At 33.6% G+C, this 72089-nt stretch overlaps 1 protein-coding gene across 1 annotated transcript; it reads left to right on the top strand.

The window, feature by feature from the left end:
- The first annotated feature begins 13892 nt into the window (after positions 1-13892).
- LOC149791494 (uncharacterized) lies at positions 13893-54749 on the top strand. The gene is made up of 3 exons (XM_089969211.1): positions 13893-14533; positions 50153-50322; positions 52671-54749. Exons 1-3 carry the CDS (start codon positions 14035-14037, stop codon positions 52851-52853), a joined length of 852 nt encoding a protein of 283 aa, XP_089825337.1. The 5' UTR covers positions 13893-14034; the 3' UTR covers positions 52854-54749.
- Positions 54750-72089: the final 17340 nt, after the last annotated feature.

Here is a 72089-nt window from a genome sequence, read left to right as displayed (position 1 = left end):
CGATTTTCATCTTTTTTATTCGAGAGTATAGAGCATGAGCCTGGTTTATTTTTTCGTTGTTTCTTTTGAGTCTTTTTTGTAGTTTTCTCTTTATTTTCCTTAACTATGTGTAGTTTCTAATGGTATGCATTCATTTCCTAAAGTATTTTATTGTGGTCACACACACACACACACACAAACACACACACACACACAATGTAATTGTGTCTGGGATTTTGACAAGTTACGACAACTTACCTATAGAACTTTTCAAACAAAACGAAAGGGGAAAACGGACAAACAATAAAAATAACAACAAAAAAGCGAGAGAAACAAATATTTTTTAAAGAAACCTTGAGCAACCGCACGGCAAGAATATCCATTAAAAAGAAATAACTATTCTGCTTCACATTTCGGTTAATATGGAAGTTGTACTTTCCCTAATTGCAATAGATGTGTTCATTTCATGATAGTATTATTTTGATTTTGGCACACTATTTATCAACATTTGTTAATTATAATCACTAACCCTAAATATGGAAACAAACATATGCTTCCTTTAAGTACTACCTCAAGGTAATATTGAATATTTATAAGAATTTACTGTTAATCGACCTTATTAACTGACCCTGAGAAAAAATAATGAATGAGAATTAGATCCGACTGTATACAGTCAGTCAGTGTGAATAGTACCTACTTCTTAATTAACCTCTGGAATTCGATACGGTCGTAAACTTTGAGGATGGAACAAATTAAGACAGCATCTGTAGCAAGCATGTATGGTCCCTCAGGGGGCGCAATTACGCCCTTGGGCCCGATATCTGATGAAGGTGCGCTAGTTGCGAGCGTGTGATGGGAAGATTGATTGTTTAATTTGAGTATAATCGCCGTCGTATGTCGAGTACATCGAGAACTGATAGTGTGATAAATATATAGGCAAACCTTGATACAATAAACAGGTTTTCTCATAAATAAATAACCAGTCTGTGTCTATTATGACACTGTTATGGAGAACGATGCCCCCGTTTGATCAGTCGGCATAAGTGTGCGTTACTCATTTTGACGGATGCACGAAATGATGGATCCCATTATATTATGCACGTTTACATTTGATATAAGCCTTAACATAATACCGTAGAAAACAAGAAAATGTTATTTTAGTTTTCGCTGTACAAATGCAAACAATATATAATACAGCAAGATAATAAAAAGCTATGGAAAGATTTGCTCTCATTTTACTCATACACTGTTTGACCCTTGACCACTGATAAAGAAAACAATTTGAACCAATAACGACGACGACTATGATGACAATGACAGAAAACCACAATAACATTGAGAAAAAAAAAGTGAAGTGAATACATCTGCGTAGCAACATACCCTGCTTAACTATGACAAATATTTATTAACATGCAAAAGGAGCAAAACATTATTGGTCAAAATATGTTTATCTCTAACTAATTACCATTAGGCAATTTTATTAAATTAAAAGTCGTACGAATCCTTGATTTTCGCAGGGAGGATTCGTCTCATACGATTTCAATTATTTACAAAGTATCAGTTTGGTGATTTAGAAACTAGAGATCGATTATTTCTTCTAACAGTTAATGTGTTGATGATATTGAGTAGGTAAACAATTCGATCAGTAATCAATACATTAATTGTTCTGCATATTTTAACTAACTGGTGAAATAATGACTCAAAGCAAATGCGGTATATTGCATATTTACTTATTCATTGTGACTCAAAGCAAATGCCGTATATTGCATATTCACTTATACGTTATGACTCAAAGCAAATGCGGTATATTGCATATTTACTTATACGTTATGACTCAAAGCAAATGCGGTATATTGCATATTTACTTATACATTGTGACTCAAAGCAAATGCCGTATATTGTATATTCACTTATACATTATGACTCAAAGCAAATGCGGTATATTGCATATTTACTTATACGTTATGACGCAAAGCAAATGCGGTGTATTGCATATTTACATATCCACTTAAAAAAGATCTAACTGATATCGAAACAGTTTAGTCCTAGTCCACCCAAACCCGATTGGTTCCCGTCGGGAATCAAGAAGAGTTTTCTGTGCGAGAGGCTGGATTGCTTGACAAAGAAAGAAATGAAGACTGGCAAAATCGCAATGTAAGACCTTGCATTTAACAACAACAACAACAACAACAACAACAACAACAACAACAATAATAATAATAATAATAATAATAATAATAATAATAATAAACAACTTTCCTTAACGAGGATAACAATGTTGGTCATGACTGACCCATCTGCCATGTGGTCCTCAGCTTTTGTAATTGGCTATGTTAAAACAAAAACAAAAACAAAAAAAAAACACAAAATAAAAATACAAGACCATGCATATAAACAGGTATCGTCGGACTCTGATTCATACATATTTAACATGGATGTATATGTGTGACTATACTGAGAAACGTACACATCTGAACAATATTCCATACACAGGTACATACATTTCAGCATAAGTGATACGTATTATATATATCGAATAAGATCTGGACATATTATTTATGGATATGATGATAAAGTTTTCTATTCAGAGCATTTAATGTCATTCCAGTTGGTCAATAAAGACTTTCTTTAATGTTATATTAAAAGAAGCAAGGGAAGTTGAATTACGTATCCTCGGTGGTAAATAATATTCCATACAGTATGTGATGATACAGTAAATGAGCTTTTGTAATGATTTGTCACAGAATCTGGAGATCGTTGTTTATCTATGTATTATCACATTTGTCATCATTTTCCGCTTTTAAAATAAAGTCCCAACGGAAACTGTAATATCAGTGACCTACTTACCGTTAACAGAGGTTTTCATTTATCAGTGTGACTGTTTATTTATTTATTTATTTATTTATTTATTTATTTATTTATTTATTTATTTATTTATTTTTATTTATTTATTTATTCCTTACTCACTGATTATAATCAATATATTGATTTTCTAGATAAAGTCCCCAGTCATTGAAAAGACAATTTTTACAGTTCAAACAGGCGAAGGCCATCATTGTTGTTGTAGGGTTTAACGCCATTTTTCAGCACAATATAGGCTATACATGGCGGCCAATATAAATAGTGAAGGAAGAACCCGGGAAAACGCCGAAAAGAACAATCGACCCACGTTAAGCTACTGGCAACCTTTCTCACATACTCACATTAGCCGAATCCGAGATTCGAACCCACGCAGACAGAGGTGAGATGGCAGTGATTCGTAACGGCCAGCGCTTTAGATCATTCGACCACTCGGGGCCTCGCAAAGACAATTTTAAAAAAAAAAAATTCAAAAAGCACCTTTTTAACCTTGAAGGTTTGATCTCAGTTCTGCTTATAAAAATAACGAGCCAATGCATTTGACCAGTGAATGCCTATACAGAGGTCAGTGCATCTCCATTGTCACAGAGCCATAATATAGCTCATTCTCCCTCTTCGACCTCAGTTCCGTCTTGAAAGACATGACTGACATTACAAACAGCGAATCGCTTGAAATATGGTAAAAACATCAAGTCCTCAAGCAATCATGGCGTGGGTGAGGGTAAGTTGTTGTTTAGTTTGTAGATTTTATATTTGCCAAACTTCTACCAATATGCATTTCCTCACAGATAAATGTTACATATATGAAGGCACTATCGAGTCAATCATACATGGCACAGTGAATAATAATAATAATAATAATAATAATAATAATAATAATAATAATAATAATTAATTAATTAATTAATTAATTAATTAATTAATTAATTAATTAAAATTATCTCATAGAAAAATGACATAAAAACATGATTTCAGAAGAATCTGAATTGTATGCATATGAACAAGATTTTCTCTGCGGATAATATTTTAAGTACATACAAAGCATATAAGACTTGACACATGCACTCGAGTATAAAGTACAATCGAACTACAATCAACATAAATCCACATTTGTCATAGCATGGCTCTGTGTGGTTTGTTAGGACTAACATAACAAATAAGACAGACCCCGACCTGGCGGCACATGATGCGACAGCAAGTACGAGTATGTGTTGTTTGCAGTTGAAGCTGATATGCATCCTTATGATTTGAACTCCAGAAAGCTCGAAATTACTGAAACTTCGAATTAGCAGTATGGGCCAGCGGCGCCCCTACCCTTCGAAGTAAAGTGTATTTTATTGAAGGCAATCCTAAATGACGAAGACTAGAGTGGAAACTAATTAGAATAATGTACTAAACCCTCTTTAACACATGTATTGATTTACAGTATGATTGTGTAGTATTAACGTGATCATTAAGATTCCACAAGTCAATACTAAGGAGAGAACAAGGTAGGTGGGGAAGGGAGCAGTAGGCATTATAAATCATCAAAGTTTGAAAAAATTGATACGTCTGATATGTTAAATGGAATTTTCCAGACGAAAAGATTTCGGTTTTGAAACAAAATATACATTATTAGTTTTTCTGAGGTTTATTTTTCTGTTTATTTGACTGGACTAATATATATATATATATATATATATATATATATATATATATATATATATATATATATATATATATATATATATATATATATGCAGTTTGTTTATCTGTTTTGGTTATTTTAATAGCCCAAGAGTTTGGCAAGTCTAAAATGTATAACAAACAACAAGAAGAAAACAAAACGAAACAAGAGGGTCTTCCATGCAAGGAACAACGTCTAAAAAGATCTCATAATTTAGGAGACAATCTGCAAGGAATCGTTGTCCTCAAAGAAACATTTCTGATTCACTTTTTCTTGATATGTAGCTTCGTCCTAAATTATTTATTTAAAGCTTTCCTGGCCATTGTACATGTATTACAGGCATGGAGGAAAACATTTTCGTAAAACATTTTACTTTTTTCGTCCGTATTCTCTTGAATCACATGAAATCGTTTATGCCATTCAGAAATAAATTAAAAACAAAGGGATATAAAATATTATCTGTATTTGATATAGTAGAGGATGTCTTTGCTTCAGTTTCGTTCTCATTCTCACTGTATCTAGCTCGAGCCACTAGGATAAGATGTTCAAACATCAGCGTCTGAAAAACAGTACGACCACTACTTTCAGCATGACAGTGATATAAAGGCCATGCAAAGCTGATCACTTGTACTGGACCATTTCCAGACGGCGCTGCTGCATGTCAAAATGCATAACACGCATGTCTCCACGTGAATGAGAATGCGCAAACATGTTACACTTCCACTGCCCGTCAGCACAATTACCACCACAAATTTTGAAATATGCTGTAAAATTTTTAAGTGTAACCATCTCAATTAAGGTTGCAAGTTTACCAACATTTTTTAAATTTATGCGCGGTATACACTATCCGAAACAATGCCGTTTAATCGAAGCTATTCAAAATTCAATATTTCCCTGGAACTTGCATTTAGCTTCCGGCTGAAGGTTAGTTATATATAAATCATTAACTATGTGCATACCGTACCTTACTCAATTTACAATTGGTTTGTTTGCTGTATATATTTTGCCTCTTCGTACGGCAGGATTTAGTTATTAAGACATGTCTTTGTTGATCATATCTGACAAGTTAGGTAACTCATACACAGGATCATCTTCATTTTGTTTCGTACTGATTCATACAACTACATTATGAAAGAAATCGATTTTGCATCCGGGCGAATTGCCCGGACATGCGCATACAATGCTTTCTTAGTATATACAATGACTAAGAAACTGCCATGGCTGACAAACTTTAAGCGGTGTTTGTTTAAAAAAATTTTACTCATGAAAGGTTCTGTTAATAAATTTATCTTCTGAAAAAAAATAGTGTAGTTTTAAAAAAATATTAATTTGGGCATTGTCAGTAAATCAATCTGATACGTAAACTTTTGTATAATAAGGACTATTAATTATCTTGCACCGCAAAAATACAACCTGTTCTTGAATACTGGATAATCGCTCAAAAGTCCCCTTATTAAAACTGCAAGCAATGTATAATTGCTATATCAAAGATGATTATTCCACCAATCGAGTTTAGACAGGTATGATTTGATACATGGTCGCTTAAGTTTACTAGTCCAATACAAATGGACTACCTCATGTCATTACCTAGTGGGTTGGTGAAGTTCATATTTTCTATAGGGAATATCTAACGCGAGGTAAGGAAGATCGGAAGACACGTCCACTAATATGGATTGTTAGATATAGAACATTAGTCGCAATTTTGTTACATAAGCGCCGTGGAAAGAAGTTCCTGTTTTATTAAGAGATAATGGGTCAAAGTATTAATGTGGTGTTATTTAGCCCTGGAATAATTAGGATGAGAGAGATTTCTGTATCAATAGTATATATATATATATATATATATATATATATATATATATATATATATATATATATATATATATATATATACGGCTCTTTGGGCTTAAACTAATTGACAGAAAAGAGAGAAAACCAACAAGGTTTGAAATCTTGAACAAATAATTTATTGCATTATATTACAAAATGAAAATATAAAATTAAGTTTTTGTAATAATGATCTTAAACTATAATATGAAATCATAGGCATAACTAGCAATGTAATATGTTGTTTATGTTTTAAAAAAGGACATTAGCCAGGTAGGTACAAATGTACAAATCCCACCCTCGATTATGGAAAGAGGTAAATCACAGTAAATATTATATATGTATGTATGTATGCATGTATGTATGTATGTATGTGTGTGTGTGTGTGTGTGTGTGTGTGTGTGTGTATGCATTTTGCATTAGTTTTAGATATTGTAGGAGACAACAACCTACACTTAGGAAACTTATTTTTTTGCCTTATTGATTACTGTTAGATTATTGTGGTATACTAAAATTCTTTTTGGAAGAAAATCTTGTATTTGTTAGAATGAATTTAAAACAAACATAATTATACCTAGTTAAAGCTACGTATGTAGAGTTTTGAGGAAGAGCATATTTTCCTTTAGTTAGTGAAACCAAACCAATTGCTATTATGCGAAACTCGAAAGGAGCAGAAATTCGCTAATGTTGTGATTGCATTTTGAGAGCATACACCCTACAATAATTCTATATATCATTAGGAGAAAACATTTGAAAAATTGGAATCGTATGCAACATCTGGTATTACACTCAATAATCTTTACTTGGCTCAATGGAGAAAAAATATAGATATTGCATCTAGTTTTGAACTTTTGTATTTTGTCAACGTCTCTTGACTCTGTCCATTATATAAGCAAACAAATCTCGGAAATTGTCTCATGTGCGCGTACGCTTCGCATTCGAGATGAGATTCAAGCATTGTACATTTATCGGTAGAAGGGGACATCGAAGCTCCTTCCGGGGTAAAAGCCACCGCACATGTTTTCAAAGGAATTTGATCGGAATCAGTGTAACTTCACACCATGTGGTTGAACTAAAATAATATCAGTCCAAACGGTTGTTAAATATACACATGCATATGTGTTTAACAAATAAGAAAGATCTTTTGATCAGTTGTGTGGTATGGCAACACAGCACTATGCATACTATATTTTCAAGCCCACAGTTAAATTTGTCCAAATGTAGATCTCAATATATGTCCTGATTAATCTACATTTTGATCCATCGAACTTTTTGATTTTAGTTTTAAATTTTTGATGTTTATTTTTATGTTAAATAAAGCATCGTCATTCAAAACATTTTTTTTACACAGCGCACTGCGATTTCCGAAAAATTACACCGGTACTCAGTGAAAACCAACATTCTCTTTCAATTTATTTTGCCCATGATTCCTTGCAAATGATCCAAAAAGTAGTACCAGTGGGCGGGACAAATTTCAACTGTATCTGTTCATACAGGTGCGATATAGAGAAACTGGCATGCGCATGGCCAATCATATCGCTGAAAATCATAATGAAAGAGGTATTGATATAACGTTTGCTTCTGTACGTGGAGTTACCATCCGCTTTTTTTTTTTTTACATTTATAATCCGCTGATGAAGGTGAAGTAGCCAGAGAGAGAGAGGGAGAGAGAGAGGGAGAGATGTGCATATATGAAATACTGAACTTCAGAAATATAAGTCAGGATAAATTACGATTTGAAAAACTTTAGAGGCGGAAAATTATATTCAGTCTTCTCATTGTCTTTAATTCAAAATTGTATCTCCCATGCAAATTCTGCTGAAACGTTCCAATGCATTCCGCAGAAAATGTTTGGCTACGCATTAGATACATGCTCACAGTGTATATCAGTGTACATCTAATCTGCTATCTGCCTGTCCTGTCAGTTCCACTTTTCATCTGTTTTCCATTCAGCCATGATGCCTGCCTATCAACACAGACCTCTCAACCATTTTGATACAGGAACAGTCTCATGATTCTCAGGGACGTATAGTCTAAAATTGCATAAACATATGACAGGCAAAATGCAACATTGCCAGCAGAATTAGATCCGCCATTCTTTTTTCCACACATATCCACCGCTTCCGTTGCTAACAAAGGTGAGCGCCTCGGCTGGTAAATTTAGAGTGAAGTAAATGAAAAGATGCCCCCAAAAAAATATGTAAAGACGATTCCACGCGGTACCGTCGAAATTTTAGACGGTTAGAATGGCGTACATTGACAGTTTAACAAATATTGCGACAGAGAAGAAAATAGTTTTCGTATTTGTAATACCTCTCAGCACTGGCCTGTCAGTGTGGAATGAAAAAAGAGTCATTAGGGTTGGGTTTCGACAGAGATATATATCACTACAAAGTGGACCATGTTTATGGGAACCTTCCCTTCCGTTTTGGGAACAGGGTAATGAGAGGAACCGTAATGAGAACACAGTATCAATTTGTATGTTCTTTCTTTCTTTCTTTCTTTCTTTCTTTCTTTCTTCTATACAACTACTCCTATTACTACTGCTAGTCATACTTCTACTACTACTACTACTACTACTACTACTACTAATACTACTACTACATAAGTACTACAAAACCTTTCTTCTTCCGCTACTTCTGCCATCATCCATAATATCACCACTGGTACAACTCGTGCGGCATCGATTCTCCCTTCTCTTTACCTTTATTGTTTCAAAACTATTACCTCCAATTGATATCTTTGAACTATCTTTTGTTTTCAAAATAGAATCACAGAACGGTTCATTCAATACGTTAGTGTAAACAATGCGTGATCAGAGGGAGGATGAAAACAGTGGTATCGCACCACCATCAATTACGCCATGCATCAAGTGTTTTAACATCGCCGTCATTTCATGCCAATATCGCAATTTTCCGCGATTTCTAAGTATATTGAAAGATTCCGAAATATAGCCGACTTATAACTTTAACACAATAAATAAGGTCTGAGTAAATAATGTGTTTTCTCCCGCCATTTAATCCGAGTGTTTTCGCCTACGCTTTCACCCGAGTGTTTTTATTTGTGCACATATACTTTTGATGTCGCATGAAATATGCTTCTATAATAATGTGTCAGTATGTACCAGTTGCACCCTATGTAATTTCTGCCATTTAAATATCTTTAAAATAATACATGCACCAATCATATACCTATATATTTGTTGTTTAAAAGTATTGTACATTAGTTTGCTGTGAAATATTACTATACAGCAAAATTAGACATCTTGAATTCGTTTACTTTATTTTTTTAAAGCATCCATAAGAAAAATAATGATCTTGGACAAAAGTCCTAAATGTATTTCGATGATACCCCTATTCCTTTTAATATCTTCACCCATGACTTTTGACGTGTCACAATTTGTACTTCACCCATGTTGACTGTACCATTTCTCTTTTCGGGTTTTGTGGCTATTCCATTCTCATGACAAAGGCCGACTTGAAAATCTAGTTACAAGTCGTATTTCGATAACCAAAATTCTGCTATAAAGTTACAGTAATCATTTTCAAATTCCGATAAAGTCCAGCTACAAGAAGCGTCCGCATCTTTAACAATGACGTAGATTAGTGCAAACTAGTTTATTTATCCTGACCCTGCTCTTCATACAATGCATTAGTAACAAACTTGCTGTATTCTGTTTCATATTTAGTTTATACGTTGTCAGCTACTTGACTTCGATGAGAGAGAGAGAGAGAGACAGACAGACAGACAGAGAGGAGAAATATGGGATAATAACAGCAATACAGTAGAAGATGAAGAGGATAAGGAGAAACACAATGATTCTTAAGCGTTTTTAATTTTTAATTTGCTCACGTTACTTTTTACCTGAACAAGGTTAAATAAAGACATTACAGTTTGTGTGGAATATATATACACACACGTATGCTAAAGAAAGGACCATTCTGTCACGACTTCATAACAAGATCATACATCTTTATCGTCCTCGTCAACAACATCATTATCATCATCGTCGTCGTCGTCGTCGTCGTCATCCATGGGAATGAAATATAATCTGGTACTTAAAAATACATAAATGACGTATATATGATGTCAAGAACAATGATACTTATTACAAATTTGTATATCATAATATCGGAAGAAAGTAAGCATCTTTTCAGATCAAGTGTTCCAGTTCATCAAATGTAGCATACACATTTTCGATTTCCCGTATTCTTATTTATCCTTTTTCCTACCATTTGATTAAAAACTAAACGTGCATCGTGCCCCCATTTTATGTAATAGCAGAGAAAGTCTGTAATTTTATGTTCCATGCAAAGAATGTGTTCTTATTTTCGACTGTTTTCTTTCTTTTCATCGGCGTTAAAATGGACGACTTATTAAACATAAAACTGGGAACATAACGGGTCAGTACTGAGTGCTATGTTTATTCAACAATAATTTATATCCACAACTTAAAGCTGAACTCCTTGGGATTGAATGACGTAAAAAGAAAATACAGGGAACATAAACTGTCATCTGCAATCTAGTCTGCAAACACGGGGTGGATGGCAAAACTAGGTAAGGCCAGATTTTAATAAGACTTACCAGAAAGTGCCATTGTAATATTTAGGCTTTAAACTTCCTGTTTGATGTATGTGTTCACTTGACTGAATGAAAGATATGTATGCTATAATCGCGATCATCGAGACTACCCTGCAAATAAATTATTAGTGAAAAATTAATTAAATTTTAGAAATATGTAAATAATAATAACAATAATAATAATAACATAATTATTATTATAATAAAAATAATATAATAATAATATAAATATTAAAAATACTAATATTATAATAGTATAATAATAATATAAATAATATAATAATAATAATAATAATAATATTCACAAATTTCATTACAAAGCTTCAATTATTAACCGATTGTTTCAGTGTCGCGACAAAAAAATTAATAACATTATCTGATTGTTTCCAAGTAAAATGCACTATAAATTGTAAGGGTAAAATAATAGATTATGACACCAATTCGTATCAAATTCATAACGCCAATAAACCTTAAAAAGAGACTCACAATTATTCAAATGTAGTACCTGATACATGTCTTTTTGTTGTTGCCCTCTTTGTCGCTTTTTATCGAAAACGCAATTTTGAATGCAGAAGAGGTTGGTATATGTTACTATTAATGTTTATGCTGAATGTAAAACTTATTAGATTTTAGCATAATGTAAAATACTATAGAAGAAGAAACCGTACTTGAAATGGAGCCACCCTATCTACAGCCTATTTGTTTACCTGAACGATGATACAACTTGGTTCTTTATTATTGCACTTTATTTTATATTATTACATAAAACTTTAAAGATCTTTTGACATCAAAACTAAATAGGCACATCTAGAATGATATATCAAAGAATGATATTGCCAAATAATCCAATGCGATCTCAGAATGTTCTAAAAGAAGAAACCAGGCTTGTTACAGTTCTTTGTATAGCGGAAGAAGAGGTCATATAAGATAATAATATTTTCACCAATATCTCAGCATTTAATAAACCCGATTGGATTGCATTTACTAAATCCACTAAAACAGATTTTATTATATTTGCATTTATAACATCTGATAAACCCCTTCATTATACATGCATTTATTACATCTGATAAACCCCTTCATTATACATGCACTTATTACATATAATAAACCTCTTCATTATACATGCACGTATTACATCTGATAAACCCCTTCATTATACATGCACTTATTACGTCTGATAAACCCCTTCATTCTACATGCACTTATTACATATAATAAACCCCTTCATTATACATGCACGTATTACATCTGATAAACCCCTTTTGTTCTATTTGCATTCATTACATCTGATAAACCCCTTTTATTCTATTTGCCTTTATTACATCTGATAACCCTCCTTATTATATTTGCGTTTATTACATCTCATAAACTCCATTTTTTTATATTTCATTTATTACATTTGATAAACCCTTTGTATTCTATATGCAACACACTCAGAGGCGATCTTATACAAGAAATTAAAATTCCAGACCGGTTATCAGGTTTTTAAATATTTGTTTGCTTTGTCTTGTTCTCGACTCATTTGTTTCGTTCTCGACTGTATTTGTAGATTACACGACAAGACAGCAACAATGCTGTTAATTACACACACACACACACACACACACACACACACACACACACACACACTCCAAGTCAGGGTTAAAAAGGTCACACTTAAACATGTAATGTTTGACTGGGAACATTAAAAAGGCTATTATTTCTTAAATAATACTCATTATGATTACATAATACTCTTTAAAAAGGACAACATAAACCTATGGTTGTTGTCATTTATTTTAATTTCGTCATTATGGTCACTTTTTGTCATTCTTCAAACAACCATTTTATTAAGAAAGCAATTCTTTTTTATCCTTCTTCCTGAAACATGTATCGCCTTTAATCATGCTCAGCAACATGTATCACCTGTAATCATGCTGAGAATCGTGTATCGATTTTAATCATGCTCAGCAACATATATCGCCTTTAATCATGCTGAAAATCGTGTATCGATTTTAATCATGCTTAGCAACATATATCGCCTTTAATCATACTCAGAAACGCAAAATGTTTTGAATCGTACTCAGAAATGTTGTTGAACTAAATTGCTGCAGTTAAACAGTGGCATGTTTTAAAACTAGTATTTTGTGTGTCTATTACCCCTTATATTTCAACAACGTACATTATTAATCTCGCATATTGCCCTGTTACAGTAATTTACATTTATCTAAAACTGAACTAGCCCCAAAATAGCAGCAAAATCTCATTTTAATGCTAAATCAATGCTAAATCAATGTTGGCAAATCATTTCATTGAAAGTTTCAAGGTTTGTGTAAATCGATGAATTCAAACGCCCTAAAATTCCTGAATGCATATTACGGTAATCTACAAATATATATTGCTTTTTATAAACCCATTTACAGTATCAAAAGTTTCGATTAAAATAAAACTAAAATGAAAAGAAGGTGTTTCTTCTCGGTTATTCATATTTTATCAGTCATTATAATGAACGTAATATTTCGTGTAACAGAAACATATTATTGCTTACAGTTTTATCTAGAAGACCACTACAATACTCCTGACAATTTTGTTTATCAAAATGAATGTTTTTAATTTAATTTTACATCTAATTTTTGGCACATTGAGGGGTATTTTAGATCAGTATTTACATCAGTTGTATACTTTACATGGAAAGTAATCTCAGACATTCCTTTGCAAAAAATATGTTTGAAGGAAGAACACCATTCACTTATGTCCATTAAATGAGGTTTGTTTGTGGATGCAAAATGTGTATTTAGGAACATCTAGGCTGAGGCATAAAATAGTGTTCCCATGGAAATCCAAACAGAAGGAATTGGAAAAACAAATTCTTCCGCGCGGTACAGAAATGACTTATGGTATGTTACGTTATGGCAGCTGCGCACAGCTGCAAAGAGTGAATTGGCTTAAGCAGCGGAAGAACACGAATGAGTAATCAGTTTCCCACTTCCCACAACCATTGACACTTTGCTGCAGTTTAGCTCAGATTCTCACACGCCAGCTGAGGATCTCATTGTCAACGCCGCATCGCTATTCCAATGTGTGTAATTCAATGACCTGTTATCTTCTGATTTTCTCATTTTCATATTTTCTTTTGACTTATGGAGGATTCTGGGAGAGGAATGAGTTTAGAATCGAACACAACCCAAAACTGCACCAATAGTGCATATAATTATGGAATGGGACGATTCTTTCAAAGACCCAGTGCATTTGACTGCATGCAAGCGGGAGTTGGAATGGGGGCGACACCCTATTCTTATCCATCTTATGCGAGTGACTGGGGTCTTATGCACAACCCTTATTCTCATGGATTTAACTTTAATCGGACCCTAAATATTAACAGTGGTCCGGGGTCCAATTTTTTCCCAGTGGCAACGACAAGGGATTTTACGTCAACATTCAGTGGCATTTCTCCAAACTCGGGGTCAGCGTTCAGTGGTACGGGACTTGGCAGTTCGGGCAATATTGGGGGAAATAATGACCCCTATCGTTCTGGCCCCAGTGGGTCTCCAGGTTCCCCATGTCCATCCACCCCTGAAAATTCAAGTTGCATCACGTCAGACCTGGAATCTGTAGAGAAAAGAGAAAATAAAAGTAAAGGTATGTATCAATGTAGACAACAACAACAACAGCAACAGCAGCAGAAGCAGCATCTGTACTAATAATAATAATAATAATAATAATAATAATAATAATTTTTGCTGCTGTTGTGGTGGAACTGGTGCTGTAGTGTTAACAAAAGCAACAAAAAATAAAGACTACGGCAGGGTTAGAAGATTGTAAGCATACTTTCTAGCATCAATTATTTTATGGAGAAAAATAAATAACAAGAAAATTATACTTGACTACATATAAAATTTTCTCTAAAATACAGAGCAACACAACACAGCCAATAAAATGCATTGCAATACAAAACAAGACAACAATCCTGACAATGCAACAGCATTAATGCATTAATAATAAGAACACAAAACATAATGTTATATGTAATACATAGATAAAGAAATATATTGGAAGTAAAGGGTTTGAATCTACATTGTTGCAATTATTGTTGTTGTTACTATTATTATTATTATTATTATTCAATGACCATGCAATTTTTTCATCCATGGAAAGAGAGAGAGAGAGAGAGAGTTAGAGAGAGAGAGAGATTTATAATGGGTCATTTAATATATTTGTTGATTAGCCGACAGTTACTGTAACATATACAGTTACACATAATGGCTGTATAGGGAGTATGATATGGTCACTAATTAGTTAATCAAATTACCAGATTCTTGACACTAACACCACTTGTGCTGGCTTGATTAAAACCACATCATCACCAGTAGTATCTGCATCGGAAACTAAGCGGCAGATTGAAATAATTCTTAAAGTAATGGTTAACACTTACGAGTATTTATAGACTATCACAAGTTAATGGTTAATCTAGTGGTTTCTGTTTACAATAATTTAAGTAGCGTGACTGGATACAGGCAATTATAACTTTAACAATCTCAAAAAGAACACAAATCTTGTGTACCCTTTTCGTTTCATTCCAGTCTATTATGATCTTGTTTGACTTTCGGCCTCATATCTCGTAACTGTACCCTAAAGTTGACAAACTACCAGCCTGATCATTCTGTAAAAGTCTACACATTATTCAATAGAACATAAAATCGAAACCCATTTATTCTGGCCAACAATGTAGAACTAAGCTAAGTAAACATGTCAACAAGAAATGTACGGACATACAAAATTGCCAAAAGGTCAAAGGTTACGCGTGCATTTAGACATTATTAAAAAATGTAAAATAGTTCAGAAAGAAAAGAGAAAATAAAAGGAAATTATTATTTGTATTCCTGGTTTCATTATTTCGAAAATGAGACAGGTATTCCAAATTAAATATGAAAAACGATTTGTAGACACCAAACAATAATGTACAGCTTTAACGGTCAGGGAAACCTATACAAACAGTTATTACTTCATTTTACAATTACGTCTATAGCGTTGTAATAACACTTCACGTACAGTATATATGTGTGTGAATTTATTTGAGAATTTATATGTGTGTGTGTGTGTGAGTGCGAGTGTATTTTCACGTTTCAGTAGTTCTAGTTAGATGTAAATGTTTATAAAGCTATTGTTTTGCACTCCCGTCGGCTGAAGCATTATATATTAATTTAATTCAGAAAGAGAAAAACACAAAGGGCAAATGTTCAAGACAATAAATTAGTAAAAGGCATGTGTATATACTGCAATGCATTATTCATAAAATATCAATTCCACTTATGAACCGATAAACTTAATTTTTAAGGAAAAGTGAAAACTTGAAATTGATTCTAGTCTGCGTTCATGCCGGATTCTACTGTTCTTCAGAAGGATTGGAACCCTTGAAAAGTATATATATATATATATATATATATATATATATATATATATATATATATATATATATATATATATATATATATATATATATATATGAAAATACGTTTCCCGTACTTAAATATTATCGAGCTTTATCAATCCTCATTGCTTCGTTTTAGAAAGGAACCGGAATAAAACAGGTATTTTATGGAAGTTACATGTACATGAAATTGGTCTATACTCATTGGAAACAATGGCACTTTCTTGTTAACATTTGTTTATGCCGTATGAAAAGCAAAACTTATCAGAATGTATTCATTTTTAGATATCCAGTTGTTTTATTCATTTAATAATGTCATATTCATTTTTCCGCACCTTCAGACAATGTACAAAACAGTGTACAAGTTTTAGAGAGTTGTGGTCCGCCGGTGTATGTCACCAACAATGTCATGTGGATGTCAGACACTGTAGGAAATGAAAGACACGAGCAGTTAAATTGTTTATTTGTCAATAAGATATGTACGTGTGCTGTTTTGTCAAATACCATTTTGTATGTGGTCGCTTATAAGACGAGTCCAACTGCAAATTGTACAGACCCAGATCTGCATTTGCATTATGCGTCAGCAGATCTGGTTCTGTGCAGTTTATACAGTGTAGATGTGCATTTACTTAAAATGTGCAATAATGAAGTCCTATTCCTATAAGTTCGTATATGTACTATTTTAAGCATCGATCAAGCAGATAATCATATCAAATGCAATATATTGTATTAATGCTGTTACTTCTTTACAATGAGTTTTGTTTTGTGTGTGTATATGTGTATGTGTGTGTGTATGTGTGTGCTTCTTTCTTTCTAAGTTAACCTTTATTTATGATTGTATTTAGATGCTGAAGAACATACAAATAACAACATCTCAAATTATAACCATTTTGAAAGCACGTTATCCACTGTTAATAGATTTTGTTTAAAGAAAAATGTTATAAAACAAACAAGGGATGTGTTTGATATGCATATTTTAAAACGGTGGGATAGATATCGCCAGGTCTGGTAACTTAATGTGTTCAAATATATTCTAATATTTTCAGAAACTGTATTGCTTTGACAAAGTCTAATCCTTTAACACGTGAAGTACGTCAGAAGTTTGATTTTATGTCATGTGATGATGAAGGGTTTTAGTTTAAAAAAATTGTATTTAATCAAACCAACATAATTAAGGTCTAAATAGTTCAGGTTAAGTTTAACGTGAATTTTATGTAGAAACTCTCATAATTCGCATATATATGCTTGAGTATGTTTATATGAACACAGTCTATATAATTATACATATGCCTGAGTATGTTTATATGAACACAGTCTGTATAATTATACATATGCCTGAGTATGCTTATACAAACACACTCTGTATAATTATACATATGCCTGAGTATGTTTATATGAACACACTCTGCATAATTATACATATGCCTGAGTATGTTTATATGAACACACTCTGCATAATTATACATATGCCTGAGTATGTTTATATGAACACACTCTGCATAATTATACATATGCCTGAGTATGTTTATACAAACACACTCTGCATAATTATTGATGATTTTGCATAAGATCAACATTCTGTGTAAAAACAAAAGCCTGATATATGTTTGATGTTATTGAAATTAAACTGATAACTCAGCCGATCGCTGAGAGGAGTAGAACGACACCGTAATATTAACATAGACAAGTCCACGATGTACACGTCAACTAAACTCTAGTGATATATTCGATTATTTTTAAAGTATAACACAATAAGGGTGTTTAAACATTTGTACACAGATGGCAGCTGCTACAAAACCATTTTTAAGCTCTTCAAACGGAGCCTTTCAGTATGTTATTCCCTTTAATAAATTTGAATAATTTGCATCGTCAGTGGTAATTTAAATGCTACAAAGATGAGGTCAATTTCCTTGCTCATATCGATTACACTTTGCACTTAAGTAAAGAAATGAAACTTCTTCATTCAGTATGAACTATGTTGTTAATATATACATCCATGCATGCCTACATACATACTTACTTACATACATACATGCATACATACATGCATATATACATATATACATACTTACATACTTGCATACATGCATACATACATGCATGTATACATATATATATACATACATACATACTTACTTACATACATACATGCATACATACATGCATATATACATATATAGATACATACATACATACACACATACATACATACACACATACATACATGCATACATACATGCATACATACATACACACATACATACATACATACATACATACATACATACATACATACACACATACATACATGCATACATACATACACACATACATACATGCATACATACATACATGCATACATACATACACACATACATACATACACACATACATACATACACACATACATACATGCATACATACATACATGCATACATACATACACACATACATACATACATACATACATACATACATACATACATACACACATACATACACACATACATACATACATACATACATACATACATACATACATACATACATACATACATACATACATACTGAGATGGGACATGGTGTACAAATGCTAGGGTATAGGTATCCTTAACCACGGCAAGGGTTCGATTTCTACATTGAATGAATTCCAACTCTCCAACCTGTTTGGATGTATTGGTTTATTTCTATATCAGTATCTTTCATATAATCATTTATGTACACATCTTTGTCAGGTAATCGGTTGATTATTCGCCATGACAGGTTTTCGTCTTTTGTGTCTTGCCAGGAATTCGAGCAAAGTCAATTTGGCTATCTCTGCCACATGTATAATTATCACTTTTTTATTTGTGTTATAAACCTTTCTTCGACTGACCCCTTTTCAAACTGTTTTAAGTTTGGCTTTATTTTTCTCCTCTTTTTTCATGTTTTCTTTGTAGATGTCACTCTGTATTTCACACTTGTAGGAATAAAGAATTTATTTTGCTGTCTCAATACAGACTGTTTATAACTCTAATGAAGAGTTTGTGATATTCGAATCACTTCAAAGAAGATTAAGACTTAAAAAATCATTTTTTTTTTGTGATTTGGAATTAAGTTGGCATCCATCATTAATCGTTGAAAAAATTGTACTTTCCTCTCCAAGTATCTTGAGCCATTCAACAAAAGAATCGGTGCACATTTCAGGACAAATACAAATATCATTTGTGACGGAAAATATATTATTAACGATATGAAACAGAGTACCAATGACTACTTTGACAGTCCATTCTGAAAAATAACGTAATAACGTATCAGAATAGTAAGTCTATTAATGCGAGATATTCCGTATATCTCCTGTTTCCAAGTGATATATTAAGCCCATATTTAAATATTAAAATAGAATAAATAATGCTGGTTTTGCTTTCTCCTTGATATAGTGTACACATGAAATAAATCGCTAGCGAACTGATTCGATACCTAATATTTTAAACTTGAAGGATGTATCCATCGGATTCCGAGATATAATCAAGACAGCGTCGATGATAAGACACATGTTTTCGTAGGAAAGGGTGAATTTGTAACTGAAATTAGAGTATGTTCTATTTTGTGCATTTAGTATTTAGGTCTGACGTTACCCGTTTCTAGCAGAACCGCTTTCCTTTCTTCTCTTTTTCAAGCATTCATTTTTATATTCCAAGTGTCATTTACGTTTCGCCTACAATTAAAAATCGTGTAATTTACATTTCTATAATGACGTGTCTAAACTGGTCTCTCACGCAGCTGAAATCAACTTAGATGACATCATGTTACGCATCCAACCCTCATACATGCCAGGATAGACCTGTACAAGCAATATTTCATTGCAATATGTGAACCATTTGACCCCAGTGATCCGAGGGCCAGTATGAACGAATATATATATTATCATATGAGGATTATTAATCTTTGACGGAATCACAAACAGAATAGTCTGCAATGTAAAAAATAAAATGAAAATAAATACTTTAGCTTCCAAGTCAACTTTCCCAGTAAAAAGTCAAGTTAAAAATATATCATGAGGTAATATTGACCTCATATCATATACACACACACACACACACACACACACACACACACACACACATATATATATATATATATATATATATATATATATATATATATATATATATATATATATATATATATATGTGTGTGTGTGTGTGTGTGTGTGTGTGTTTCTATACGCTGTCTTCCTCGAAACTCCTACTGCATAGTGTGTGTATGTGGCCTTGATTTAACCTCATATTCCATAGAATGTGTATGATGCCTTTGCTTTAACCTCGCACTGCACAGAGTGTGTATGTTGCCTTTGTTTTAACCTCGCGCTGCGTAGAGCGTGTATGATGCCTCTGCATTAACCTCATATTCCATAGAGTGTGTATGATGCCTTTGCTTTAACCTCACGCTGCATAGAGTGTGCATGTTGCCTCTGCTTTAACCTCGCACTGTATAGAGTGTGCATGATGCCTTTGTTTTAACCTCACACTGCATAGAGTGTGTATGATGCCTTTGCTTTAAACTCGCACTGCATAGAGTGTGTTGCCTTTGCTTTAACCTCGCACTGCATAGAATGTGTATGATGCCTTTGCTTTAACCTCGCACTACGTAGAGTGTGAATGTTGCCTCTGCATTAACCTCATATTCCATAGAGTGTGTATGATGCCTTTGCTTTAACCTCACACTGCATTGAGTGTGTATGATGCCTTTGCTATAATCTCACACTGCACAGAGTATGTATGTTGCGTCTGCTTCAACCTCACTCTGCACAGAATGTGTGTATTGCCTTTCCTTTAACCTCGCACTGCATAGAGTGTGTATGATGCCTTTGCTTTAACCTCACACTGCATAGAGTGTGTACGTTGCCTCTTCTTTAGCCCCACTTTGCATGGAGTGTGTATGTTGCCTCTGCTTCAACCTCACACTGCATATAATGTGTATATTGCCTCTGCTTCAACCTCACACTGAATAGAGTGTGTATATTGCCTCTGCTTTAACCTCGCACTGCATAGAGAGTGTATGATGCCTTTGCTTTAACCTCACACTGCAAAGAGTGTGCATGTTGCCTCTGCTTTAGCCCCACTTTGCATGGAGTGTGTATGTTGCAATGCTTTAACCTCACACAACAAATAGTGTATAAGTTGCCTTGCTTTAACCTCACTGCACATACAGGGTATATGTTGCCTTTTGTTAACGTCATACAACATAGTGTTTATATGTTGCCTTGCTTTAACCTCACACTGCATAGAGTAATTATGTTGCCTTGCTTTAATCTCACCAGACACATTGTGCATATTTTGTCTTGCTTTATCCTTGCATCACATTGAGTATATATTGCCTTACATTAGCCTCACGCAACATATAGTGTATATGTTGCTTTTCTATAATCTCATACAATACAGAGTGTATATTTTTCCTTCCTTTAACTTCACACCGCGTAGAGTATATATCTCTTTCAATATAATGAACCATTTTGCGCTTATTTGTAAGTGATTTTTAATCTACCTCTATCTGGTCCATGTTTTTCGGAGTATATTTGAATGTAGAATAGACCTAACACTGTGTGACCCTCTCAGTTAGAGTCTATCTCAATGTTATGTTAACCTGCCTCGTTTTGGTCTCCCCTCTTGCAGTCTATCATAATGACCGTTGATCTGCTCTTTTCTGTCCCTTCCACTCTGAGTCAGTTTGAGCATCATGTTGACCTACATCGTTATGGCCATCCCTACTGGAGTTGATATAAATACAGTTGTGACCTACTTCATTTTTGTCATTTCTGCTGGAGTCCCTTTGAGAGCATGGTTGACTTCCAGTATGTATGTATGTATGTATCTCTTTCTCTCACTATATATATATATATATATATATATATATATATATATATATATATATATATATATATATACAGTGTGACCCCGGATATAACGTGGTCGTGGCGGAGCTCCCGAAATTTCATATACATGTATTTTTCTTGTGCACAAAAAAAAATCTTAAATAGTATGAAAATAACGTAAACAGTAGCTTATCATTTTGGGGAAGAGATCGCGTATGAATAATACAAGACGATTGTGGTTTGGCTCCTGAAATTTGATATGCATTTTTCTCGTACACGAAAAAGTATTTTTTTTCTTCTTAAAAGTAAGAAGAAGAAAAAATGCATAAAAAGTTTATTCTGGGATCGCGTAGGTCTTCGCCAATGTCGCAAACTTGGATTGTTTTTCCTTATTGGCTGCAAAACATACCATGTGGCTTTTTTATTGGCAACATTGTTGGCTTTTTGAACTTTTATATACAACCATTGGTTTGGAGTGCAGAAATTCAGAGGTCCCATGAAAGGAAGCCGCAAACTGGATATAAAATGCACTGAAATGTATCTATTATTATATAAACAAATTCTTTGTCCATACCGACAAACTAACTAAACAGTTCATTGTTATATTATAATCCGCTTATCTTGACATATAGCATGAGTTCTGTATGTTATGAAATAACAGCTTTTTTGTTGTTGACATTTCTGGTAACGGAGATCGTGTCTCGTAATCCATCTTTCATAGGATTTTTGGCCGCTCGCTAGTACTTAATTTATTTACAAAGACTGATATTTGTATGTGGATGGTAAGTAAAATTCCTCTTCTTTTCACTCAGAATTAAATCCTTCTGAACACTCACATTTTCTCTAATAATCGCTGTAATCAGAACACCTGCATCTCTATCGTCCATTGACCCTTTGTTAATTTTCAGACGCATGCGTTGAAGGCAGCATCACACTGCTACCAAAAATGTAAAAAAAAAAAAAAAAAAAAAAAAAAAAAAAAAAAAAAAAAAAAAAAAAAAGGCATCTTACTTAATTTTGTATTCAGTAGGCATGGAGGGACAGTAACTAGAATAGTCTAAACGACGGCCAATTCCTTTTTAAAAATGTATCCAGATAAATTAGTTTGCTGAAATTTCAAAGGATACAGATTACCTTTGAAGCACCGACTGTTATGAAAACGTACTCAACAAATGGAAAAAATACCAGTCTCAATCATGCAGTACAATTATTTGATGTTGCCGCCACAGTAAGAAATGGGCATATATATAATTGGCTCTTCTGTGTGCGTACTTATTAGTGATACAAGCATGTGCTGGATTTCTCTGTGATTGTGTAGTGTCATTCTAATTAAAATCACATCTCCGCCGTCCTACGTGAAGATCTCACGATGACCGCTTAAGGGTCATGCTCGGGTGACCTTTTAATTAGTCAATTGAAATACAACTTTCGACAATCTGAAAGTGAATCAAATCGTTCGGTACACGTTCATGTTCTTCATCCACAACACTGTCTCCAAACGCGAAGATATTAGACTTAATCTGATTGGTTGAACATGATTCCTAAGCGGTAGCTGTCAGATCTTCACGTATAGCAGCGGATATCTGATTTTAATCAGACTGTGTGTAGTGTATGCTTGTCTTGAAATGTGAAGTTAAGTGTGAAAGAGTCAAGTACATGCATGTCTTTCAATTGTACGTGATAATCATGCTTATTGTATGACTGTGAGAGGGAAAAGTGCAGGCAAGTCTTTCAGTTCTTATGTGATAGTGTAGTTATTCTTTTCGTAGAGACCGCTACTTTGGCTCAATGGTTAGAGCGTCCGCCTCGAAAGCGGGAGGTCGTGGTTCCGAACCCCGGCCGAGTCATACCAAAGACTTAGAAAAATGGTAGTAACAGCTGCCTCGCTAGGCGTTCAGCTTTAACAGGTTAGTGTTAGGACTGGTCGGCCTGGTATCAGGATAATGTGACTGGGTGGGACATCATGCAACATGCCTGCGGCATGATGCCCCAGTGCTCGACATCACTATAAACTGCCACACTGCAGATATCGTAGCGATATGACTAAACAATTATTAAAGCTACGTTAAAACTCCAAATCACACAAACACACACATACACACACGCACTCGTCTTACGGAGAAAAGTGCAGGCACGTCTTTCAATTCTTTGTGATAGTGTAGTCATGCGTGTCGTGGAATTCTCTAATACATTATATTACATGCTTGGCATGGAATTCTTAGTGATAATGGACAGTGCTGAAAAGTTACACAGCTTAGGAATATTATAGGTCGATTTTCCTGTGTTAAAGTTTAAGTTTAAACATAGGCCGATAGGCACATTATGTTAAAAGTATACTCGCTGGGTCAAGTCCCGTTAATGCTTGCAGGCAGTTGTGATGCAATGAAAACATCGCGAGCTGATTGTGCTTGAACATCAATCCTGACCATGTTGATGGAATGATTACTACAAATCGAAGAAGGTATAAAACAATAACGGGTCATATCGGAATGTTGCATTAGGTGTTGGCTGGTGGCAGAGCTCGAGACAGAGCACGCTTGCTGAGAATATATATGTGTTAGTGGACTGTGTAATTTTAAGTGACTGAGGATAGTGCATCTTTGTTGTAGAACTGTTGGTGAGGAGCAGGGCAAGATATAGCGTGAAGTTCTCTATGATACGGGACAGTGCATGCTTGTCATGGAATTCTCTCTGTGTGGACTGAATGGTGGTTGTGGAATTATCTGCGATATTGAATAGAGCGTTCATGCCATGAAATTCTCTGTAATTGTGGCAGTGCTGGTTGTTGTCGTGGAATTCTCTCTGTATGGGAAAATCCATGTTTGTCGTGGAATTCTTAGAGTATGGAAAAGTGCATGGTTATCATGGGGTTATCTGTGAATGGGAATGTCCATGGTTGTCGTGGGATTAATTGAGTATGGGGAGAGTCCGTGGTTGTCATGGTATTATTTGACTCTGGAAAAGTGCATGGTTGTCATGGTAATATCGGTTTTGGGGAAAGTCCACGGTTGTCGTGGAATTCTCTTTGATAGGGAAGAGAGCATATATGTCATGAAATTCTTAGTGGTTGTGGCAGTGCATGCTTGTTATGGGATTCTCTTTGATATGACAACTCTAAACACGTATGTCGACTCAGGTGTATATGTTTTATTAGATTTCTGTATTTCACCCTGGTAGAAACCCCCTTAAAGTTTCCACATAAAATAATCGAAAAGAACTGGATGCATTTGGCACGGCTAACATTGAAGTTATTTCATCGTAGTTTCCAATTTCCTTCATCTGACTACCAGAAGTTAAATTAGAGTAGATATTATTCACGCACGTTCTGTCAATCTTCAGTTACTCATACCGTCTTAGCAGTTAAATCTTATGAAACTCCCTGAACGAACGACATTTTGAGCATGGACAAGACAGATCATGTTGTCATGTGATCATGTCACAGATGAATGCATTCGGTTTGAAATTTTCGGCTGGTTTCTTGTGTTACATACTATAGTATTTTTAACATTTGAGTTATACACTGATATCATGGTACATTTTGTTTCTAAGTATAAATTGTCAGTCTGCGCAACAGCAATCATCTGCATAACCAGAGACATGTAGATATGTCCCCGTTGTAGAAAGTGTCCAGCAGGCTGTACCACATTTAACACGATCGCGTAACCACGTGACCAATCTTGCTCTTGATTTGAAATGTCGGCCATGAAGGTCGATTTTCATAAAAGTGATGTGCATGTTTTGGAATAAGCTCCGAAGAAAATAAGAGCAACATTGGAGGTTGAAAGACTTTGCGAGAAATAATATGTCTATTCTTACAATAATTTCCTGTTTGCTGATGTTAACCTTCATACCATTGAAAGTTCAGATATTGCATTGTCAAACACACAAATCTACGCAACACCTCCTTTAGAACCTGCATAGGGATTTCGACGAGGACGAACAATAAAGATCATATAGCAAATAAACTATGAATGGACAATATCCGTAAACGGATTTGGACAGCTAATGCTTGTCATAGCATCCTCTGCTATCGAAACACTGCACGATTCTCGTGGCAAGAAAAGACAAGTCTTTATTACACTCAGGCTGTAAAGTTTACAACATATGAAGTACATAAGAAAAAAAAACATGAATATAGCGTGTGATGTTATTACATGAATATAGCGTGTGATGTTATTACATGAATATAGCGTGTGATGTTATTACATGAATATAGCGTGTGATGTTATTACATGAATATAGCGTGTGATGTTATTACATGAATATAGCGTGTGATGTTATTACATGAATATAGCGTGTGATGTTATTACATAAATATAGCGTGTGATGTCATTACATGAATATAGCGTGTGATGTTATTACATAATGCTTATAAGGAATAACTAGATTCTGATTTTAAAAACCTGCATATAGTTTTAAGAGTCGTATTTCATCTGTATTCATTAACTGATTATATTTATACAAGTTAGTCCTGGAAGTTTAAAAATGAGGCATACATTTTCCTCTTTCATCATGGAAATATAAGTACATGTTAGAAGATATTTATTCGTTATCTGTTTACTGAGACTGACAAAGTAAGCAATATATTTCGTTATAGGCAATATTAGCCTAACTACCAGTTTCAACTGATCAAACTTAAGTAATTATATATATATATATATATATATATATATATATATATATATATATATATATATATATATATATATATATATATATATATATATATATATATATATATTGGAAACGAAAAACATTTTCTAAATCGAAACCAGTTTTAAATCACCTGTAATTAGGTAACGTATTGATGTTAGCTTCCCAAGCTTGAATTTGTTGATCTATGTTTAATTGTTTTACCAAATTATTTTTAGCCATTTAAATGATACAAAACTTTGATTTCTCCACACGTAGCTTTAACCAACATCATCTAAGACAGATTTCACTTCAAGTAACCATTAGTGTCATAGGAATTATCACCACAGTGTTTGTACAAGAGTGAATACATGTAAAAAGATACTTGCTCTTCATGATCACTGACCAGTCTAGACTAGAAGCGTATCAAACAACATTTAATGTTTGTAATAATGGGAAACGACATTGTCTGTCGTATACCATGAATAGAATCGTACATTTTATAACATTCAATATGCTTCTTAATAACGAAAGATGAATTTATTCAGCTATATCAGATTTCAAAAATCCCCCAATTTCTAAAGCATATCTTAAAATGGATACAGTGGTTTGATCAGACAGAGTCAGCTGACAATCATTAATCAAATGTAAATTGTGTATACGCTTTTTAAGGAAATCTGTATTAGCTATAAATACTGGATTACTGAGGCTATTGGAGTACTTTCCATCCTTGTGAAATATAAGATATAAGTACTTATATTCATCAACAACATAAATATCAGGATTGTTTTTCTTAAATTTATATTATGCTTCTTCTTTGAACAAAATACGATAATTTTCGTTTTGTCTGTATTGACTTTGGGTTACCAGTTATCCCAAAGTCTACTGAACATTTTGCATGCCGGCAGGATTAGCTATGACAAGTACAGTGTCATCAGCATATAAAAGCAACATACTATTTAACATATTAAGAAAGTCGCTATGTTTGGAGGGTACAGCGCATCCTCTACACCCATTTACTAGATCATTTAGGAATAAGGAGAACAATAATGGAGACGAATTTTCACATTGTCTTACACATTTTCACCTAGGGAAAGAAATCCCCAACACTTACTATAACAGTTTATACCATTATCCAACTCTCCATACATTATCAATAGCACTTTTAAATCATGATATTGACAAGTTGTATATATACATTTAACATCAACTGAGCTTTTTATTTATTCATTAATATATTATCAATTAAACCTGCTTTATTATCTTTTTAATTGTTAACGGCTTTTACTATTACTTCAGCTATAATTTTGTCATTCAAAGAAGAGTTGTAGACAACATCCGCCGCTTGCACCGTTTCAGAGATTACATGATTGTCAAAAGCTGTGTTCACTGAGTGTATTTCTTTAAAAGATTTGTAAAATATTTACATTCCAACAGAGTAACCCCTTTTTTGCCGATATTAATTTTTATCATATTCCAGTCACTATTTTGATATTTTAATAGTAAAGTATATACTTTCCTTTGCAATGATTTTTTAAAACGAGAGTGATGTTTTGCAAGAGTTTTCTTATACTGTCTACTAGCAGTTAGCATACATGCTTTACTCTATTCAGATGTTCGACCGCTCCGGTGGCCTAGTGGTTAGAGCGTCCGCCTCGGATGCGGGAGGTCGTGGGTTAGATCCCCGGCCGAGTCATGCCAAAGACTTACAAAAATGGTACTTAAGCTGCCTCGCTTGGCGCTCAGCATTAAGAGTTTGTTATTTAGACTGGTCGGCCGAATGTCTGGATAATTTGACTGGGTGTGGCATCATGCTACATGCCTGCGGCATGATGCCCCATGCTAGACATCACTATAAACTGCCACATTGCAGACATTGTAGCGATATGACTGAAACATTGTTAAAGCTATGTTAAAACTCCAAATCTCTCTCTCTCTCTCTCTCTCTCTCACACACACACACACACACACACACACACACACACACACACACTGCAGTTGTTCTAAATTCGTGGACTTTCCTTTTGAAGTGAGGATGGTTTCTTGCTTTCCTGCTCTCTCTCATTCTCTCTCTCTCTCTCTGCCAAATCAGTTAGCATACACGCTTTGCTCTCTGCAGCTGTTCTAAATTCGTGGACTTTCTTTTTCAAGTCAGGATGGTTTCTGGCTTTCCTGCTCTCTCCGCCAAATCACAGTTAACATATACGCTTTACTCTCTGCAGTTGTTCTACATTCATGGACTTTCCTTTTCAAGTAAGGATGTTTTCTGGCTTTCCTACTCTCACTGCCAAACCACAGCATAGAGTCAGCTTTTTCTCGTGCGTGCGAAACAAAACTTTGTTTTATGTACTTTATGAGATAATGTTAACTCAGCAGAGCTAATAGAACTATTACTAATGTCACTAATTATTCCATTTATATCGCCTCGGGTTGTATTATCTTTATTGATGAGTGCCTGCAATTCACAGTCAGAATAATTCAGATTTTGGATATTTATAATCGCCAAGAATTCATTTTTTGTTTGGTACCCCACTATCGTTTAGAACAATTTTCTATGTCGGAACCATCAAGTCAGTGTAGGTAATTACTTCGGATTTGGTATGTTAATAACACAGCGAATGTCTGAAAACAAAAACGGATTAAAACAGAGAACTAAAAAGTTTGTTAACAATTGGGAGCCACTTAATGTCGTTACTATATAATCAGTTAGGTTATTTCACCAGCTGTGCATTTTCCAACTCTTCTGCCTACAACCACCCTTCCGTTGCATATATACATTTTATTATTTGTATAATACATACCGTGCCTATGTCTAGTTCTGTCTTGTGAGTATCGTACCTGGGGTATACTTTATTGACTTGGACGCTTAGTCCCCTCAAAATAATTCCTTGCGTCATTATCAAGACTGAATATTTAATCTTGGTTTGTGTTAAGAATGTCATTACAAATATCAGTTCTGGCAATAAAGTCACCAACGAGGAAACATATAACTAGAGCTATTAGAAATATTTAGCATTTCATTTTCTATTTCATCAAATGCTTCATCAGAGTTATACTCAGAAACTTGATGGTGTGTCTCTCTCTCTCTCTCTCTCTCTCTCTCTCTCTCTCTCTCTCTATATATATATAAGATACTACAATGACAGTATCGCTACCAGTTATTTCTTTGTTTTTAATTTTGATCCATAGGATATGTTCTGAATCCGATTCTACAATACATCCACACACTAGCACACTCAGTGAAAGAATTTTTATATCAGGCCATGATTGGTGTGGACTTCTTTGTGATAATGACAACGTATGCTTGTCGTTGAATTAAATATGAATGGAGACTGTGCATGCTTGACGTGGAATTCTCTGTGATAGAGGCAGTCTATGATTGAACTGAAAGTCCGTTTTACTCCACTCTGTGATAGAGGCAGTCTATGATTGAATTGGAAGCGCGTTTTACTACACTCTGTGATAGAGGCAGTCTATAATTGAACTGGAAGTGCGTTTTACTACACTCTGTGATAGAGGCAGTCTATGATTGAACTGGAAGTGTGTTTTACTACACTCTGTGATAGAGGCAGTCTATGATTGAACTGGAAGTGCGTTTTACTCCACTCTGTGATAGAGGCAGTCTATGATTGAATTGGAAATCCGTTTTTACTCCACTCTAAAGTTTCCAGGTCTATCATCATACTACTTGATTGTGTAAAGGTTCTGTCACCATTCGTTAAATTTCTTCACTTTATTCCTCTTCCTCCACTTTGTGTATTTTCTGTAGGTCCCCCAGTGTACACACACACTTCCTTGATGAACATACATGTCGGAAAGTGTGGAGAAATTTAGTTCACGCAAATCGCTTCTCTTCATTTTCAAACATTTGTACATTTAATGTACAGGTTCACAGTTCCTATCAATGATTTGATCAAGATTCCATGGCACTCTAAGGCTTTTTATCTCGTTGTCTGTGCATAAAACACGCTCGGTGTCTTAGTGTTTAAACATCAGATACCGCCGGTGTCAGCATCATACGCTACTCGTGCCGAGCTGTTTACAACTTTGAGATATGTAGTAAATTGTTTAGACTCCTATGGAAATGGATATCGTCATAAACGTCCTCCTCAGTCAGGCTACCTGACAGTACTACGTCATGTTTCGGCAGGTTTCTATCTGAACTTTATGTGCAAGTAAAAACATTAAGACTACGGCTGATAACAAACCTAGGTTTGGATTTAAATATCAAAATGTGCGAACAGGTTTGGATGTACATGTCAAAATGCGAGAAATGGGTATGCTATAGCAAGAAATATACACAACTGACACTTTTGCAAACGAGAAAACCTAACCTTAAGTAGACTTATACGTTGTTCATGATGCACTGTACTAAAATACATATAACTACACCACAAAAGAAATCCTTAGAAAACTCAAGAACCAACACTTAACAGAGTTTTGGAAAAGTAACAATCTCCGTATGTACCCTCGTATAAGACGAGACCATCTGAAAACTATTAATACAAACCATGGTATGCCGACCCATTTGTGTTGGCAGTGTCTATGCTGTTTGTTCTACTGATTATTCCTAAGAAATGGCATAGATCCTTTGTTGTCGGCACACTATGCGACGACATATGTGTCTGTGCCGTTTGCAGTTATACTTTACTTACAAGCTAGTGTAACAGACTGAATTCGAACGCTATACAAACATTACATTGGACACTATGCAAAACATTGAACTGGACACGCTGTAGAAACAAAACATTGAACTGGACACGCTGTAGAAACAAAACATTGAAGTGGACACGCTGTAGAAACAAAACATTGAACTGGACACGCTGTAGAAACAAAACAATCGTAACGATTAATAGTCAGTATTCACAATGATTACGAAATTCTTAACTATGCCATTACTCAGAAGGAGGCTTCAAAATGAATTAAGACATTCAAATTAAAGAAAAATAATATAATGGCAGGATCGTCAAAGAGTAATTTGATCTACATCACAGACCGTCATTAATAAACAACTGTGAAATTTTCATTTTATATTACATACATTATTGACACTAAAACATAAATTCTGTACTTTTAAAACTATATATATATATATATATATATATATATATATATATATATATATATATATATATATATATTGAATTAACTGTGTCTGTGAATATCTTGTTTACATCATATCTGCATGAATTGAATTATGGACAATTTAGACCAACTTTTGTTGTTCTAAATTTTGTTTGTTCTCTCTCTCTCTCTCTCATATCGATCTTGAGACTAAGTAAGCCAGACTTGTCTAACAGGAATACGCTACGCCATCAGATACGCAGTTTATGTGTCTTCGGTTGTGTCATGTTCTTTTGTTTGCTATAAATAAACCATGTTTAATAATAAATGGCAAGTATTTAACAAACGTAAGCGAAATTATTTGGATAATAATAATGATCATACTGGTGTTTTACTCTACACTGTGGTGAGCTTTACACTAGATGTCACTATTATTCTGCCTGCGAATATCATTGTAAATGAAACATAATTTTGGACAGGGACAATTCCATGTATATATTCGGATAGGGATATTAAGTGTCTAAGTAAGCCTGGCTTCTTTAACATGAATACTCTACGCCACCTGATATGAAAGTTCTGCATATTCGGTTATGTTAATGGACTTCTCTACTTTTTTTTTCTTTTTTTTTTTTGTTGCTATAAATAAATCATTATTTATAATTGCTTATTAAAATCGACACTGGAGAAGAAACTTTCCGCTTCTGAAGAACTGCTAAAGCTAAGGTCAGCGAATGCTTCAAGTAATTTCAGAATTTAACTTGTTAAACATTTCCTCGACATAGAGTGAGGGTACAGATGGTTACATGTGAAACAAGTCAATGAAAGTTTGTTTATTCATCTCACCCACTTAAAGGGAAGTGCACAAATTATACTTATGAATTGTTCTTAATTTTCAATTGCATATCTATATAAATTATAACTTGTACATTAAAGTGGCATATCAATTATGCAATACGTTTTAATTAATTCGTCATATAGACTCTAGAGTACTCACTCATAGACCGCTCCTGTGGTCTAGTGGTTGGTGCGTCCGTCTCAGATGTGGGACAATTCCATGTATATATTCAAATAGGGATGTTATGCATTAGAGTAGCGCAACTTAAAAGGCAAAATAAAGGAAGTGGAATAATTGCAAATCATGGTTGTGACAGAAGAAGAAGGAGAGAGAGAGAGAGAGAGAGAGAGAGAGAGGGAGAGAGAGAGAGAGAGAGGGAGAAAGAGAGAGAGAGTGTGTATTAGGATCGGATAGAGATATGGGATATGTAAGAAGAAAAAAAGAAAAAAATTAAATGTTGGGCATTGTTATTTTTGTTATTGTTGGTTTAACGCCGTTGTCCAGCACACAATGCTATAAATGGTGAGGAGACTATGTGGTGTAGGAAAACCCCGGGGAAAGCCCGGAAAAGACCATGGATTCAAGGAAAGCGACAGGCAAGCTTACTCACATACCCACATTGGCCGAGCCCTAGACTCGAACCCACAGGGACAGATGTGAGATGGCAGTGATCGTAAAAGGCGATTTTCTCTAAAATTAGGCTGGCCCTCGATATTGTTATTGAAAATACTTGTGGGTAAAACATTATTTACCACCCCTGAATTATCCAACGGGTTCCTATACATACAATAGGCGTACAACGACTGAACAGGTTAACTTGATGTTCGTGCTCAATAAATGCTGCTTGGCAAATAATTTTACACACCGCAAGATAACTGAAAAAATTGTTTTCAACAAAAGCGGGTATATATATATATATATATATATATATATATATATATATATATATATATATATATATATATATATATATATATATATACCCCTCATACATAGATACATAGATACATACATACAACCAGTTGTGGTTTCTTTGTTTTCCGGAACGAGTCGATTTCACTAACTACTCTACCTACAGTTTGCATTTTATAATTAAGGGCTGTCAGCTTGTTTGGGTGAATTTATGGTATTTTCCTTTGTTTCCATTCCAATTAAACAATTAAATGACATATGCTTACGGAAGTCCTTAGTTTCTTCTTTTGAGCTTTATTTTCCCTCACGATCAAATTTCTTGTTCATGACGGACAACTCCTGAAAACCATATGTGAAAAACACCCACTTCGTTTATTCTCGTCCTCCAGGGCTTCTTCAAACAGACTCACTCTCCAGTAAATCTAAAATTAAACGCCAATTAAGTCATTTGGTGAAAAATTGGCGAGAGCCTCTCCCCATTATTTTCTCTCCTAATGCACGAGGTTCTGGGGGTCCAGTGGGATTTCCCTTGACCAGATTACACGTGTCCGATTCTATACGGAGTGATACTTGGGCTCCCGATGAGAATATTGAATTGTTATATAATGCGCCGTTGGGATTTCATGTGTTTATATTGAGCTCAGAATGTCTGATGGTGTGGGGCAGACTAGCAGTAGTTGTAAAACATTTTGGAACGGGGAAAATTCCAATCTTTACAAGAAACAGTTGATTCAAAGCATAAATTCTCAGGGAATACAGTATATTTTAAGTCCACCTATTCGCATGTCATACCAAGTTAAAACGCTAAAACAAAATGTTGAGATTTGAAAAGTGTAATAGATGTCCAGTCTAAACAGGATATTGAAATGTTACTTTCAGGTTACGTCTAAGTTTGACTGATTTATTGTTCACTGTTTTAGCAAAGTTTTGTCAATATAATTTGAAACCTCGCCTGGGGACAATCTAATAATTTCTCTTTAACAATGAAGAGACGATATAATTTTCTTTCTACAAACACCTAGTTTATTGTTTAATTGTTTGTGCCATTTTCGTAAGTAATGACATTGTCTTAAATAATGCCGATAAAAGAAAGTTCTAAAATGAGATGAGAAGAAATGTACCATTGCTTTGATATCCACATTAAAAATTCTAACGTGTGATATATTGTCATTGTGGTATAATTGATGAGAGATTGAATATTTTCCTATTAGTAATAGATCATAGTGTCTATTGTGTGATTTAGGGTGGTTTGGTTGGGGTGCTTTCTAGTTAGGTTCAATATTACGATGGGTGTTTTCAAGCATCGAGGTATGAAATAAATTAACCATCAAGACAGTAAGGCTTAAGGGAATTTTTAGGTCCAACCATTGCTACTCATCTTAGAAAGAAGGACGAATATATAAAGTGGGAGATCAAGAGAAGATATTGTGGTTGTTGGGGAAACTACCTTTCATTTTCCGCCTGTTGGCACACCCATAATTAAAATCATATATGAGTTCATATTTATCAGTTATAATGTAAATCTGATTGTAAATTGTTATTGTAAATAAACTCCTATAAGATGTTCAGTGTGCGAAGGATCCTAACAAAATAACACACCCTTATAATATTTATCAATCTGTCCTTCTTTTTTCTTTTTTTTTCTTCTTTTTTTGTTGTTTAAATTGCTTCTTGAGATTAAGATAGCCTGTTTAATAATGCGAGTTATTTATGTTTTCTATCTCGAGGAACTATGAGCGTTACAGTCCTTAGTATCCAATAATTACTTTTGAAAACAGGTGCCGGTGTAACATAGGTGCACTTGAAAGGGATACATTTCTGTTTATGTTCGATATCAGTGGTCCACTGGACACACGCCGCTGATATATTAAATCTGCAAGTTTATATATGTATTCCTAACGCCAGCCTATTTCATGGATATTGATAAAGCATTCCGCATGAATGCAATTAATACGAAACTGAGGCTGCATAATCATTTCTAATTTTTAACACATGAGTAGGATTTCAGTAAATGTCTGAGATTAGCTGCAATGCAGCCTCAAAATATGACACTGGTAGTCAAGGGTGACTGCAGTGTAGCGCCCAAAAGAGCAGCATTGTGGGTTTATAGCTTACGTAATACAAAAATATGTTCTATCACCATGTAACACCTTCAAGCGATCGTAATTAAGACATTCTCCGCCTATGATAAGAATGTACCATGCTAGATTACAGCATGGCTGTCAGATTAAATGAGATAAACGTGTAATCCAAAATACTAAAGTTTTAGCAATTTAGAGCTGCTGAATATTTTACATTGTGTATAATCAACAAAACGAACTAGTTTTATATAATAAAAAACCCACAATACACTGTAATTACAAGTGTCACAAAAACACTAAAATGTAACTCAGACGTAATACTAAATGAACGTATTAACTGAAACGGCAACATAAATTATAATAGTCACTGAAAGATATGTTTTAAATATAGTATAACATTGAAACTTGAAATCCTGCGAGTACAAGGTTTTGTTTATATTTTGGGTTTCTAATTTTCGAATAACACGAAATTATGGGTTCCCCGGAAAGCTTATGTGGCTTCCTAAAATAAAACTTTTAAATGCAAATTGGGACCCCACCCACGCATTTGTGACGGTTGATAGGGAGGTTGCTTTGGTAATATTGCAGACAAAAGATGCTGATGCAGGATTGAGCGAGTCATCCTATTGAAGAAGAGTATTCCACTAATTAATGTTGTTGTTAATGAACTTTTACTGTAATGATGCTGTATTTATTCTTTCCATATTGTGTCACTAGGTACATCTAATGGATACAGTATCCTGCGAAAAGTAGGACATTTTTAGAATAGACCTCCAACTAAAACGCTCTGTAAAAGGTGTGAGTATTATTAATTAGATGGAATTGAGCGAATAATGTATCAGTTAAAATTCCTCAATAGTTTTTCCCCTTTCTGAATTGTGATAAATCTCGAACATTTGCAATTTCCATACTTTTTTGTTCTCATAAAAAGTATTGCATTGGGACATTTCAAAATGCTTCTTCAGACTGAAGGCTATTGAATCCTGAGAACCGGGAATTATCCATGTTGGGTATGTACTATAGACAGTGGACAAACATGAAACACGACTTCCGGATTGTTCAAAGTCTTTTGCCACACAAGTTTAGCCTAGGGTACTTTAAAGGCCAGCTTTACATGCAAATTGTGCCTTAAAAGAGATTCAAATTACCGAACCAACTTTATGAAGAGCTCAAAAGCTAAAATACGAAACTACTTATACGGTTATTACTTTTACACTTGAGGCACTCACGACAAATGCTGAACATGACAAGTGGCAAGCTCGGGCCTAAATATCAGATAGTTTGCACCTTTGCCCTGTACAACAGCCGTTCCCAATTAAATGGTAACTGTGGACCATCAAAGAACAAAATTAAAACACTTCAATTAAAAAACACCACTGTTACAATAAATGGCAATAAGAATTGTTTCCAAATCAAACATATAAACACTTCAACTTATTTGTGATATTGACATACGATAACCAGTCGTAAAGTAAAGACACTAAGATCGATATTGATCAACCAGCATGATAGAATAGCGGCGCATGCACCGAATTCGGGAGTTATATATATATATATATATATATATATATATATATATATATATATATATATATATATATATATATATATATATATATATATATATATATATATATATATATATATATATATATATATATATATAAGTCTGTATTTGTTTGTCAAGTATAAATGTTATATATGGACAAATATAAATGCTTAGGCTAGTGTTGATATCTAATTTATAAATGCTGTATATGGAAAAATACACACGCTTAGGTGTTGTCATGTCAAGTATAAATATTGTATATGGAAAAATACACACGCTTAGGTGTTGTCATGTCAAGTATAAATAATGTATATGAAAAAATACACACGCTTAGGTGTTGCCATTGTCAAGTATAAATACTGAATATGGAAAAATACACACGCTTAGGTGTTGTCATGTCAAGTATAAATAATGTATATGGAACAAGAAATATGCTTACAGTTCGGCATGCCAAGAGTAAATATTTTATATGGACAAATATGCATGCTTAGGTTGGAGTTGGTATCGCAAGTATAAATGGTGTAGATGGAGAAAAATATATGCTTTGGTATTGGCATGTCAAATATAAATATTGTATATTTAGAAACATACATGCCCAAGGGTTGGCATGTCAGATATAAATATCGAATATGGACAAATATACACGCTTCGATGTTAGCATGTCAGATCTAAATATTAGATATGCACACTTAGGGTTTGGAATGTGAAGTATGAATATTGTATATGGGAAATACACATGCTTAGGTGTTGGCATATCGATTATACATTGTGTACATGGATAATTATATATGCTTAGATTGATATTGGTATCTCAAGTATAATATTGTATATGGACAAATATACGTGATTAGGTGTTTGCAGTCAGGTATAAATATTGTATGTGTACAAATGCATGTGCTTAGATGTTTTCATGTCACCTATAATCATTGTATGTGTATAAATATATGTGGTTTGGTGGGTGTTGGTATCTGAAGTGTAAGTATTGTATATGGAGAAATACATGCTGAGGTTCCTACATGCGTACGTATGACTTCTACAATTCATTTCTTTGACATTTGAATTGGGATGAAGGAGTGCAGTGTAAAATATTTAGAGGACAATTAGAAGAAAACCAAACTCCCCACATATAGAAACCAATTAAAGGCATAAGACATACATTTATGGACAGATTCGGCAGGAACCTGATATAATCCCTGAGATCCAAGTTTCAAAATTACAGCCGATATTATACTGTATGCATATGACGTACAATATAGATCACAAGGAGGTTAAACTTTCTGAGACAAAAATCAATATCTAAAGAAAATATTTTTTTAATGGGAGGATTTAAAAAATTCTGCCTCTCATCTATGATTGACTCCCTGGAATATGTAGAACGTAAAAGGCTTACGAATACAGTATAGTTGCAAACTGAGTACGAGAAAACCCTTCAGAATAACACAGGAATACAATCGGAATGCTCCTTTTAATTTGCAGATGCAGATCACCTTCCGATTTAACGAGGATTTGTTATGTTGTCCGTAAACAAATCTGATAGTTGCCCTGGTGTTAATACAACAAACACCGACAGGCATAACTCACGTTTTCCTCCCACATCTTGGGGGTTAGTGATCTATGATAGCCCTGGGAAAGCTATCACAATAGTTTGTCTTCCGCTAATGATATTTCCGTTTTCAAGTCCAGGCCATTGATCCATATATCAGGTTTATATAGAGAGGATGATTTTCGCATGCAGTGCTTCTGATTTCTTCGTACAACAAATTCATAATTCAACATTTGTTTATTAAAGGTAATAAATCTAAAACAAACACCCTTTTTATTATTTTTTCAGTGTTGCAAACTTTTAACATTTTAACATTAATATTTAAGAGCAACATAAGATGTTCTCATGTACTAACCTTTACATATTGATAAAAGTATTTCTATAACCGTAACGAATACAGCTCTACATTGGCTCTGTGAGTGCACACAAGCCAATAACGATCATCACTGTGACGTTGGTGGGAATTGTCAGGTCTAGGGTCTCCTGGTATGGTTGACATAATGACCATAGGCTTAAGCCTAGATTGACGACTAACTGAGATGTTATCTAAATGTTTATATCTCTCCTTTTGTAACTGTCATTCAATGTAACTCAGATGAAGAACTGTGGTTTAAGTCGAGAAAACTGGTTCTAAGAATGACGAAGACGTTTATTTTGGAGTCGTCTAAGTTCATCCGCCAGACTCCAAGTTTTGTACTAAAGGTGAAATTAACACATTTGCATCCTGTATTACTATCATGTGTACTTCGATATGTTTCTAACAGAAAATTGTACCGCCATAACTCGTGACAAAACAAAAGATTATTTGGAAACGAGTTCTTTCTTAAACACTTCGATCTCGGGGTGGATTATGTTTAATTTTTTCAATGACACCGCAAAAATTGTCGACGAGTATAAATTGCCCAAGAAATGAGGAACACGAGATTAGAAAATTAATACCACTGGTAACATACTAATTGACATGTAGAAATAATGGTCTTATTATAAAAATATAAGACATGGTGTCCATGCAAGTGTTCTTTCTACATCTTAGCGAAGTACATATGTTATTGACTATTCTGTTTTTTCTAGCAACGTTCTTAAAAAGTAATAATAATAATAATAATAATAATATCGGTATATATAAAAATAGACCTACTTTTTACTTTGATCACTCCAATTTTTGTTAAACCGCAAAACTAAGCAAATATTTTGTGTGTGTGTATTGGTGATTTGGATTTTTAACGTAGCTTTGACAATTTGTCAGTCATATGGCTACGATGTCTGCAGTGTGGCAGTTTATAGTGATGTCTAGCATTGGGACATCATGCCGCAAACATGATGTCCCACCCAGTCTCATTATCCTGACACTAGGCCGACCAGTCCAAACACTAACCTGCCTACGTCTATGGGATGACTCGGCCGGGATTCGAACCCGCGAGCTCCCACATCCGAGGCGGACGCTCTAACCACTAGGTCTCCAGAGCGGTGAAGCAAATTTTTAATTGCTGTCAAAAATACCGTATCATAAAATCCGAGATGGCACAAAAATAGTAACGCTGCTTTTATTAAACCCAATTTTGTCTGCAGACTAGAAGAGATAGTAAGGAAAACTCAAGGATATACCCAAATAGCACATTATCTCTATATCAAAGTGATATCAACAGTCTATATTTATCAAGCGCATTATTATTTAATGACAAATTGTATCCATCCTGATTAGAGTTCCTTATAATCTTTAATATACATTAGAATTTTCATATTGCGAGCACGCCCTTCTTTTGATAATGAATTTGAATAAAATGAGAGTTCGTCTCGTTCCTTCGCTGTCATAGTGATTCTGCTAACCAGATATATGTACACTTAATTTTGACGTCATGCAGTGGTTCTCTGATGATCTCTATAAGATCTAGGTACAAGACAAGACAAGACAAGACAAGACAAAACTTTATTACACTCAGATTGTAAAGTACGACATAGGTATATAAAAAAGAACAGGAATATAGCGTGTGATATTATTACATCAAGCTTAAGAGAGATTACGAGGTTTGGAAAACACAACAAAAACAATGCAAATGTTTGTTTGGATTTTTATCTTTATTTTGTATTTTGTTTTTAAAGAGTCATACGTTACCTGTTTTTATTAATTCATTAATTGATGACATTTATAAACATTAGTCTTGGAAGCATACAAATGAGTTATTAAGTTTTGACATTTCATCATGAAAATAAAAGCATAATTGAAGATTGTGATTTTCATTATTTATATCTTGAGACAGAGTTTGTAATATATTTCGTTATATAGAACATTAACCCATCGACCGGTTTCAGCGGGAAATCTATGATTTGCAGTTCTAAACTTAATAAAGTGTTTAGATATGCTTTTGGTAATAAGAAATAGATCTGTTTTAAATCTAAACTAGTTAGAAATAACCTGTAATTAAGACCTTTAGATGATGTATTGATGTTAGCTTCATTGTATTGATCTCTTAATCGTTATTCGATGTCAGTTAAATAGTTAATATGTTAACCATTTAACTGACACCAAACTTTGATTTCTCCTTACGTAGCGCAATTCGTCATCATCTAATATAGATATTACTTCAGGTAAATATTTAGTTATCACCAAAGTGTTTGTATAAACGACAATACATACGATAAGACATTTCTTCTTAATGTCCGCTAAACACTCTAGACCAACAGTTTATCATGTGACTTTTATTTTTGATTATTAAGGGGAAAATACCAAGTTGTACATTTCTTGACATTCAACATATTTCTGAGGAAATAATTATGAGTTTTGTTCCAACTAGATCAGATTTCAAAAATACCCAAATTTCAAAAGCATATATTAAAATCAGTACAAAGGTTTGATAGAACAGTTTTAACTGATAATCAACAGTCCTAATTATAATGTGCATGCCCATTTTATGCAAAGGCATACCATTAATTGCTATGGATACAAGATTATTCAGGCCACTGCAGAACTTTATATTACTGTGTTATATAAAACCTAAGTGTTTATATTCACCTACAACATCACTGTTGGCATTATGTATCTTTAATTTATATGTATGCTTCTTTGTTGTACCAAATACGATACGTTTTGCTTTCTCGATTTAGATTGTAAGTTTCCAGTTATCACAATATCTGCCAAACATATAAAGAGTATATTGCATGTCGGCAGGATTATCTGCGACAAGTATGGTGTCATCAGCGTATGCAAGCAACAAACCTCTTAACGTATATAAAGTGTCTGTATGTTTGGAGGGTACATCACGTGCTCTACACCCATGTGCAAACAAAGAAGATTCAGGGTCATTTAGGAATAAGGAGAACAATCAAGAAGATAACTTTTCCGATTGTCTTACGTACTTTATTCACATGAGAGAAAAAAAGACAAACAGAAAATTTCATTATTTACATATACACATGATCTGACATCAATATTAATATTTAATATAACATTAAAACATTTCCCTCTTATGCCTACGGAGTACAGTTTGTGCCATAATCTAACTCTCCATACATTATCAAAGTCACTTTTTGAATATAAAAAAATGCACAGACAAGTTTATATTTGCATTGTCTAATAAATTAAATAAGGCCAAACAAAGCAAAATATTGTCTGTTGTGGAGTAGCCATTCATGAATTCAGTTTGAGTCTCGGATAATATATTGTTTTAGTCAAGGAATTTATACAATCTTAAATTTTGTATTGTGGTTAAAAACAGTTCATGATTATATTACATGACTTACATAAAGAATCAGCAATTGAGCTTTTGATACATCGCTTTCATATATTATCAATTAATCATTTTTATCAAGTTTTAAGATAGTTAGCGACATTTAATACTTCTTTAGTTGTAAGTCGCTCATTCAAACAAGAGTTATCGACAATATTCACTGCTTATACCGTTTCTGGGATACTCGATCGTCACTATCTGTGTTCACTAAATTTATCTATTTAAGCTATGAAAAAATATTTCCATGCAATATTTTTGATCGGTATCTTCCTTGTCGATATTATTTATCATATTCCATTATGTCCCTGGATCTTTTCATTATGAGGTGCGTAATGTTCTTTGTAATGATTTTTAAAAACGAGAATAATCAGCGTGTTTAAAACCCAGCCGCAGTGACTCACTGATTTACGTCATGACACACCAAAGCAAGCGGTAGCGGGACCCAATCCTTCACTGATCCTTCACTGTATAGTCTTTCAAGTGTTGATGTGTCGCCACAAAACGCAGTAGAACAATTATATGATGAGCTTTCCTGACGTTGTCAAAGGTCGTGGGTAACAATAATCCTGCACACTTAGGGTCGTGTCGGCACCTTTGATTTGTTGCTGGGTAAGCACTTTACTCCATTGTTTGCACAGTACATCCTTCTTTTTGCCTAGATGTAATGATAAGCTCATCATCACAGCTAGAGAGAGAGAGAGAAATATATATATATATATATATATATATATATATATATATATATATATATACATAATAATAATAATAATAATAATAATAATAAAATGCGTCTGTCTCTCACGCGCTTGGTCATTTGAACGTGAAAGATGCAAAGATGCTTGCAGCACAACAAGACAAAACTTATAAAAATCCTGTCATTTGTCGAAAATGATGAATGATTGTGGAACTGAACCCAAAATATTAAAAACATTTGATCTATAAATGTCAGTAACCTAGATGGAAACGATTTTCAAAGTCTCTGAGCATTCTTTGCCATTACGTTACGAACTCATTGTGCTTGTGCCCTCTGGTGTAGTGGAACGACATGGAGGACGTGACGTCACTTTTTGCCAGTACGATTTGACCGGTATATAGCACACTGGAAGCGACGCATCGGACAGAATATTTAAAACTTGTTCTCGCGAAAATCGTATATCAATTTCATTTGTTTTCGATATATATAGATGGATTGTTTTCGAATCCTTATCAATGAAGCGGCAGGTGTTTGCAACTCCTTTGCAAAATATGCCAATTTAGCAGTTAAACGCAAAAAGAGTAAATAAATACATAAAATAAAAGCAACGAGCAACCTTTGCTGAAACTAAAATGTTAAAAACAATCTGAATGATGTGCGTTATATGATAATACAGTACTCTCTCTCTCTCTCTCACATACACACACACATGTGATGTTTTGAAAAACGACTGAAAAACAAACGCTAAAACATGTTCTTTTTCATAACAATTGAATGTACATGTACAGGGAGAAAAACCACAAAGAGTGACAAGACAAAAAAAGTCGTAACATTTTGAAGAAGATCAACTCGTCTGACCTTTGACGAGGTCTGAACGAAAGAAAGATAACACATTTAAAAACAAACAACTATATGTTTCATTCGTGATAGCTAATGTTATGGCAAAAAGTATGTCAAGCATTAACTTCTATTTTCATTTATACAAAACTCTGAAATTATCAATAACATAACAGCTTGTACTAGTTAAAATTCCATTTAACAAATACTTGACAAATTATTTGTTTGGATTGAAAATATTCCTTAATTAAATTCTTTGCTTATTACTGTAATGTCTGTCTGAATGATAATCTGCTGTCGTTCGATCATTTACATAATCTGTACAACATTCTCGAGTACGAAACTCGTAACAAAGAAAAGTCCATAAAATTATATTATTCAGATTACGTAAGGTCAAAGGATAAGAGATTCCTTACAAGGTCTTAACACCTGACCCTCCCTCTCCCCAACCATCCCCTAGAAAATAGTAAATACATAAATGAATACATAAATATGTGCATTCAAAACCTACTACAGTCATTAGACTGTTTAGACTTTGAAATCAGGTGAGCAATGTTTAGGTGTTCACCAACACAGCTGTTTGAGGATATTTATTATCATTAATATTGCGTACGTAGATCCAATGCTCTGTATATATATATATATATATATATATATATATATATATATATATATATATATATATATATATATATATATATATATATATATATATATATATATATATATATATATATATATATAAGAGAGAGTATCTCCTCCCAAGATGCTGTGTCATCCAAAAAACTGCATTAGGAACATCCCATATAGCGAGGCACTGAGGATACGCAGAATTTGCTCCGACAATGAAATATTCCTAAAAAGGTCTGAAGAGCTATCTAAACATTGAATTTACCGATGCTACGACAAACACCTGATTACGAGGCAACCCAAATGGCCAAACAAACAAACCGCGATGACCTACTAAAATATGGAAAGAAGGAAAAGGCTGATAGGACACCATTTATCCTGATCTACCATCCAGACAACCCTAAAGTACGTAAAATCATCTGGAAACACTGGCCCATCGTGGAATCGTCGGACGCACTAAAGTTAATCCTCCCGAACAAACCTACCAGAGACCAAAAATCCTTGCAGAACACTTCTCCTCCCCTGGCCACACTTTCAGCGATATAACACTAATTGCAATTGCTCACAACCCCAACTAGAGTTCCCAAACCAGGCAAGGAGAGGAATCTTACTGGATACGCCGCCTTAGAACATTAAAACCAAGCGTTTTAAACCATGAAGACTATAAAAAAAAAAAAAAAATTTAAAAAAAAGAAAAAAAAAAAAAAAAACACCAGCCATGCACAAATAGAATTATCTTTTGCAGCAGACACATTTTCTTTTAAATAATTCTCTAAATGTGATATCATTTGCGCTTATATAAATTTACATAAACTAACAGATGTCGTTATGGCTCATCGATTTCTAAGTCAAAACAAATATTTTACAGTACCAGAAACAAGTTGAAATAAACGGTTTGAAACATAATAAAGTTAAAGGTTAATTTCCTGTAAAAACAGCCATGTAAAGTTTTGCAAACATGACCATTTTTCTGTTTTATTTGTTTGTCTTGTCTATTTTCTGTATTTGCCTTGGAAAGGACTTTCTGAAATAGTCGAAAGCGCTCAGTCTAGTTAGATACTAGTTCGTACTGCTCGTTGTCAGTTTATTGCATTTATCTTAATCAATCGCTGACACACATGATCCCTTGCTGGATCCAGTGCACTTGAAAGGATTGTTATTCGCCGTTTGATTTGTATTATATATATATATATATATATATATATATATATATATATATATATATATATATATATATATATATATATATATATATATATATATATATATATATATATATATATATATATACACACACACACAGTCAGTCAGCCAGCCAGCCAGAGACAGAGAGAGCGATATATATATATATATATATATATATATATATATATATATATATATATATATATATATATATATATATATATATATATATATATATATATATATATATATACCTTTGGTTCATTTATCGTTTCCTTATCTTCCCATGGTTCTAGCATGTCAATCAAACAAAGATGCATAGGACGCAACGTGCATGCAAATAAGAAAACGGCACGTTAAAATTGCTCCATACCGCTAAATCCGTAAGATAAAGGAAAGAGAAGCTAGATATATTGCACTAAAATCAGACATTATGAATGTAGGAGTATCTTGATATTTCCTTTGAACACTTGCATACAATTAAGAAAGGCGATATATATATATATATATATATATATATATATATATATATATATATATATATATATATATATATATATATATATATATATATATATATATATCGTCTGCAGAAGAAATCGTTCAAGTCATTGTTCATTTGTAAATGATTGATATCTATATTGCTTAATGTGTCCATTATGGCTTTTCATAGATGGCTATCGGAAAATATAATTTCGTTTCCTTTTTGTTCAATGATTACTTCTTCAACTGACATCCAAACGTTAAACTTTTTCTGAATTAAGGGTACATTATTCCGTTCTTATCTTTTAGGTGTTGGTCAGTTAATTATAATGACAAATTATAATTATTTTGTCTCTTAGTATGGTATCAAAAGCATCTGAGCTTATGAAAAGCTACTTAGCGCTTCTATTGAAACATGTTAAGGAACACAAGACAGAATATGGGGAAATATTGATCAGAAGTAAATAATAGTCTTTCTGATGATAATTACGATGGTGTTTAACGTACCATTCTTATATAGATTTATCTCCCTCTTAAACGATGTCCGCCATTTGAGTGTAAATCTTCAGATATTTGTGATTTGGCTAAAGGAAAAAGTAATCTTGAAGATAATCAGTGATAAAGCAAATTATTTCAAAATAATTGGCATATGATTTTAATAATAATAATAATAATAATAATAATAATAATCATCATCATCATCATCATCATCATCGTCATTTAAATGGTAGCACCAGTTGCCTAGCTCTGCTGCACCAGAGCCTAAGGTCACTTCTATCAGCCCCACCCCCACAATAAATACAGAATGGTGCAAAAAGGTCGAAGGTAAAGACTCGAAGTGCACGAAAATAGGCAAGCAGATTTGAATAAAGCTTCAATTCCTGGTTTGAACGAGATATATAACTATCTGTCCTGTGTGAATATTTTTGCATCATTGTTTATTTATTTCTTCCCTATTACATTTAAACCTAACACACAATGTGAGATCCATTGACAAACTCTTTCCTTTTCTTTTTAGTAGACACGGAGACAATCACAAAATTGTTTGTCTTCAAAGTAGCTATAAGGAAAATATATAATACCTTTAACGATAACGTTAAACCCTTTTTGTGAATTGTTTATATTCAATTATACAAAATATTTTAAACATTTAAAATATTTTTATATCGCATTTTCGCACATATGTTTACTTTCCTCTTTCGATACCCATGTCTTCTTCTTTACATATTTCGCGGATTTTATTCGTTTTGTTTGTGAGCTTGTGATGTTAAGGCAAACATCTAGATCCCTATTTTCGTTGCATGTATGCAATACAACTATTTGTGAAGTTCATTTTTGTGTGTGGAGTTTAATCGAAATATACTTTAATAACGTTTCATAAGATAAAAATAATTATATAGTTATATTTTAGTATCTAATGAGTCTATCTATATCATTCCACAAATGCAGTATTGATATATGGAATAATATCTGGTCATTTTCAGGGCTATGTAGGGGTCACACTCAACTCTTTGCCTTAAGGTGCTGTGGAAAACCAGGTGTTGTTTTACCCATAACCGTAGGCAGCGTTCAGTATAAAAATCATGCTGTCCATAGTAGCAAGGGGCGTATGATTTGGTGTGTTTCTTATAAGGCAGTACATTTTGTTTTAATACCTATTTTTAGCTGTGGCTTATACGAAAAGAGTATAATTTGTCTATTTTGAAACACATCGGTTTTAGTGAAGCAGCTGCGTTTGGTCTCTTTCTCTGCACACATATTTTTTCCATAGGCAAATCATGCGTCAGTTGCTGCATCATACGGTAATTCGTATGGAGTTTTCTCCTTCGTGCGACTAGTGTCCGTAATGACGTTTAAAGGATAATAAATCGAAAAATCAAGGGAATAAAAGCAAAGTAAACATCCATGCGGTAATGAAATAGAAAAATGTGAAGATTTTTTAATATAAATTATGTCAAACATTTCAGAAAATGTTGTTTAAATTAGGTTTTTATATATAATAATATAATATTGATACCTTTCAAGAGACTGCAAATCAAATTACTTTTAGAGACAAGGTCCACCCTTGTTTGCTAACCTGATCTTATAATTTATATCTTACAGCACATAACAAGAGATAACGCCGTAATACGAGAACATTTCTTCTGGTTGTCTGAACACTGGTAATTTAAAAAGAAAAACCAATTTCTATATGCTATCACTAATTTACTCCAAATAACTTTGTTGTTGTGGGGTTCACCGCCATTTTTCAGCACCTGATAGGCTGTACATGGCGGCCAGTAGGCCTATAAATGTGTGACTTTTAAAACAATGTTAAAATTGTGTATTGTAAAACATAACAATGTGTGACTTTAAAAAAATGTTAAAATTGTGTATTGTAAAACATAACAATGTGTGACTTTAAAAAAAAATGTTAAAATTGTGTATTGTAAAACATAACAATGTGTGACTTTAAAAAAAATGTTAAAATTGTGTATTGTAAAACATAACAATGTGTGACTTTAAAAAAAATGTTAAAATTGTGTATTGTGTCCATTAAGTCCTGACTCTTATACTCATCAAACGTTTCAGTTAAAAATCTCACAAATTAAATCACAAATTAAATCACAAATTAAATCACACAATATCATAGTTCTACTCAAGAAAAGGTTTACTACATTCTCAAGGAGATCTTGATGTGAGAAAAGGGCCACAATTAATGTTTCAAGTTTAATAAGGTTCAACATAAATCCGGAACATTTTCCCACGAATTATTAAGCCTTGATTTGTGATGAGTTACGATTCTCAAGAATTGCATGCCCTGTTTAGTTTAACAAGTATAAACACCGTATTTGACATAGAAATAAGGCAGAAAAGCGTAGAAAGTTTTTGAAATGAAGTTCAGTACCTGTCTGACATTTATAAAATAGCATTTTTATCTTTTGATGCATAGATTATCTCGCGTTTAATATTTCCTTAAATATATAAGTAATCAAAGACCAGGTTGATGAGAAGCATTGAATTGATGCTTAACAACAGTAATGCTATTTGAATGCCCCAGACTTTAAATATTGCTGAAATTTTTACTTATGACAGGGTGTGAGTAAAAAAATTGAAAGTTATTCACTGATTCGATTTTTACATTTATATTTTCAGAGATAATCACTGCTTTTAGAAACCAATAGAATTTTCAAGTGGTTTAGATTTTTCTTTGCAACATGAAGTATCGAAAAGAAACGACTATACCTATATATACCAATTTGTTGTTCTTAGACATTTATTTAAGTATCATAACATGTCCAATCTAAACAAATTAAATAATTATATTATGAGTATCATGCATTATGAAATCAATATTATTATATTGTTATATATAATATGCCAGATGATTCATGTTTTTTTTTTGTTTCGTATCATGCAGTGTGTATGCTCTAGAAAGTGATAGTTGATGTTATACATAAAATTTATATGCATCCAGTGAAACGAAAATTAACAGAAATTGAAAAAGGAGAGGATTCATATATATATATATTTAATTTTCAATCTGGTTCTTAAATATATATATATATATATATATATATATATATATATATATATATATATATATATATATATATATATATATATATATATATATATATATATATATATATATATATATATATATATATATATATATATACATATATATATATATATATATATATATATATATATATATATATATATATATATATATATATATATATATATATCTTTACATAGGAAGATATTTGTATTATTATTATTATTATTATTATTATTATCATTATTATTATTATTATTAGAAACCTCAGACCCGTTCAAGCTGGACCTCTCTGTCAAGCCACGAAAGGAAAGAACGGCATTCACCAAGCATCAGATTCGTGAACTGGAAAAAGAATTTAATGTTCATAATTACCTGACAAGGTTACGGCGATATGAAATAGCGGTAGCTTTAGACTTAACAGAGAGACAGGTGCGACTATCTATCTATCTATTTTTCTGCCTGCCTGCCTGCATGTCTCTCTCTCTCTCTCTCTCTATCTATCTATCGATCGATCTATCTGTCTTTCTGTCTGTCTGTCTGTCTATCTATCTATCCATCTGTCTGTTTATTTGTCTTTCTGTCAGTGTAACTATTTGCAATTATTTGATCCGTTTACTTGTCAATAACTGGATCTTATAAAGTTAAGATTGGCTCAGATATTTCAGGCTACAAAGAATAAATACATTGCTGAGGTACGTAGGTAATTACTGTGCCTATATCTATATATCTGTAAGTCTGTTCATATGTATATTTACGTGTTTACTTAGTTAAATGCCCACGTTTTGGACAGTGTTAGTTAAATTTTTCTATAAAACGTTTCAACAAATATGCCTCAAACGAGTAGTTTTTCTCACATTAAATACCCTCCAATTGATATTTATATTTCGTTATGTCGTGATATTTCTGTTATCTTTATCTAACTTCTCCCGTCTTCAGTCTGACCGCTCCGGTTTCCTAGTGGTTAGAGCGTCTGCCTCTAATATGGGAGGTCGCGGGTTCGAACCCAGGTCGAGATACAATACAGACATATAAAATGGCACTAATAGCCGCCTTCCTAGGCGCTCAGCATTAAGAGGATTGGTCGGCCTGGTGTCAGGATAATGTGACTGGGTGGGACATCACGATACATGTCTGGGGCATGATGCCCCAGTGCTAGACATCACTATAAACTGCCACACTGCAGACGTCGTAGCGATATGACTGAAATTTTTTAAAGCTACGTTAAAACTCCAAATCGTACGCATACATACGTACCGTCCTCAGCCAGTCCTTCTGTGATGCTAGAGAAATAGAAGGGTGTATCTAGACGTTTTAGCAGACTGTCATTTATATTAACCAATTATTTTCGGAACCTTTTATCAATTTGAGATTTCCAATTATCCTGATTGGGACATTTGTGAAAACATTTTAATATGTATTAATTATTCTACAATCTTATATATACCCACCCCGAAAAACTAATAAAAACGAAACGAAAGAAAACAACAACGCACACCACCAACAATCGTATCAAAATAAACACACAAAATAGATACGTAGATTTTCATTTCGTTATATATTTTAAGGCAAACACGTTAGATTTGTATGGACTTTTTTCTCTATTCTGTGCTAGTGGGATTGACAGCTGCTTTACTACATCGGTACAATGAAGTTGCGGAGTTTTGCCAAAATATTGACACAATAACTTCTTATTTTGTCAAATTAATGCTTGCTTCGTACGAATCTTTGTTAGAATTTTATTTTGGATAACACATTTCTTGCTCGGATTGATACAGTGAACATTGTAGGGACGTGGATGCTATATAAACAACAGCGTCATCGCATCGCGTTGGGCAGACATCAAAGCGTGACACCGTTAAAGCACAAGATTTTAATGATGTTTAGTTTACCTCTAAGGATTTGGACCCTTCGATTTTTTTATTTCTGCATTCAAGCTTGACTTTGCAATCTTGACAAATTTTCAGTTAAGTTCTGTAACAGAAGTTGCATCCAAATTTCGATAGTTACTTAATTTTGATTTCCAATCCAACACTCATCTATTCGCGATTTTTTGTGTGTATCGTTTTCAGTCATGATTAGGACGATAGAAGTACCAGAAAACGATGAAAACTGAAATAAGCCCGAATATGGAAACAAATATTGAAATCATAAGTAACACCAGACATATTTCCAACATGGGAAAATAAAGTAACTTCAAAGTGGTATCGCTGAAAGTGATATCGCCACTGTATGTATTCAACCTAGTGGCAGCTATATATGCATTCAGTTTTTGTCACAAATTCAACCATAAATAATTTGGTAATTCATTTTTTCTCAATTTTTTTCATACGTATGAAGTCGATAAAACATTTCAAAAGTGTATTATTTCTTTCTCAAAAACTCACATTTGCCCTTGCGTAACAATTCTCCTGCAGTGTGATTCCATCGAGTTTTTACTAATATGACTAATTAAATTCTTATAGCTATTGATATACAAAAATCAGACAACACCATTCCTACTGATGTTCCTAATGTCTCTCGCACTGTCTGTCTGTCTGTCTGTCTGTCTCTCTCTGTCTCTGTCTGTCTGGTCTGTCTGTCTGTCTGTCTGTCTCTCTCTCTCTCTCTCTCTCTCTCTCTCTCTCTCTCTATATATATATATATATATATATATATATATATATATATATATATATATATATATATGTCATGAATCGATACAAATACTAGTCGTCAATTCTCTAGTATGCTTTTACACTTGATGATGCTATTAATTGAGACAATATACAAATTTTCAGGTGAAAGTGTGGTTCCAGAATAGAAGGATGAAATGGAAGCGAGTTAAAGGAACAAAACTTGCCAAAGACAAAGTGGATGGTCACTTTAAGCCGATAATGGCACCAACAATAACCTCAACAAACAAAATGAGTGACAGTGAGGACGTTAATAAGTCTTTACAAGTGGACAGCATGACGTCATGACACTGTAACATCGAGAGTTCTGGTGTCATGCCATTCGTAAATGCAAGTGATGGAGATGGGAAAACCTACTCGTTGCAATGAATTCGACAACTTGTTCACATCAAATTCATGTGAAAGAGATCAAAATACTAGTGTGATTGAATGACGAATATGACGATTGTGTTCACTGTTACATTAGTTCCAGAACAGGACACATGTCAATGATGGATACTATCGTTATTTGTTAGCACATTAAACTCAGGCGAAGGGCTTGTATTTGTCTGTACTCCTGTGTACAATCAATTGATAAGTAATATTTAACTGAAATCCCGTTAACTCGTCTGGAGCTTGTAAAAGTACCAGTCTGGAACATAGAGGTTTCAAACTGATTATAAGTGGGATTCACTGCAAGACGCAGATCTGTCAGGTATCAATACGGAGTCATCATTTGTCGACCTTTCGATTCATCATCAATAAAATTACTACATTCACATTTTATTAAAGAGAGAATGTAATTCGGAACATAGCTATTTCCAATGATAACTCTCCCCAACCTGACAGGCAATGCTTTGTCCGATAGGTTACTTCTAATGTACGAAAAAAGGCCCTTGCTAATAATTAAACTTTGCTGAATCAAAGTGATATAAACCAGAAACCAGTCTTAACTTCAGTGACTATTACAGTGTGCTCAAGCACTAACGGACTGCTTAAATGCAACAAACAAATCGAAACGTCTTTAGAATATGTTTGGAATAAGACATCGCCTTACCTTATTTAATATAAACTCAAATGAGTTTTCAAATCATGTTTAAATAATGTTTTACTCAATACATATGTTCAGGGATATTTTAGGGTAAAACTAACCATACCGCAAAGTACCTTTCAGAGATGAAATGGAGATAATACACTTTATTATGTGGAGATTATCGTTTGCCTTCTTTTGGTAAATTATTTTTCTTTTATTAATCATCATCTTATAATCGTAAAAAGAATCATTATATAATCATTATATTCTTATTATCAAGTTAATCAATAACACTTTTGCTGAAGAATACGAAAGGAAGCTGTTATTGCCATGAACGGCGTTTGGGGGTGGCAAGTGGGGCGATCGCCCCAGGCCCCGCTCTTGAGGGGGCCCCGCGCTTCAGGCCTAGGGTGGTCCTTATGAGTTTGTCAAGGTATATTCTCCTGTAAATTGGAAACGCTGATACAGTCCGCACGTAATGCACGTTATGTTATTATTTCGATTAAAAAACCCGATTGTCCACAAACATGATTTTGTTTATTTTTATGAATAATTGAAAAACTAAATTCGTGCGCCAAATCGCGAAAATTGATTTAGTCTAGACATAATCAGTGTTTGCAGTAGCACACCAATCGAGATACCGATACTCTGGCCCCCCGCGGTCATGGTCGGCCCTAGACCCCGCGTACTCCTAACGCCGCCTCTGGTTATTGGCCCCCAAGCTGGACTATAATACTGAATACAATTTGGGTTTTTAATTATGTCCGTTTACAGCGTTTCCTGTTATTAGTTAATGCATGTTGATCCAGTTGTTGGTGGTGTGTGTGAGCGTGTGTGTGTGTGTGTGTGTGTGTGTGTGTGTGATAGCATAATCTAATCTAATCAAATCGTGCTTTGCTTAAGCATGTTAAAATGTATAATATAACAATAAAGTAAATGAGAACACAAATTCGTGTTTGATCCCCTACCCCATTGTACACTGGAAAAAGAAATACACATCAATAAACACAAAAGGACATTAATGAACGCGTTTGTAATATTTTCACAGTAAGTTGGAAAAATAATTTTTGCCATAGATATGAATATTCCTCAAGGAGTATATATCTGATGGTGTTATTTTACCTTGATTTACACTGTATCAGAGTAATGTTGAAATAAACTATTTTACTGAATTTAATGTATGATGTTGGTACTTATTCCCAGACGTATTCTTAAAACAGATGTTGCTGATAGATTGAAGAACATTTCTGTACCGAATTATCAAGAACCACAATTTCCTTTCGGTTTGTTGACTGACATTGTTGTGTTTATTTTGGAGAGAAATGACTAGCATAAAATTAATGTTCCAGAGAAAGTATTATTTTGTTGACACTCGATCTCTTTTACAAAAACGTGTGAATGATGATGCCACGAAATTTGGGAACTAACAATTCTTAACGTACAAAATAGCATATTTAAAGAAAATGAATCTTATCTGACCTTGTAATCAAATACGTCTTCTTATAAGCCCTGTATACCTCTTTATGTTGTTTTAACATCTGTAATCGAAATCGCTTTTAATGATATAGTGCAATTAGTAGGTGACTTAATTTATATGGACTAATCGCACTGAACCGATTATGCATATGGGCTAATCGCACTGAATATCGGATTATGAACATGTAAATCTGTATGCGTACATGCAAGTGATATATATATATATATATATATATATATATATATATATATATATATATATATATATATATATATATATATATATATATGTGTGTGTGTGTGTGTATATATAAAGAATAAAGTCACCTACAAATTGTCTCTCTCTCTCCCTCTCTCTCTCTCTCTCTCTCTCTCTCTCTCTCTCTCTCTATATATATATATATATATATATATATATATATATATATATATATATATATATATATATACACACATATGGATGGATAGCTAGATATGCATATGTATATATATATACTTAAGAGAAAACTGTCTCAAGATTGGGTACATTTAAATCAGGCTGGTTTCGTAAATTTTTTTTTTTTGTCGATTGGAACAGTTTATTCCAAATTCGTAATATATTTGCATTTTACTTCATTAATTTTGATAAGAAAGTCTCAGAGAGTAAATACATCATACTTCGTTGAAAAAAGTACCTGTAACACAGAAGCGCATTCTGACAACAGCTGGTTGGAGATATTGAGGATGTTAAGGGTAAAAAAACAACAATCTTGTCAGATGGCAAAACCATCAGAACTGTTTCAAAGCCAGAAAATAATGACATTTGCAGAGATTTCCAGCTCTTTTGCATCAAGGCGAGGAAGTGTGGAAAAGAGTGGAGAGCGCGAAAGCTCCCATGTTACGGGAGCACTGTACATAAATCAAAGTAGGACGAAATGTACACCATCTCTCTGACAACTGACAACATCGCATACGTGCTGCACATGTGGCCAGGGCGGTGTGAAAAAGATCGAAATACAGACACTTGCACGTGCGCGGGAAACTAGAAACCTCCTTTTTTCCTCGCACCTCGCCCTTACTTCCTGTAGAAATTTAGAGCCATGTGGAAACGTAACATATCTTTCAGACAATTATCAAATTTACGGCACTGGAAAGATTGCTCTACAACACTTTTGTGGATAATAATGTTGACTTTGGTACAAAACTAATCTAACGTAATTGAGGGACACAAATTTAAAAAAACATAACTAGGGATAAATTCAACGAAAACAATACAGTTTTGTTTTTTATGTGAACAGGTGTCAAAGTGTAAAATAAAACCAGTCCATAGCCTCAGCAGTGTTCAGCAATTAAACATAAAAAATGCCATCCTTAATGTTTTCAACGAATATGCAATGCATTTGGATTGATTACACTTGAATATTGCATAGAACATCTTACCACTTAAGAAATAAGGTATTGTAGTTAATAATGATCGTCATAATGATGAACATCATGATGACGATGACGATGATAATGATGGTGAGGATGATAGGACGAAGATGATGTTCATATATTATTATTATTATTATTATTATCGATCATCATCATTATTATTAATGTTGTTACTACTATTATTATTAGTAGCATTATCATCATCATCATCATCATCATCATCATCATCATCATCATCACTGATGCTGAGAAAGAGTCTAATATAATTTGTGTTGGTATAAAACAATATTGATTTTACCTGCGGGAGATGTAACTGGAGCTTTTAATACAGCACGAGAATGACATTAAGGTTTGATCTGTAAGACATTTATCGTGATGACAATACGAGAAAGGGGATATAAAATGGTAGCTAGAAAATATTTGAAAATCATGTGAAAAGGACTAAGTCATAGATGTCACTATGTTGTGTGTGTGTGTGTGTGCATATATATATATATATATATATATATATATATATATATATATATATATATATATATATATATATACGTACTTTGAGATTGAAGGTTTTTATTAACCAATCAAAAATGACTATAGAGAAGGGAATCATTGATTGAGCACTAACCCCATGCTACATCTCAATCGTAAGGGGTTTTCAGTATCTGGGACTGGACTGCAGTACTCCAAATCTCGTGACTGATGTGTTCCCATTGATATAAATCCAACTGGTGTGCACGTTTCTCAATAATTTGTAATTGCATATTAGGCATGTGGAAAACTCTTTGATGCCGAAGATAACAAATTCCTAGAATGATTGATCTCTCGTCCGAGCGAGTGGATATATCCTCCAGGACATGTCTATTGCACTGGATGAAAATTAGTCTTGAGTTTTATGTCACATGATCAGCAGAGGATTTTTACTGAAACTATTAGGGGCATCTGTTCTGTATAAATGACCAATTATTTCAAGATGGACGTTAATTATCATGTATATGTACTTATATATCAACTGACCATGTCTAATTCTTGTATAAAATATATACTCACATTTAACGTAAACCCGTTCAAAAGCGAAACTTTGAAGACTTTCGGCTGACTGTGCTACACATATATTAACGACTAGAAATATAAGAATAATCAAACAACACTGACATATTCATTCTGAGGTCAAATAAAGAGGATGTGAAACTGGCATGTACACACATGTAATAAACCAATACTAGATTTACAAATAGCAAATAATATTGAAACATCTTTTCTAAGCCGAATTAACATTTAATTCAAATGTTTTGTTTTCACGTCTGAAATGGTTACCTATACAAAAACGTATTCTTTATTTTAAAGGAATCATGACATACAAGTCTTTAAACGGTCTTTCTCCAGATTATATCTCTAGCATAATTGAACTAAGATCATCGAATAGTGAGCATAATCTCCCATCGACGATAAACAACGATCTCCAGATTCCGTGGTCGAAAACCAATCATTACAAAAGCTCATTTTCTGTATCAGCACCTACTGTATGGAACTCCTTACCAATGAGGATACGTAATTCAACTTCCTTTGCTTCTTTTAAAATATCATTAAAGAAATTCCTTCTAGACTAGCTGGAATGATATATTAAAAGCTCTGAATAGAAACCTTTAAAATCATATCCATAATTGATATATATTTGTATGTTTCCCAGTAAAGTCACACATAGCCATTCATGGCAAATATGTACGAATGAGTGTGCGACGATACATGGTTATGTGCATGAACTTCTATTTTTATTATTTTATTACAAAAACTGAGGACCACATGGCAGATGGGTCAGCCATGACCAAATGTGTTGTCCTCGTTAAAGATAGTTTATTATTATTATTATTATTATTATTATTATTATTATTAATATAAAAAAGAAAATAAAAAAAGCACTGATTCGAATGTGTCTCCATAGACGAGCTCATATATCCTGTATAAAATAGCCTTTCAAGGAAATTAACACGCAGAGCTTCATGTATATTAAATGGGAGTTTTGTGCGGCTGAACACATAACGCTGATTCATTCAAATGTGTTAACTTATTCGTCGGTGGTACATACTTCCAGCTCGGAAAGGGACATTTGGGTTCTTACATAGAACGAGTGTATATATGGATGTTATTCTTCCTTTAATCATAAAAGCAACTATTTCCCGTAGTAGCCCAGATTTGTCTTGAAACAGACTTAAACTGTGGTATCACTAAAGTACGACCCTTATTTTGTCGTTCTATCTGGTATACCATTTTTGTTCTCTGCTAATTAATTACACAGAAGTGTACAAATAACACATGTTCCATATAAGATAGACACAGGGAGCAACATTCCTTTTCAGCTAAAGGGATACTGGATTTTACTTTCCAAGAAATTTTCCCAGCACCTATCCTTTCTCTCTCTCTCTCTCTCTCTCTCGATTTCTCTCTCTCTCTCGATCGGTAGAAAGCGCAGACTATATTCTCAGAACTCTTTCATTCACCGTTACATTTATACTCGTGCTGAATGCTCCAATGTGTTTTCAGTGTATATATTTACAATTTGGAAAGGAATATTTATGTTCCATTTTTGTGTGTGACTTACTCAGATTATGGATTTTGCATGCCAAATTTCAATGATATTGATAAAGTTCGAGTGTCTCGTAGTGGACAGCAAGGTCCGGATCTTGGTTTAGAATTTAGTGCTCGACACGTTAGAACAATACGGGGCCTACACTTAGACATATCAATCAGTGTAGAGAGATCTTCATGTTGATTTCGAGCATAATTTGTACTTGCTGGCAGGCATGCGATGCAGAACTCTTTGATGATGAAGTCCAAAAAGTCCAAAGATTCTATGAATTTTTGAATGCATGTAGTACATGACGATGCTATCCACTCAATCACTTCAGTTGCAAGGGGGAAAAACACCATTATGTTTGTATTGTCATGTGACGTCTCCAGTCATGGACTAGAGTCTAGACACGAAGAGAAATGACCATATTTCCAGTCAGAAAACATACATTATTAGTGACTTGAAGACTGTGAGGTGAATCTACAACTGGATTGAAATAATTCATTTAGTGTCCCTGATAAATTATATTTCATTAGTTGGTCACACTATTAAACATTATTCCGTCATAATGTGACAATTTTATAGCGGCCTGAAAGTCAAAGCATTACAACACTTAGAGAACACAACCAGTGATCCTTATCTTGCAAGTAATTTTTGGACAAATTAAGTATCTTTACATTTGTGAGCACACACACACACACACACACACACACACACACACATAACGATATTTATTTACCTGTATATTATAAATAAACAATATCATACTAGGAAATAAAATGTCAGGTAACTTTTATAAAAAGAAGACGGCAGTGCCATATGAAACTAGCGAGATAACGATTTTAGATACCATTATGAAGATCAAAAGCCATAACTATTTCCCATTTCCTGGACATATTGAAACTCATATCTTAGTCACTGAGTTGGCTGTGTTGGAATGGTCACAACAATCCCATTTCAATATTTCAATGGAAATGCAAGTGCAATAATTACAGGAACATTTGACACAGACGTGTGTGTTTGTGCGTAGAGAGAGAGAGAGAGAGAGTATGCTGCATGCATCTTCGCAAAATACACACAGGTCTACCAGACATTCAGGAAAACTTTGTTTTTCCACGTGCTACGACGCCCGTCTGCTGTATTTTCTCAGCTTCTGTGTAGGCACGGGAACTGCAGATGTTTTTCTGTTTTCCATAATCAGTGGAATAAATTTAATGGGATAATAATAATCAAAAAGACTGAGCAGAAGAAAAAAGGAGAGTTCTTTTAAAAGGTTGAGAACACCTGATGCCAAGCATCATAACATCTTTTAAAAGGTGGATAACACCTGATAGCCAGCCATCATAACACCTGCGAATGTTGTGTAAAAATGTGTACATATATCCGCAAAAGACGGTGCTGCTTTTTTGATGATGACGATAACGATGACGACGATGATCGTGAGTCATACACATTTTGTTGTACCCCAGTATTAATACTTCTCTTTTCGTTTATAGTAGGCAACTCATTGTTATGCCACAATCTTTAGTTATGTTGAGACAAAAATGGATAATTAAACTGCTCAATCTCCTTCCTTTTCTCCTGACCAGCTGCTTTGCTACTACTACGTCTACTACTACTACTACCACTACTGCTGCTGCTGATGGTGACGATGATGATAATGATGACGAACGAAATTTTACCCCCTTTTCCTTCTCCCCCCCCATCCTTCTACTCCCCGTACTCGCCTGTTTTATTTTATTCTATTGTTGTATTGTTGTCGGTGTTCTTCTTGTAACCTTGTCGACAACGTTAACGGTAAGGCGAGGGCAACATTATTTTAAAAAATTCCAGTGATGTTGCATTAGTGTCTAAGGTTGAACAATTTCGCATGAAACATTTAGCCGCGAAAGGTACATTATTTAGTTACCTCCTTGATTCTGTTAGGTAGGACCTCTGTAAAGCTATAACACAATATCAAAGGTCTCATATTGCCCATCAAATAAGCCGAAGAAAAATGCACAGGACAAATAGGAAAAAGAAAAGAATAGAAAAGAGGGAACTTAATGATAAACTGATAATAAAAGAATGAAATTTATATCAATAAAGGTTCCCCCCAAGAAAGAAAGAAACGCTAGCAGAAAGAAATTTAGCAAAATTTTAATTAATCGTTAAGAGGTGCTTTTAAATTGGGCGCGATATGATATTGTGAAACTATACTAAGAAATCTGGTCAGGTTTAGCACATTATACTATTTTCTTAATGATACAGTTATTCAAAGAGTACAATACCACTAAAATAAAAATAAAACAAAGTTCTATAATAGTTTTAAGCTTGGGAAGTCGTATCAGGCACAGACAAACAATAAAATGAAAATAAAATCTAGTATTTACTAGTAGACGAAGCAGCCTCGGCGTTGATATCGACAAATGAAACTAAAATAAAATTGGAAAGCTTATAATAAGACAACTTTTGAAGTCGAAACTAATTTGAAATTTCACGCATAAAAATAATGGCAGAAAGCTACATTGAATTCGATTGAACAATTGTATGCAAAGTGACGCAATTATATAGTTTAAGCGTTTAACACGAACTCCATGCTTTCGGTATCTGGATATAACGGATTCACTTGTTTGACTTTTGCAGGTTAAAATTATTATCAAAGTTAGCTGTATCCAAGAATAAGAAAAAGAGAATTAAAGCCATAATGTATTATCTAAAACATGAAAAAAATAATTACTCAGATGATTTCAAAACTAAATGTAGGTGTTCGCATTGCTCATATAGAACTCTTTAATAAGTCTGAAAAAAACATTTTGGAAGAAAGAAAAGAGTTCTGCAACCAAAACTGTAAGGATCGGTTGGACAAGTGATACACAGAATATTTTTCTACATACACAGTTGTGAAAAGGTTCAACAGAACCAAAGAGGCTGAACGTAGAATAATTTCGCTTAAATGGAAACAAGAAAAAGAGTTTATATATTGAACCAAATTTAACTGAAATATACATAATAAATCACGACTGTTGAAATAAGCGATGAAGCAAACACATCAAAATCGTGGATAAACCTATATGTTTATTTCAAACGTCCAAATATTATTTCGCGAAAAAAGTTAGAAATAGAAAATGCCAAAAGAATAAGAAGCAACAAACCAAAAAGGAAGGAACAAAACAATCATAACACAGAAAACTCTCTATCTCTCTCGCACACACACACACACACACACACACACACACACACACACACACACAACGAGAAGATAACTTAAACGAAGACTTGAAGGGAGGTAATAACGAGCGTTTAGTTCACAAACAGGAGTTATCTCTGTATAACTAAAAAGCATTACATATACAAACTGAAGAGATTTGGTTAAATGGATTTACTAATGTGTGTGTGTGTGTGTGATTTGGATTTTTAACGTTCATTTAACAAAAATTTTCAGTCAATACGCTACGATGTCTGCAGTGTGACAGTTGATAGTGATGTCTAGCACTGGGGCATCATGCCGCATATATATATATATATATATATATATATATATATATATATATATATATATATATATATATATATATATATATATATATATATATATATATATATATATATATATATATAGATAGATAGATAGATAGATAGATAGATAGATAGATAGATAGATATAGATATAGATCGCATGATGTCCCAACCAGCAAAATTATCCTGACACCAGGCCGCCCAGTCCTATGTTCCTAACGCTAACTTCTTACTGCTGAGTGTCAAACGAAGCAGCTGCTAGTTCCGTTTTATAAGTCTTTGATATGACTCAGCCGGGGTTCGAGCAAGCGACCTCTCGCCTCCGAGGCGGACACTCTAACCACTAGGCCGCTAGAGCGGTCGATTTAATAATGAAATCAAAGGATCAGGATGTATGGTTTAAATCTTGGAAATCGGCTGAAATGAAATGCCATTAAATTATGTGACTGAAGCACAAAGGCTATATAAGTATTAAAAAGTATAGAAATTGTACGTTATTGTTAATAACGAATTTATATCATTAAACAGATTGTGGAAAACAGTTTGTATCATCTGACCATTGTGGAAAACAAGTTAGATCAATCATGATTTATAAACGTATGCTGACAACATGAATGAGAATGGAAAGCATATGGAAAAACGTCACAGGCAGACAAATAGTAAAACTGTACATGTTAGTGTGTGTGTGTGTGATTTGGATTTTAACGTAGCTTATAAAAATTCCCAGTCATATCGCTACGATGTTTGTAGCGTGGCTGTTTATAGTGATGTCTAGCACTGGAGCATCATGCCGCAGACATGTAGCTTGATGTCCCACCTAGTCACATTATCCTGACACAAGGCATGCCAGTCATAACACTGACCTCTGAATGCTAGAGCCTAGCGAGACAGCTGTTAGTACAATTTTTATAAGTCTTTGGTATGACTCGGCCGGGGTTTGAACCCGCGACATCCAGTATCCGATGCAGACGCCATAACGACTTTGACCACCGGAGCGGTCAGATATGAGAGACTAATATGGTAACTAATTCTGCATAGTGTACTAGAATAAAAATAAATAGCATAACATATAGAACGAAAAGAGAAAACTTTCATATAAGTGAAACTGATTCTAAATAAAGTACAGTCACATTGTCCCTGTATAACATATTTCAGTGATAGGCGCCATGTTTTTTATTATAGTAGCCGTTAAATGGCGATTATTATGTTATTTTACTTGTTCTTCCATCATTATTCCTTTCAAGGTTATTTTTTTACAGCCGTGACAGAAAATACCTCCGACAAAATCAGCAATAAAGTACGTTGGCGTTTTAGTTATATGTGGGATTTATTTTCTTGTCTGGTGACATGATCATAAAAATGGTATTTTAAGATGAAAAACAAATAAACAAATAAAGACCAAACAAAGCAAGAACAAAAAAGACAAAAAAAAAAAAATACAACACCAAAAAAAAAAAAAGAAAGAAAAAAGAGCAAATAAGAAAAAAGAAACAATTTAAGGAAATCCAGTTACTCAGTTAAAAAAGACAGTTGTGTAAAAGATATGTAGAGAGTCAAGATAATAGGTATTTTCTTCAGGCATCGGTGCAGAGCATGATGACACATGGCAATTCAGAAATATCAAAGAACAGTATTTATCATGAAATAAACAAACTTATCATTTATATTGATGCTAATAAACGAAGGATCAGCTATTGCTAATTGTTTCATTGTTTCTGATCCCAAACGCAAATACCAGACTCATTCATGCCAAAATAAGTCAAATCACGTGTTAAGCCAATAGTAAAATAATCTGTCCAAACTTTAAAATGTATTAAGAGCTTTTTATTTATGTCAACGAACAAATTATATTTGCATACGGCTGGAACACCAATTCCATTTGTTCCTCCCTCACCCTATTCTACACCTTTTAGAAAATATCTTGTAGACCAAATAAAAATTGTTTTTGACAGATATAATGCAGTGGCCATATCAGTTTATGTCAACGTTTCAACCAATGGTAATTATTCTCTCGCATTTTAATTTTTAAAAATGCGTTCCCTGTTCTTTCTCTCGAAATTTTTAGTAGACTAACTAATTATGCTTTTATGTGCGTAACTTTGAATCTGTTTTCCAAAGGTACCAATTTCAGATTTCATAATTTCTATTTTCGGTTTGACGAAATGTACCGGTACTTGGTTTACAAAACCTATAACTTGTTTCTCTTGTGTAATGAATGATCCTTACAATGCAAAAGGAAGTTATCCAATTAGAAATTGTTTGTGGAACTCACCTACTAGTTAGTTTTCTTAACTGTTATCAATCTACGCATTATTTTCCCTTATTTGCATATCCACGCATGTGTGGTTTTTAAACAATTAATAATTATCATTAATTTCTAGTGAAATGTGCATTGAAGCAACGTCTCCACCCGGTGAGTGTTCAATAACACCCTGCAAAGTAATTAGCAAGATTTGAAATATCTTCAGTTACAGTTTCAGTGTCTACAATATAATTGTACTAATCTTTAATTCCAGTATGTTCACATTCTTTAATTTTAAACAAATACAACTTTAGTTTACCGCCAGCGACGATATTATCGTTGTTAAATTGACATACTCCAAATGGGCAAATAATTTGCTTTGTGAATGTTTTAAGAACCGTCAGCAACTGTGACGAAAAATACGTTATACTGAGTCTAAATTTGAAGAAGCAGGAATCGAATACATCCTTGGCAGATGGAGCAAACAAAGCTACAGAGATGGAATACTTAACTGATAAAGAGTTGAAAATAAAGTTTCAACAGTTTTGACAGATGGTGTTATCTAGACTGTGACGAAAATAAAGTTTCAACAATTTGGACAGATGGTGTTATCTAGACTGTGAAGAAAATAAAGTTTCAAAAATTTGGACAGATGGTGTTATCTAGACTGACGAAAATAAAATTTCAACAATTTGGACAGATGGTGTTATCTAGACTATGACGAAAATAAAGTTTAAAAAATTTGGACAGATGGTGTTATTTAGACTGTGACGAAAATAAAGTTTCAACAATTTGGACAGATGGTGTTATCTAGACTGTGACGAAAACAAAGTTTTGGACAGATGGTGTTATCTAGACTGTGACGAAAATAAAGTTTCAACAATTTGGACAGATGTATCTAGACTGTTATATGAGTCATCATCATAGTTTTTCTGATCCATAATTTAAAGTTTTCAGAATGTATTGAAGGATGATTATAGTATATGACCTGAAAACAAATACTTCACTGGACAATAGACATTTTGAAACTGAGGCGATGTTTCAGCATCTGTCCGCAGCGAGGGTAAGATTTATTACATTCAAACATATCTTTTTCAAAAAGGCAAAAGAAAATAATACTTCTACGGTTTGACACATAAAAGCTGTTTGTTGCTCATGATCAGACACATCAAATACTAAACAAGGAAAGAAGTACTCATTTTATAAGTCTGCTTCACAAAAACCTAATTATTTCCGATCACAATCAATAATTAGAACACGGGTTTCTGTATTTAGTGTGTTATGTATATTTAAATTAATTGCTTGTCTGTTAGTTTTAAAATAGTTTTTATTCCATTACATGTTGTTATAATGTAAAATTGTTTACTGGACTTGATTTTTTTAAGAATTAAATTCAGTTCTGTTTGACTTGATTGATTATTTTAATTTATTTCATTGATGTAAATAGCAAATAATATAAACATTGTATCTAGTTGTTGACCTTAAAATCATTGACGGTTTGGTAAACAACATTTTTTATATTTTTTTAATTCTGTCACAGAGTAAGAATATTGAGTTGAGTCAAGGTCATACCTGGAATACGTGACGTGAAGCACGTGAAAAATCGTAAACGAACTTTTATTTTATAGAGTGATGAACTCTTGACCCCAATCCGGTAATATGTTTTGCATTTTAGTTTTATAACTGATGTTATGATAAGAATTATATAAGTCTTGAGATATCAATTAGTTTCATGTTGCGTCCATATTGGGGCTGAAATTTTCTTTTCTTCAAATGATTGAATAGCAAGTGATTGTTTTCCCTGGAAATATTAAAGTGCTCTAAATTAATTCTTGGACAAAGATATTTACCGGAATTTACAAAAAAAGCGATACTGATATAAAATATACGATAAGAAAGCAAAGTTATAAATTTTCAAAAGCAAAGATTGCTCAGGTGGTCAAGTGGTTGGAGCGTCCGCCTCGGCAGTGGGAGTTGGAGTTGGAAAGTCGATTATGGGATAAGTTATTTTCAAAGGATTTTCTATCTTGCGTGTTTAATATTTTTCTCTGCAGATAGAAAGATATTTTACATGAGAATAAAATCTGTCCCAGCGATCTATTTGATAGCGTAAGTATATAATTTCATCGGCACATATTTTAGCTGCTGCTGATTTTCTGATATATATTTTTAGATGTTTACCGAATAGAAGGTTGCTCGTTGATTTGAAATAAATGTGTATTTTTTTCTGTTTGTATTTTGCCCCTCAGGAACAGTGTTTGCTTGTTTCTGTCAAATTTGTACATACTTTAGTTTGCGATCTTAGCCATGGATGTTAATCAAATAAGACAATTCTGTGTAACTATTTGGTTTTTCTTCTTCACCTCTAAACCCGATTGTTTGTAAATGCTTCACAGTTATTTATCTTTGGTTATAAATATACAGAATAATTCTGGTAAAGCTGCGCCTTCAACAACTTTCTTTGTGTGCAAGCGACACACATTATTTCATCTGAAATTAGGTCCTTGATACATCTACTAAAGTAATGACGTAAATCTCCAAATCTATTTTTAGACTGCATCCTGCATCGTGATGTCTGGTATTGTAAACATATTTTCTCTCCTTATCTAATTTGTTAATCAATTGCTCATTTAACGTTTTCTAGTCCACGTGAATGTTTTCATGGCCAAGTTACATTATATGGGTACGTAACGAATGGCATTGCCCTTGCCATTTCGTACTCAGCATCATCACTACTTTTGCCCATGAAGTATTAGTTTTGTATTTAGTATATCTGTGTGGTGTCATGCTAACTGATCCTTTTATTCCACTCCCATATTTTTTAAAGACTCTATGGTAAAAAAACAAATAACTGTACGTAACTAATTTTGTAAAGCTTGACACAAAATTTAACTATCAAAGCTATAAAATAAAAATATAAATACTACAGTATTATCAACTGAATCCAAGATACTCTTAAAAATTATATTTAACGCCTAAAAAGAATCGAATATTCCAAAGGAATTTCAAATCCTCGAATTCAAGAATCTGCCCACAGTCCACATGAATCAAAATGGCATTGTTTAGAATTTCTTTGAATAATTCACAATATTTTCACAATACTAATTTAGTTCAATGATCTCTTTGTAATTCCAATGAAAAATAGAAATAAACGTTTCCTCCCAATAATAACCCATTCAATAGGAAGCAATTTAATTCTTCTAAGATCCCATCTGAGTCCGCAACCAGTGAGAAATTCATGCAAAGATGTCAACAGGTTTTATTATTAATATTATTATTAATGATCGTGATCACGTACTGCTCAATTTATATTCTTAATATCTTAAAATAACATTTAATAGATGTGTACGAAAACTAACTAAAATCTTGATTATAGACGATCATTTACAATTTTCATGAACAAAAGTTACATTAATATAGAAGTAGTCATGCAAGACGAGTCAGCAAAATATTTAGATAGAAATAACATAATCATGAAGACAATATATAACAGTTCTAATTATAAACCTCGATGTTCTCAAAATGCCACAATCCGTTCATGAAGCAGAATTTGAATAATGAGCTATGTTAAATTGACAATCTTTCATACAGACGTCGTTAAAATCTTCATACTTATCACATCGCACCAATACATCTTTATTATCAAAACAGGAGTGACGATCACTAAATGTATTTAGGCTAGAAGGTACTATGGTGTCCGGAGAATATTTGAAGTTTGATAGTTTTGAATAGATAAATAACGAGTTAAAGTTTAGTATTAGTGTTATATCTGTTTCGTTAAAACTCTAAAAGATTTCCATGTACTCGTATGAAAATACGCCTTCCGTAAATATTAAGTACGTTAACTGTTTCAGTAAAATTTCACCCTTTTGGGATGTGGCCACATGTTCCAGAGATTATTCCATGAATCTAAAAACGTATGTAACCGTATTGTTCTTTCAACAATGAAATAGCTTTAGGCGTTCAAGTATGTGAACATTCAAATCATATATATGAAATGGATATGCATGCTTTTATTATGGTGGATAATATATTATATTGTGTCAATTGCACCTTTCACAGGTACAGAATCACTTACAGAATCTCATTCAATGAAACGTCATTTCATTAATTTTGAAAGTGTTTCAAAATTTTACATCTGGGATTACATCTGTTAAATAATCTGCATTGTAACAGTCTCTTGTGTTATGACAGTTTTTCGGGTTTGTAGGAAACATTCTAGCAGCTTTGATAAAATATTAGATATGTTAATGTCCCTTTATCTGTGATAAAACCGATCTTTAAAAAAATTGTTTTACTACACTATAGCGATGGCTTTCATTTGTGTAGTCAAAATAATCAGGATATTGAATTAAAATGCTAATACCTTTTGGTTTTACTGAACAGTTATTCCAACCTATTTAACGTTAGGCTGTATATCCGTTTCATCAACAATTCATTGTCAAATGTTTGCAGTGGCCTCTATTTTGATTGGATCTGTATCAAACCCAAAACTGTATCCAATTGCATTTTGATGGCCTTTGGGAATCTGTATGTTTTCTAATATTGTAAAAAGATTCTAAGTTACAGAAAAAAACACGCACTGTGTATTTTTTTAAAAATCTGTTTTTAAGCATCTACGTATGAGCTTTTTCTGAACTGTATTATTACATTTCTATGCCATGATTATTAAGCTATTACGTCAGATAAAATCCAGAACCTTCACTTTATTTCATGTATTTGATGTTCAATATCTTAAATCAAATGTTTCTATCGCAGTTCAAATTTCATCTCAATATGGGTTGAGGCCGCGTAATATGATACAATTTTAATGGTTAAACCTAGCTGTACCTTATAGAAACAATGTGTCGAATTTTTGGATGTCGATCTTCTTCGAAGACGGGTAAATATCATTGAAAAAGTTATTTATGCCACAGTAAATTAGATACACAATGACATTTCCTTGCAATTAAATTTTGAGTCTTTTTACCGTGGTTCTGCTTTTATCTCTTCATTTAAGTTTTTTTACCCTTCGTTAAAGTATTAATGGATCTTTGGTATGTTTATCGCGCATGTTGTATATTGGGATATGAGTCATTACTGTGACTATATTGCTTTATTTAAACTAAGGACAGTTCAAACATTGAGTGAGAGAGGGGGAAAGGTAAAGGACAGAGAAAAGAGAGAGAGAGTGGAGAAGCAAGAGGGAGAGAAAGAGAGAGGAGTAGAGAGAAAAGAGCGGAGAGGGGATTGGGAAATAACCGTATCCAAGTTGCTCATCCGCAAATGCTTCTTTAACATTTCATTTCTTAACATTCGTTACGAGAGAGAGAGAGAGAGAGAGAGAGAGAGAGAGAGAGAGAGAGAGAGAAGAGAAGAGAAGAGAAGAGAAGAGAAGAGAGAGAGAGAGAGAGATTATGAGGAAGTACTGTTACCGAGCCAGGTTTGTTTCCGCAGTACTGCAATGCATTCTAATCTCTCTCATAATCACTCTGTACGGGCGTGTGTTTTCTTTTGCATCACGGGCGTGTGTTTTCTTTTGCATCACGGAACTATATTCTTTAGGTGTTATTATCATTATGGGATAGTTTGAACTATATCGCTGCATAATACATAATAACTGGGGACGAAATAATGCAATGATAATATGTGACTATATTTTGCCATCATTAATAAGTCCAGAGACATACATGACACAGGCAAAACTCCGCAACGCTCTTTATTCCACGGATTTTCGCTGGTATCCTTCTACGATGGTCCAGATAGAGAGAGAGAGGGGGGGGGGGAGTGGAAAAGAGAGCGGAATAGAGAGAAAGAGCGGAGAGGGGATTGGGAAATAACCGTATCCAAGTTGCTCATCTGCATATGCTTCTTTAATATGTCAGTTCTTAACATTCTTTACGAGAGAGAGAGAGAGAGAGAGAGAGAGAGAGAGAGAGAGAGATTATGAGGAAGCACTGTACATTAGTTACCCAGCCATGTTTGTTTCCGCAGTATTGCAATGCATTATAATCTCTCTCATAATCACTCTATACTGGCGTGTGTGTTCGTTTGCATCACTGAACTATATTCTTTAGGTTTTATTATCATTATGGTGATAGCTTGAACTATATCGCTGCATAATACATAATAACTGGGGACGAAATAATGCAATGATAATGTATGACTATACTTTGCCATTATTAATAAGTCCAGAGACATTATCGCATGACACAGGCAAAAATCCGAAACGCTCTTTATTCCACGGATGGTCCAGAGAGAGAGAGAGAGAGAGAGAGAGAGAGAGAGAGAGAGAGAGAGAGAGAGAGAATGAATGAATGGAACGAGTTGATGTACAAATGTACATTTCTCACATGTGTTAAATCGTTTGTGCTAATGATCGGTTTAGTGCGTGTATGTGGCGGGGTGTGGGTGTAAATGCAAGCTAGTATTATTTTCGATGAAGGATCGCAAGGAATTAAGGTAGAAAATATATGCTGACAATTAGTTTTTTTTTTCTTCAAAGTGTGTATCTACATAAAGTATATATTTCTTGACTCTGTACATTATATTTAGCTGTTCTCTTAAAATTGTGCCTTCTTAATAAAAACAGATGTTACCACTATATGGCATTATACTAAATATCAGAAAAGAGCGAAAACCAACAAGTTTTGTAAAATTCAATAAATAATTTATTTCCCAAGAATACAAAGTAAACATTTAAAAAGAACTTATAGTGATGCGAATAAAATCCCAAATAGAAATAAAAATATTTATCTCGAATTCAAATGTATGAAGTTCCTACTGATTTCCAGTGGTATTCCAAATAAATTCCAATATTGAATTTGCTGACATGCCTTTAGTCTCGAACATGCTAATGTACCCATAGCTGTCGTGTGGCGTTAAACTAATAGCATTTTGATGTGTCAAAGTAATATATTCGAAAACTGTTCTTGTCTGAAAGCAGTATAATTCGAATGTAGTGCTCAAGTCCAGGGATATTATATTTTATTGTATTTCCGGTGAATAATATTTGAATAAATAATTCCACCAAAATGAAACACTGAACAAAATGACATATTGATAATGCCTCAGATGTTAGATGAAATAATGACTAATTGCTCAACTAAACAACGCTATTTAAAAAGTTAAGCACAAAAGAAGGAACAAGAATGGGGAATACCAATACTTTCATTGATAATCATCGTAGTATTTAATATATTTTCACAAAGAAATTTCTACTTCTACTGCGTATTATGTTGTTTACAAAATAGATTTCCTTGGTCAGGTACACAGTGAACTCGATTTTCGGCAAATTCAAGTACTAAATACAAATATATATTTATAACTATAACAGGG

This window comes from Sinohyriopsis cumingii, chromosome 9 (assembly GCF_028554795.1).
Source record: "Sinohyriopsis cumingii isolate HCF-2022 chromosome 9, ASM2855479v2, whole genome shotgun sequence".
Lineage (NCBI taxonomy): Eukaryota > Metazoa > Mollusca > Bivalvia > Unionida > Unionidae > Sinohyriopsis > Sinohyriopsis cumingii.
The sequence above is the reverse complement of the archived record's forward strand: the minus strand, read 5'-3'. Positions and strand labels throughout refer to the sequence as shown.

Excerpts from the sequence above, each read along its gene's own strand:
- LOC149791494 (XM_089969211.1), top strand. The coding sequence starts at position 14,035 with ATGGAGGATTCTGGGAGAGGAATGAGTTTAGAATCGAACACAACCCAA. Across the intron at positions 14,534-50,152 it reads AAGAGAAAATAAAAGTAAAG|AAACCTCAGACCCGTTCAAG; the intron begins GTATGTATCAAT and ends TATTATTATTAG. Across the intron at positions 50,323-52,670 it reads TAGACTTAACAGAGAGACAG|GTGAAAGTGTGGTTCCAGAA; the intron begins GTGCGACTATCT and ends ACAAATTTTCAG.